At 44.2% G+C, this 61,976-nt stretch overlaps 1 pseudogene; it reads right to left on the reverse strand.

Annotated features, from left to right (window-relative positions):
- Nucleotides 1-20,771: 20,771 nt before the first annotated feature.
- Nucleotides 20,772-22,300, reverse strand: LOC123936914 (annotated as a pseudogene).
- Between the last annotated feature and the right edge of the window lie 39,676 nt (nucleotides 22,301-61,976).

Here is a 61,976-nt window from a genome sequence, read left to right on the forward strand (position 1 = left end):
CTCTTCTCTTCTCTTCTTTCTGGGAACACATACTTGTTTCTTAAGTAGTAATTATCTACATTCTAAAGCAGACCAATGACTTTGTCTTTTTTGGAAAAGTGAAATTATTCTTCCAAATAAGCACCTCAACTCACCTGTTTCTCATGCAACTTGAGTGGGGTCTGGTTTCCTCCAGGTTCCAGGCCCCCACCTGGAGGATGTTCCTGCAGGATCCTGACAGCCCATTACCACCATCCCTAGGGAACATGATGCACAATGCCAAAGCTGGGGGTTGGTTCTGGGGCTTGTTAATGCACACCTGTGCTGGGGGGGCAGGAACCTGGAGGACCCTCATGCACAACCCTGACAGACAATTACCACCACCCCCGTGGACAGGGCACAAAATGCCAAGACCGGAGAACTTGTTCTAGGGCCTGTTAGTGCCACCCCTGTGGGGGGTGGGGAAAGGGGACACCCTGCTGAACTTGGGCTGCTGCTCGAGGTCCATTACCTGCACTGTGCCAGGTGACTGGAGGCACCCCGCTGAATTTGGGTGCTCTTTTTACATGCACTTGTGTGCTCTCTTTACATGCACTCTTCCTGGGGAACACAGAAAACCCTGAAATGTCTGCAATCCATCCCACAAAAGCTTGGGTGAGTTGGCACCCTGGAGTTCAGGGGTCTGGGGGATTTAGCCAGTTGATGGACAACAGACAGAAGAGACATTCAAGGGAAAAAGAAAACCCATCTCTATCCCCACAATGAACTTGCTTCATGTGCCTTTCAAGGACCCTACTGCCAGGATACCCACCCCAACGCACAGCCCACACGGAGTCAGGACCCCTGCCCATGGACTCTCCCAGCTCCCCTTTGCCTGCCACCCCTCTGCATCCTAAGGCAGCTCTGGGTCCACCCACAGATGACTTAGCTCCACCCCCAGGTGCTGATCAGTTGAGGAAAACTGCTGCTACTGCCTGTACCAGGCATCCCGCCCTTACGTTCCTCCCTGCTTTTGCCCATACTCCCAGAGGTGGCACCTCCTCGCTTGAACACCTGGCTCCAGGGGGCAGGCATGGGTGGGTCTTGGGCAGGGCCCCCATCCCCCAAACAACTGGGCCCTTCTGGGGACCCCCCTGGCTGTAGAGCACCCTCAGACCCCTGCCCCTTCACTTTCTGCACCATCCCTGCCTGTGGAGTTGTTCCTGGCTCCTGGAAAGGTCAGACGCTCTCAGACCTTCCCAGGCTAGGGCTTTAGGAAATGCAATGGTTAGGGCACATGGGTAGCTCAGTTGTTAAGTGTCTGCCTTCAGCTCAGGTCATGATCCCAGAGTACTCGGATCTGGCTCCCTGCTCAGCAGGATGCCTGCTTCTCCCTCTCACACCCCCCCTTCTTGTGTTCCCTGTCTCACTGTGTCTCTCTCTGTCAAATAATAAATAAATCTTTTAAAAAAAGGAAATTCAATGGTTTCCCACATTTCCAAGGCAATTTTAAGAACCAATAAGTAATGGTCTAAGCGGAAGGAGTGTCACCTTCTGGTCTCACCTATGGAGTGTATAGTGCTTCTTAAACCTTCCGAGCATCCTTCTAGGATGAGCTTATTTGTGCTGGAAAATATACACATATGCTTGGTTCTGCAGGGAAGCTCCAGGACGAACAAGAACACCTGCCCTTCTGTGCTGTTGGAGGGGTGAAAAAGGAACATTCATTTTTCACTTAAAAAGGAAACTTGAGGAAACAACAGAAGGTTGCTGGAAGGGAGGTGGTTGGAGAGATGGAATCATTGCGTGATGGGCGTTAAGGAGGGCACTTGATGGCATGAGGGCTGGGTGCTATATACAACTGATTAATCACTCAATTCTACCCCCAAAACTATACTACACTACATGAATCTTAAATCTTAGAGGATTACATAGGCGGTAACTTCTTTGACTTTGGCTGTATGAAAATCTTAACAAGTATGTCTCCTGAGGTAAGGAAAACAGACTACAAACAAAGAATCTGGGCTTCATCACCAGGAAAAGATTCTGCACATCGAAGGAAACAAGCAACGAAACTAAAAGGCAACCTTCGGATAGGAGAGGATATGTGCAAATGACCTATCTAGTAAAGGGTAAGATCCAAAATAGAAAAGGAACTTATGAAACGGACACATTAAAAGAAAAAAAAAAGTCATCCAGTTTAAAAAATGGGCCAAATAGCATGAATAGATCTCTTTCCAAAGAAGACATCCAAATGGCCAAGGGACCCATAAAAAGATGATCAACATCACTCATCATCAGGGAAATACAAATCAAAGTACAAGGGAATATCACCTCTCTCCATTCAGAATGGCTAAAATTAGCAACACAGGAAACAACAGGTGTTGGTGAGGATGTGGAGGAGGGGAACGCACTTACACCATTGGTGGGAAGGCAAACTGGTGCATCCACCCTGGAAAATGGTGTGGAAATGTCTCAAACAGTTAAAAATGAAACTACTAAAAAGGAAACTAAAAACTAAAAAGGAGACAGCAATTTCACCTCTAGGTACTTAGCCAATGGATTCAAAAGTATAGACTCAAGAGGGCATATGCACCACAATGTTTATAGCAGGCTTATCAACAATAGCCAAACTATCAAAAGAGCACAACTGTCCATCCATGGAGGAACGGATAAAGGAGTTGGGACAGATAGAGACATGAATATTCATATGGAGCTAGACTGCCGTGCTAGTGAAATAAGTCATTCAGAGAAAGACAAATAACTTCTGACTTCACACAGATGCTCAACGGAGGAAAGAAAATGGGTGAGCAGGGAAGAGAGAGCAAAGCAAACCATGAGACACTCAACAATAGAGAACAAACGGGCAGATGAAGGGAGCTAGGTGGGGGGTGATCTAAATAGGTGATGGGTGGGCACTTGTGACGATGAGCATGGGCAGGTATAGGGAAGCGAAGAATCACGAAATTCTACCCCTGAAATGAGTATTACACTAGATGTTAACTAATTAGAATTTAAATATAAATCAAAATAAACAGCGAGAAAGAGAAAAAAAGAAAACATACTGTTATTGTCGACACTAAGGGAATAAACTCTTTTAAACATTTTACAGAGATAGGAAGAGAGTTTTATTCAAACCCAAGTCAAGACAGCTGCCTGGGAGACCCAATCTTCACAAGGAAGGGAGTGCTCTGGGGGAGGCACATTTGGGGGCAGGTTTCTATATTTGTTCTGTATTGTTTTACATACAGAGTTACACATTATCATGAGGAAGAACATTCCAGAAAGTTAGACTTTTTTTAATGTTTTCAATATGTGCAAGTCAATATGACTTTAATCTTATGGGAGCAGGAGAGGTTCTTTTGTCTTTCTTGTCTTTATGTTTGCAATGGCATTTTTTGGTTATCTTTTTCTTCTCCAAGCTGATGTATAACATGTGCTTGGGGCAGAAATAGGGCCCATGCTTTAAGGTTTTGCCTAGTCATTTTGAGCTTGGTAAAATGTTAAAGGATAGCTCCCCTGGGAGCCTAGGATCTGGGCCCATGGATGGTAAAAGACAAAAATTTCCATTATCATACTAATTATTACTAAGGAGAGGAACTTGAGACAAAAGCACCTTTAACAATGCTACCAAGAAATCAAAATGGTGCCTACAGAAGATTACCTGTTCCATTGTCAACACAGGTAACAGAGGTGTTCACAGAAGCTGGGCTCCTCCCTTTCTTCTGCCCAAATCTCTGAAGCACAGAGATAATTTAAAGTCAGAATTTTGGAACCTCCCGACATCTTAGAGATGTCTGGTACCATTCCCTTGGACTACAGAATAAAAAAGAGCAGCTCATTGTCACAACACTAACTTAAACATGAAGTCCCCCTAAAGCTTGGATACAATGTCTCAGTTCTTTCCCAGCAGATTTTGACTAATCTAAGTCATAGTCATACCACATAAACATCACGATGGTTGCAAAGTAAGTCATTGTGGGTAAGGGGGAAGTTTAGCACTGTTTACAAGCCTTGTCTTACTTTGTAGAAGAGGTGGAGCTGAGTGTTTATAAATACTATTTCAGACATGTGTTACAGCACACTTTGAACATACCAGAGCCTCAACCAATTTTAAAAAGATAGCTCTTTCAGTAAGTTTAATATCAGAAAAATATTCTACTGTCTCTATTCCTAGGGATCTTTGCATATCTTATTCAGAGGTCCTCCATACTTAATGATCATGATGGGCAGAGGTAAAAAGACCAGCTGAATTTATTCCAGTTGACCACACAAGAAAATCCCTAGACTTGAGATGTTTCCAGATCCAGAAGACCAGAGATAGGAGGGAAATAGTACCATGAATGGAATAACAAGGGATTTGGAGTCAGTTTGGGGATCCCACTTGGGTTTCTGACACTAAAATCCTCTGTGACTTGAATCATCTCTGAACCCCTGTCTAGCCATCTAGAAAATGTGACTAATAATATCTACATCATAGTTTGGAAGTTTAAGAGGGGGAATTCCACAAAAAGCTAATGTGATGGCTCTCAAGAGCAGATGCTAGGAAGCCATGATTACGATTTAGGTCTATTTCTTTTCCAGAAGAAAGAACACATGTTGAAACTGTATCTCTAATAGATGACTCCCAAGATGATTTTCAACCCTTAAGGAAGGTCTGAACCTGCTATTGTATCATATTTCACTCAGAAAACATACTGTTGGACTGGTGAGGACAATACAACAGCACCATCATCACTAGGAGTGGGGAGCTTCCCATTTCCACAAGGCCATGCTGTCCCCTTAGCTCTGAGCCACCAGAAAGGGCAGCTTGGGTGGGGGGGAACATCATCACTAGGAGTGGGAGCTTCCCATTTCATATGCCCATGTTGTCCCTCTTAGCTCAGGACCACCAGATGCCACAGTTCTGGGGGGACCACATGCCAAGGCTGCCAGGTGTGGCTGGAGAAGGCAGAACCCTGACTTAAGGCTCAACTCCTGTCTAGCTAATTACACTGCTCTTCACAGATAGAGTGCCATTGTCTGTGAGCTCTGATGTAAGAAAGGTTAAGAATTTCCCTTGTGATTCCCTCTCTGACCCTTAGGATATGTAGCAAAGGTACATTTAATTTTCAAATATTGGGGGACTTCCTGGTTTTCTTTTCATTATGATTATGGCTCAATTCCTCTGTGATCTAAGAATATAATCTAGTTAATTTCAGGCTTTAAAATGTGTAGACTTGCTTCATAGCCCAACATTTTGTCTACTTGGGTTAATATCCTAGGACCACTTGAAAATAATGTATTCTGTACTTAATGTGTAATGTTCCATATATGTCAATTAGGTAACATTTGTTACCAATGTTTCATCTGCTTTTTCTATCAGATATTGAGAAAAGTATATTAAAATCTTCAAACAATGCTACTCTAGTCAACATTGCATTGGAGAATCTACCAAATGTTATAAGGCAAGAGAAACAAAAAGAATAAGAATTGAGGGGATAATTGTGACTATTCACAGATAATATGAGGGTGTACATAGAAAATATAAAATAATCTATAAATACACTATTAAAATTAAAAATGGAAAACTTGCAAATCTTAGAACCAAAAAAGCAATGCAGAAAGCACCCCTGAGGAAGAAATTTCTTATGTATGGAGGGAGGAACACCAGTATAATGTCAGACCTGTCCACGGAGACCTGGCAAGCCAGAAAGGCCTGGCAAGACATATTCAGGATACTAAATGAGAAGAACATGCAACCAAGGATGGATTATCCAGCAAGGCTGTCATTCAAAGAAGAAATAATACCCATTCTTCTGAAGCTGATTCAAAAAAATAGAAGCAGAAAGAAAACTTCCAAACTCCTCCTATGAGGCCAGCATTACCTTGATCCCAAAACCAGGCAAAGACCCTATCAAAAAGGAGAATTACAGATGAATATCCCTGAGGAACATGGACGTGAAAATACTCCACATGATCCTAGTCAATAGAATCCAACAGTACATTAAAAGAATTATCTATCACAACTAGCTGGAATTTATTCCTGGGATGCAAGTGTGGTTCAATGTTCGCAAATCAATCAACATGATAGAGCACATTAATAAAAGAAAAGACAAGAACCATGGGATCCTCTCAATCAATGGAGAAAAAGCATTTGACAAAAATACAGCACCCTTTCCTGATTAAAACCCTTTGAGTGTAGGGATAGAGGGGACATTCCTCTGTTTCATAAGAACCATCTATGAAAAGCCCACAGCAAATACCATTCTCAATGGGGAAAAGTTGGAGGCTTTTTTCTTAAGATCAGGAACACAATAGGATGCCCACTGTCACAACGATTGTTCAACATAGTACTAGAAACCCTAACCTCAGCAATCAGACTACAAAAAGAAATAAAAGGCATTCAAATTAGCAAAGAAGTCAAACTCTCTCTTCGTAGATGACATGACATTTTATGTGGAAAACCCAAAAGACTCCACTCCCAAATTACTAGAACTCATACAGCAATTCAGTAATGTGGCAGGATACAAAATCAATGCACAGAAATCTGTTGCTTTTCTATACACCAACAATGTAACTGTAGAAAGAGAAATTAGGGAATCGATTCCATTTACAATAGCACCAAAAACTGTAAGATGCCTTGGAATAAACCTAACCAAAGAGGCAAAGGATCTATACTCTAGAAACTATAGAATACTTATGAAAGAAATGGAGGAAGGCACAAAAAGATGGAAAACCATTCCAAACTCATGGACCAGAAGAATAAGCATGGTTAAAATGTCTATGCTGCCCAGAGCAATTTACACTTTCAACACCATCCCCATTAAAATACCATTGGCATTTTTCATAGAGGTGGAAAAAACAATCGTAAAACTTGTATGGAACCAGACAAGACCCCACACAGCCAGGGAAATGTTGAAAAAGAAAACCAAAGCTGGGGGCATCACAATGCCTGACTTCAAGCTATATTACAAAGCTGTGACAGCATGGAATTCACACAAAAACAGACACATAGATCAATAAAACAGAATAGAAACTCCAGAAATTGACCCTCAACTCTATGATCAACTCATCTTTGACAAAGCAGGAATGAATACCCAATGGAAAAAAGACAATATCTCCAATTAATGGTGCTGGAAAAATTGGGCAGCCACATGCAGAAGATTGAAACTCAACCAGTCTCTCACATCACGCATAAAGATAAACTCAAAATTGATGGAAGACCTCAGTGTGAGATAGGAATCCATCAAAATCCTAGAGGAGAACATAGGCAGTCACTTCTTTGACATCAACCACAGCAACTTCTTCCTAGACACATCACCAAAGGAAAGGGAAAAAAAGCAAAAGTGAACTATTGGGACTTCTTCAGGATAAAACTCTTCTGCATATCAAAGCAAAGAGTCAACAAAACAAAGAAGCAACCCATGGAATGGGGAATGTTTGGAAATGACATGTCATATAAAGGGCTGGTATCCAAGATCTATAAAGGTCTTCTCAAACTCAACATCCAAAAATGAAATAACCCAATCAAGAAATGGGAAGAAGACATGAACAGACATTTCTCCAAAGACATGCAAACGGCTAACAGACACATGGCAACATGTTCAACATCACTTGCCATCAGGGAAATACAAATCAAGACCACAATGAAAGATCACCTTACACCAGTTAGATTGGCCAAAATTAACAAGTCAGGAGATGACAGATGCTGGCGAGGACGTGGAGAAAGGGAAACCCTCCTACACTATTGGTGGGAAAGCAAGCTGGTGTAGCCACTCTGGAAAACAGAGGTTCCTCAAAATGTTAAAAATAGAACTACCCTACCACCCAGCAATTTCACTATTGGGTATTTACCCCAAAGATACAGACATAGTGAAAAGAAGGGGCACCTGCATTTCAATTTTCATAGTAGCAATGTCTACAATAGCCAAATGGTAGAAGGAGCCAAAATAACCTTCAACACATGAATGGATAAAGAAGCTGTGGTTCATATATACAATGGAAGATTTTCTCAGCCATCAGAAAGGATGAACACCTACCATTTGCATCGACATGGATGGAACTGGAGGGGATTATGCTGAATGAAATAAGGCAGAAAAGGACAATTACCATATAGTTTCACTCATATGTGGAATCTAAGGAATAGTGTAGAAAACCATAGGGGAAGGGAGGGAAAATTTAATGGAAAGAAGTCAGAGAGGGAGATAAATCATGAGAGATTCTGGACTCTGGGAACCAAACTGAGGGTTACAGAGGAGAGGGTTACAGAGGGAAGAGAGATGGGGTAACAGGGTGATGGGTATTAAGGAGGGCACATGTGATGAGCACTAGGTGTTACACACAACTAATGAATCATTGAACACTACATCAAAAACTAATGTACTATATGTTGACTAACTGAACATAATAAAATAAATAAATAAATAAATATACAAATCAATATACTTTCTACATGAAAAACACATAATAATAGGAAAAGAATTCAGATTTGCATGATGAAATATTCTCAAGATATGTTTCAGAGCATTATAAATATACTTAACGCTACTGGACTTTATACTGAAAAATGTTTAAAATGGCAAAATCAATCTTAGGATATTTTACAATTTTTTTTTTTTTTTTTTTTTTAGATTTTATTTATTTGACAGAGAGAGATCACAAGTAGACAGAGAGGCAGGCAGAGAGAGAGAGAGGAAAGCAGGCTCGCTGCTGAGCAGAGAGCCCGATGCGGGACTCGATCCCAGGACCCTGAGATCATGACCTGAGCCGAAGGCTGGGGCTTAACCCACTGAGCCACCCAGGCGCCCTACAATTTTTTAAAGGTACATTTTGTATGATTCCATTTTTATAAAGATTGCATTAATTTATTTGAGAGAGAGAGAGGCACTAGAGTGGTGGGAAAGGCAGGAGGTGGAAGAGAGAATCATGAACCCACATGCACTGAACACAGACCCTTCATGGGGCTCGATCCCAAACCATGAGATCACATCCTGAGCCAAAATCAAAAGTCAGTGGCTTAACTGACTGAGCCACCATCCATCTCCTTGGGCATTAGTATTGGTGCATTCCCTGCTCTGTCCACCGCCACTGTTCTGAATACTCCTGAAAATACATCTATGAAAAATCATGCCAGGTTTCCTAGGGTGAGTCTGAGTACAACCACTGCTGGGTGATGGGTGAACCTGTATCCTGGGATGGCTGCTGCTCACTATTTTCTCAGTCAGGGGTGCCAATCACCCTTTTCTCCAGGAGACCCCCATGTCCTCAGGCACCTGAGGGCCACTTAGCCCAGGAATTTACCTTCTCTAGCAGAGGACAAATGGGACTTCTTTCTCTGGCCAGGACTATGAACACTGATCCTGGGAAAGGAGAGCTCTCCTGGGACTCCTGGCCCAGCCAGACAGCCATGGCCACTGTGTCTGTGACAGAGCCAAAGTGTCTGGGCCTTGGAGGGAATGAGTAACTTAAACTAGCCTTGCATGGGGCATGTGGAAGAAGCAGCCCCTGCTTCTTGGGGAACAGTGATGTGGGCAGAAAGAGGGAGGCTGCGGTGGAGCCTTCTAAGCCACATCACAGTCTCTCCCTTTGTCCTGAAACCAGCAGGAAGGAAGCTCTAAGGACAGAGACTCCAGGAGGATTCCTATCCAGGGAAAGGGGGCCCACTAGAGGGCACTGAAGCTGCCAGCCCTGTTGACCACAGGCCATTTGCACAGGATCACTTCGGGTGCTTCCTTCGCATGTTGTCTATGTTCATATGTGGACAAAGATTGGCCCACTCAGTGCTGGTGCACTTCCAGAGGCTGACTAGAATGCTCTCAGGGCCTGCTCGTGGGTCATAGGGCTCCCACCCAGAGAAGCAGAAGATGTCCCTCTTCCTCCGGAGCTGGGGAAGGCAGCCACCATTCTGGGGCAGGACCTGGGCCAGGTGTGTGTTCTTTCTGAAGTCCCTGCTTTCAGTGGGCATTGCTGTGCCTGAGAAAGGTCCTCTCAGCCTCAGAGTTGGGATCCATGAGGGACTGTCTCCCATCCTGGCCCTGGATCATGACCTGAAAGATCCTGTCTTTGGCAGAATGGGTCTCCTTCAGGAGCCAGGGAGGGGACAGGTCCCTCTCCCCTCCCAAGGTCCAGGACACCCAGGACCCTGTAAGAGCTCTTCATTTGAGGAGGAGTCATGGAGAGCATGAGTCTTGTTGGCCCAGCAAGTGAAAGAATCAACCCCAATGCTCTGGTTCTAACAGAAGCAGAATTTCAATGTCCTGTTTGTGGGGCAGCCACCTCCCCTCTTACGCGGCCTTGGGGGACACCGAGAGAAAGACTCTGGTCTCCCTCCTGAAGCCTGCCTGGGAGCTGGAGTCTGGGTGTCCTAGGGGTTGGCACACAACAGGGTCTGCGGTGACCAGGGAGCCATGGCCCCCAGGGAGAGTCCACTCTGCCCTCTCCCAGCTCCTGCGCCACATCACCTCTCCTCACTGTGGGGCTCCAGGACCCAGAACCAGACCCCATAGGGCTGACTCGGCTCCAGCTTGTAATGAGTTTGCAGCCCCTAGAGCAGCTGGATTTCCTGGGGCTGGAGGGAGGACTGGCGCAGACAAGGACTGGGCTGAGAGAGATGTGGGGCCTCCTGGAGGGTGAAGGATGGGGCAGGGGCCAAGTCCTGGGGCTCTTGCTCATGTCTAAAAAGGGCTAAAATCCCTGAATGCTCACAGGATCCCTCTTTACAGTACCAACACCCTCACACTTGGGCATCCTGGTGGTGAGCCCCTCCTCCTTGGCCTCCTTCCCACACCTCTGACTCCAGCCAGGGCTGCAGCCAGGGAAAGGCTGGACCTCTGTCCAGGGTCCTACCAGGGAAATGAGGAAAAAAGAGAAGAGAAGGGAAATGGGGTGGACTGCTCTTCTCCCTGCACTGAGTTGGCCTCCAGTGCTGCTTCCAGGTCCTCTGGTCCAGCCCTGCACTCAGCTGGACCCTGGGAGGCAGTCTGCATACCAGGACCTTTGTGTCCCCAGATGTCCGACCCACCTGGCCTTGCAACCTGAGGCTTGCTGCCCAGGATGGACATGGTTCCAGGGCTAAGCGGACTTTGGGGCCACAGAGTCCTTGGCGGTAGTGAGGAAATATGGGGGACCTGTCCAGTGTAGAGCCATGGGTCTTGTGCATGCCCGCCGTGGGACTGAGTCATGGTACAGGTGCTGTGTACAGGTCCTCTGTGCACACCTGGCCCTCTCAGGAGGGAGACCTGTGTGCCTGGTGCACCTGTACGCCACCTACCCCTGGAGGAGTGGCCAAATTCAAGCATTTCCATGGTCCAACCCTCAGGGACAGTTGGGAACCTGGGGTCAAGAAGGCAGGGACTGGCTCATGACAAATGAGGGGTACAGAGTCCAAGGAGCGGGGCTGCTCTCCAATCTTAGGCCAGCCCCAGCCCTCCCATGAAGTTCACTTTGGGGGTGAGAGCCCCTTAGATTCTTGGGGATAGCTACCCACCCCGTCCCATGTGACATGACCTTAGGCATCCCAGACAAGTAGAGACATGTGTGCCTGCACACATACACACACACCACTCTGACTGCCCAGCTCAGGGTCAGAAGGGGCGGATACCCTGGGAGTGAGGTTGGTGATAAGGGGGAAAGAGGTCTGAGACAGCTGGGCCCTGGAGCAGGGGCATCAGGACCTCTGGCAAGAACCCAGATCCATAGCATGGAGATGGGAAACAGGCCAGGCTGGTGGTCAGGAGGTCCCAAAGGGGCCCAGGGATGTTACCAGGGCATTGGGAGAGGACAGGGTGTGGGGTCTGGTGTCCATCACCATCCTGGGCTACTGGAAGTAGGAAGAGATACCCCCCAAGTCCAGATGAGGCTACAGCACCAAAGGCCTCAGCTTATTATTCTGTCAATTGGGCCATAGAGATGGGGTGTCCCTAGGGTCCCACAGGCTTATAGAAACATCTGCTGGCCTTGGATCTCCATCCCTGACCCACTGTGCTCCCAGTCCTGGGAAAATGCTTTGTACTCCCTTTGTACTTCTGAGCAGAGAGTAGCCTGGGGGCTTGGGGGGCTGAGGACCTGGTTTTGCAGAACGTGACAGAGCACTGGCCACTGGTCTGAGGACCAAGGTCAGGACCCTCTTTGTTGCAGCCTCAGGGTCTCCATTTGGAAGAGGTTCCAGAATCAGTGCTCTGGTCAGAGCACTGACGGAGCCTTAGGAGGAGGCCTTAGGATGGAGCCAAGCACCAGGACAGGAGAGGGAAACAGGGGGAAGGTAGGCTTCTGAGGTTTCTCACATCAGCCCCAGAGCCCCAGATCCTAATCCTGGGAGAAACAGAGAGACACACAGAGAAGATAGAGAGAGAATGAACACAAGAGAGGGAACCAGGAGAAGTCACAGACTTTCTTTAACCAGGTTGGAAACAACATCCCATCCTTTTGCTCCATTCTATTCCTTAGAGTGCAGTCACACAGGCCATCCATCCTGGAGAATTCCACAGGGATGTGTGACCAGGATACAGGAATGCCAGGAATGTGGGAACTGCCCAGTATATGGGCACAGACGAGGCCCTGGACCTGGGCCTAAACCTAATGGGAGCCCCTGGAGGTCTGTGTTGCAAGAGGACAAGGTCAGAATCAGTTCACTGCAAACTTCCCACTGGGGGCTGGAGACAGGAAGGAGGAGGGTGGCTTGGCCTGGACCCCAGAGCAGACCCAGGCCCCCCTGAGCTATATTCTATGCCCAGCGCCCCCCACCCCCATCCTTGCATTGCCATGTGTGTGTCCCAGCCTCCTGTGATAGCAGGAACATACGTAGAGGTCCTGCCACTCATGGCCTCCCTAGAAGTAGAAGCCAGAAGACTCCACTATGCAGATGGGGAGCCTGGGGAGACCCTGAGAGGCACAGGGTCTGTCCAGGGTCACAGTCCTGGGCATGAGCAGGAGTCTGGTCTGAACTCATCTCTGTGTCCTCACAGCGGGGACACCGTCCGCACACAGGCCTCGCAGGGGCTGTGGCTAGGCTGTGTGAGTATCACTGAATGGATGGGGCATGGGGTAGAGGGTGAGAATTGAGCAGCTGGGGGCAAGGGGCCCTCAGGGAGCTCTGGTGTTAGGAGGAAGTTGGGTAAGGGGTCCCCGGGATGTGGTGACCTCACTTCCCTGACAACAGAGCCCAACAGAATTTGGAACCCAGGTAACCAAGCACCCACATTCCAGAGACAGCCTCCTGCCCAGCTCATTTCATTGGAGAGCCTCAAAAGAAGAACATGTTTGTGTATTGCATCCCAAAGTCTGGAGGCTGCAGGCAGAGGAAAGCACACCCTGCAAACACTTTCCCTCTCTGGAGATGTCATATCAGGGCTCCCTGACATCTCTGGCCATTTGACCAGAAGTACAGAAAGGTGACACCATGAAGCCCAGAGCCAGCCCCCAGCCTCATAGGCTCTGATCCAACCTGTGCAGCCCCAGGTCTCCTTCCCATACATGTGTGTGTGTGTGTGTATTTGTAAAGAAGGCTCATGTGGGGTGCACCCACCCCATTCAAGAGCAGATGGATGAGGGGTCAGATGCCCAGTGAGCAGGTCATGTTCACATCCCAGGTCAAGGCTGGGTGTGTGGGACAGGGTGTGGGGGGCTGCAAGCTTCTCCCCAGGGTTTATCCTGTATCCTGCAGGTATGGGTATCTGTCCTAGGTGTGGGGCTGTGCATGCACAGGTCTGTGTCTGATCTGGAAGAAACAGAGGGACTGGGCAGGAGGACCGTGAGGATGGCCTGGCGGGGCTGTGATGCATCCGGGCTGGCTACCAGTCCCTGTCTTTGCAGAACACCAGGGATGATGAAACAGGGAGGAGGCTGGCAGACATCTGCTCTAGGGGGCTCTCCGGGAGCAGGGACTGGGGACTGCCTGGGAAGGCCTCTGATACTGCCCAGGCCACTGTCCATCATGGTACCACACTGGACTGTTGTCCAGGATCTGGAGCCCATGGAGGCCAAGCTCAAGGGTGAGAAGGCTGGGGCTGGGTGTATGTGGGTGTCTGGGGCTGGGTCGGTAGTAGGTCCCACAGGCAGGAGACCCCAGAGGCTGGTGTGGGGCCAGGAGCAAGGACTGGGCTCAGAGCACCCAGCAGCTGGACTGCAGTTGGGGAGAGGTCCCGGCGAGGGTTCCTTCCGGGCTGTAGCTTCTCTGGGAGGCCCTGGGCTGAGCTCTACCTGTATATTCTTTCTCTCTGGTACATATTAACTGTTATTTTATCTTTCCATGTTCTGCATACTTCTTATTATTTGTTTTCAAATAAAATGGCTTGTTTTCACTTGAACACATCATGAGCATGAAGTACATTCCCAACGCTGTGCCACCACACCACAGAACATTGCTGCAGGATGTCTCCTTCCCCAAAGGAGACCCTGAACCCAAAGCCCTCCCAGCCCATTTCTCCTCCAGCGTGGCCTCTCACAACCCCTAAGCTGTTTTCTCTCTCTGTTCTTTACCTGTTCTGGATGTTTCTGTATGTGGAATCACACAATATGTGCCTTTGTGTCTGGCCACCTATTTTCAAAGGGGACACATTTTTTTCTGTGTTTATGTGACATAGAATTTCTCTTATTCGATATTAAAACCCCCAATGGGTTACAGATGAGATGTAATCATAGAGGCCCCTTTAGGAATTATGAGCACAATCTTGGGGTCAAGACCCACATTCCTGCTGGGACACCACAGCCTCACCCCAGACAGGACACGGCTGGTTCCTTCGATGGCCCACACAGAAACCAGGGAAATGCAGAAAGCTGGAAGACACACCACAGAGGGCAAACACGTTGCTCACAACCCAAAGGCAGAGAAAAATTTCACCTGACTCTGCTTCAAAGCAGGCTCCAAGTCATGGGGTTCCACAGAGACCAAATGCATACAAGTCCAGGATAGGCATGTGGGGAGAGTGTGTCAGAGATGCGAGAGCTCCCAGGGAAGGACTCTGGCAAAGGAAACCCTATGGAGGCAGCGCTGATCACCCTTAGAGCAGCAGGTGTGGTCTGGGGACCAACAGCCCTGGGGAGAATGTGAAGAACCAGAGGCCCAATGTAGGTCCCCTGGAGAGAAGGGTGACAGGCACCCCTGTCTGGGAGAACAGTGAGCAGCACCCATCCCAGGCCACAGGTGCACCCATCAGCTAGAAGTACTTGGCCTCAGACAGTCCCAGAAACTCTGGCATGATTTTTCACAGATGTATTGTCAGGAGTGTTCAGCGTAGTGGTGGTGGAGAGAGCAGGGAATGGAACAATGCTAATGCCCAAGGAGATGGGATCCACGGTCCCAGTCCTCATGATAGAATGTCCTGTACCTACTGTCCCAGTGTCGTCCAGGCACGGGATCCAGGAAGCCCCTCCTGAGACGCTCCTCCTGCCACCCTGGAAACATTCAGAATTGTTTGAGGAGGTGGAGAGGATCCAGGATGACAGCAGGGCCAAGGAGAAGGAGGGTCAACACTGGGAGGACAGATGGTTGTGCCCTGAGCCACCTTCCAGGGCCCAGGCTGTGATGCCCTCAGACCTCACCCCAAATAATAGCTCCTGATGCATGGACCAGACTTCGGCTCTTTCACTCCCTCCTTCCCTACCTCATTTATTCACTGTCTCATTACCCCCTCTTTTTTTCCCCTCCACCCTCCCTCCCCTACCCCACTCCATCACCCTCCCTGCCTCCCTTGCATCCCTCCTCCCTCCTTCCCCTCACTCCCTCCCACTCATCTTCCCTCCCTCCCTCCTCCTCCTCTCCCCCTGTCATCCTCCCTCCTTTTCTCTCCTTTCCCTCCCTCCCATCCTCCTGCTTTCCCTCCCATCCCCCCCACTCTCATCCTCCTTCACTCCCTCCCTGACTCCCCCATCCCTCCCTCCCTCCTTTCCTCCCTTCCTCCTTTCCTTTCCTTCCCTCTCTCCTTACCCTTACTCTCCCCTCCCTCTTGCCCTCCTTCATTCAGCAGAAGATCTGGGGTCTCTGCTCTGTACTGGGCACTAGGGCTTCATTGGTGAGCCCCCCTAACCCACATGGTTGTATCCACTGTGGGAGGTGACAGAGGGCAGTCTTCAGGGCTAGCAGTGGTGATGAGCACCAGGAATCTGCTCCTGAAAACAGAGACCAGTTGCACAAAGAAAAAAAATGGACTTCCTCTAGAAAAATCTAGCCCTGAAAAGTGATGAAAATAAATACATCCTTGACTTCATGCAATGTGAGTGCTAATGGCCCATATGCCCCGATTCCTAGAAGCAACAAAGAATAAATTATCCAGTGTCTACTGGGGTTTTGTGACACAACTTTTCTGACCAAATGACAGCATTTCAGCCAACATCTCCAGGGCCTCCAAGTTTTCCCAAGGGTCTCTGTGATCCTCTGACTCTTCCATTGACCTCCTTGGGAAGCTCTGTCCTGTTGTCTTCCTTGTCTCCTGCCTTTTCTGTGACCCTTCTGTGGTCTCCCCTCCCCCCCACCAGGGCCACCTTCGCCAGGATTCCTCATGCTCCTTGGCTGGATGTCCACATCCCACACTGGGTTCCATGAGCCTTATGTTTTGTGCAAGGCCTGTGCAATCCCTCTAGGGTCACCTGGCATCTCCTTTGAAGCAGCCTGCATCTTTCTGCACTGGGCATCCTCTGACGAGTCTGTGAGGCCAGGCTGTGCTCATGTCACGGGCATGGAAGTGCGAGTCCAGAAGGTCCAGATGACCTGCTCCCAATCCCAGCATGTGGAGCCTGGGCTGAGAGTGGCCCCTAAGCAAAGGAGGAGTTGGGCCCAGGGAGCCTGAGGGAGGATATGGCACAGTGAGCTCCCAGGAGAGTGAACACCATGGGGGCCTGGTGCTCAGGCCTGCTGGGAGACCACATCCCACCCACAATGGATCTGTCCCCAGGGCTGGAGGTCTTCCGGGTATCCACCCTCCCAGGCTGCAGGCTGGCAGTGACTGGCAAGGGAGGGGCGTGGTTGGTGTAGGAGAGAGCCCTCAGGTAGAGAGCAGGGGGCAGGCATTTCCCAGCAGTAGGTGCACTGGGGTGGGCGGAGGGGGCATGAGCAGATAGCAGTGTCTGCAGCTGGGGTCTCCACACAGGCCCCCTCATGAGGATCAGCACAAGCTTGTCTGGATGGCCTGTGTCCCCAAACACAAAGTCTGACCCAGGACCTCCCCTCAACCTCCTATTTCCAATCCTTTGTACTCAGTTCAAGTGCAAGAAATGGCCAATAGTTTAGGTGGTGTTGGACGCACAGAGACATGTGATTTTCTGGCCCATGCTGTAACATTGCTGGCATTTTAAAGATCTCAGGGCTTTGATTCAAAAATGGTAGAATGCCAGGGACCCCAGACAGCTTTCTGGAAACCTGCCTCTGTGCCTTATAGCCCTCCCAACCCACCAGCTCTGCTCAGAACCTCATCAGACCACAGACCCACAGTCTTGAGTCTTCAGATGGCCCAGATGATGTGCCTTCAAAAAGTGATCCAGGTGGGGCAGCAGGACACACTGTGGGTTCCAGTAAACCCTCCTCCCAGAAAGTGAGCGTACTGCTGGACAAGCTGTCAGAAAACAGCTAGGTCAGGGCTCCAGGAAGACACCAGAGGCACAGTAGTAACTGAGGAGCATCTGAAGGTCAGGTAGGGACAGTGTGAATCTTGGGTGGTTTTGCCTAGGGGCAGCTCCCCCTAAGCCCTTAGTGTGATGGCTCCACTGGGAGAGGGGCAGGGACCATACCAGGAGGACCCATGGCTCCACTGTCAGAGCTCACCAACTTGATCTGTGCACGGGTGGGGAAACCCTGTCACATCCCCAAAGAATTTCTGGAAACAGTAGCCATCTCAGTGGCAGCTGAGGTCAACCTTCCAGCTGCCTAAGGTGGGGTCGAGCCACAGACCAGCACACTAGGCAGACATGGAAGGAGGAGAACCAGTTCTTCATTTTAATAGTTTCGGAGTTACCGGTTTGTTCCTATGGTTAGGATACTTTGCAAGGCTTTGAAAATGTTCTCTGCTGGAGAGGTTCTTGAAAAATCTCTGGTTTATAGGTAAAATCATCCAGAATTGACCTTGGTTGGCACAGCCATGCTGGGAAAAGTCTGGGGTTTCCCCAAAATACTAAAAATAGAACTGCTGTATGATCCCACTACTGGGTAGACATCTGCAGGAAATGAAGTCAGTTTCTCCAAGTAAGATCTGCACACTCTCACCCAATCTCCTCAAGGAGGGGCGGCCACCCTTAGCAACAGGACACCCACGTGGGAAGTCGTAGGCAACCCTCCCCTGGAGGCAGGTGCCTCCCTGGACAAGAGGCTGCCCCAGGGCTGGGAGGTCTCCACAGCAGTGCATTCAATGTCCTGGATACTGGGAGGAGACGGAGTACAGCACCAGGCAAGTGAGGGTCAGGACACACTACTGCAAATAGGGCACCTTGGCAAATTAAATATAGAAACTGGAAATTTTCCATAAAGCAGAAGCAGGAAGTTCCCTCTGATCCAAACCGTAAGCCCTTCTTCCCTGAAGCAGGTCAGAATACTCCCATGTGGCACTTTCTCTCCCCAGACAGCAGGGAGGACATGCTGATCACCAGAGTCAAGGAATTTAGGGCCACAAAGTCTATAGGAACAAACCTGGTTAAACTAACCTTTATCTGCCTAGTTATATTTTTTACTGATTACCAGTCCTAGCTCAAACCCCTGTGTCTCTCAATTCCTCATATATTTATTGCTTCTTTGCCTAAAACATAGAAGAACTGTCTGCTCCAATTACCTCTGATGGTCTCCATGTTCTTGTGAGGTTCCCACCAAAAAAATCAATACACTTGGCCAGTTTTCTCCTGTTCATCTGTCTTTGTCAATTTCCAGACCCAGCCAGGGACCTTAAGAGGAGCTGAAGAAAACTTTCCTCTCTTGCAGCCCTGGGTGGTGTGTGGTGGCAGATGGAGTCAGAAAAATCCATCCTGTCTTCCTGACCTTGGTTAAAACCACCCTCTGCTGGGAAGCAGCCCAGGGCTGTGCATGGCTAGGGGAACCAGGGAGAGGCAGGTGGAACCTGACCCCCCCCCCCCCACTGACAAGTCCATGGTGTGATGATGAATATTTTAATGGAAACATCCTGAGTATCAGAACTTCCCCACCCCAGGCTTCATTATTGCTGCTCACTGTGGTTGCTCCTGTTGGCTTAGTAACTTTTCTGAACTAACTTTGTCAAGTCTCTGTTCTTTGTTGTGTGTGGCCACTGAAACCCGTGCTGTTAACTTAGTGGTCAGCCAGTGGCTGGGCAGAGAGGGCATCCATGTTTCTGAGCTATGGCTACAGATTGGAGGGCCCCACAACCTCCTCCTCAGATTCGAATAATCTGCTCGGGTGGCTCATGGAACTCAGAGAAACATGTTACTTACTAGATGACCAGTTCATTAAAAGGACAGAACTCAGGACCAGGCAGCTGGAATTGATGAGCAGGGCAAGGTGTGTAGCAGAGGCTCGGAGCTCCCCTGCTCTCGGAGTCAAAGAGGCCTTTACCCACCTCCACTCTGACCTTCCTGGGTACTTCCTAACTGATGACATCCCTCCTCGGGTTCATCTGTTAACTCAAGTCAAAGACCCTGTGGGCACCAAACAACCCCTCAAGCAATAACCACTGTCTGACACCAGAAAGACCCCGTGTGATGGACCCCAAGACAATGATTGACTGGACATTTACTGGCCACCCTCACACCTGCCCACAGACCTTTGTCCTAGAATTTTCTCATATAAAAGCCCAGAAGTGTTTTCAACACCTTGAGACCATGCCAATCCTCAGACTTCTGGTGTCAACTGCACTGAAATACATTCCTTTCCTGTGTCACCACTACCAATCTCTCTGCCTTTGGATCTGGGACACTGTGAATAGTGTAATGTAGCAAGTCAAGTACCAGTTCTTTCCCTCTCCGTGATTCACTGCTGCTGCTCCTCTCACTGCAGTTCTGCTGTGGGCTTACTGACGTTTCTGAGCTGATTTTGTCAAACCTGTATCCCTCGTTGTGTGTTGCCACAGAAGTGTCAGGTCTGTGAATGTAGTGGTCAGCTGTCGACTGGGTGAGATTTCCTTAAACATCTGGAAACTTCCCTCCTTCTGAAAAACAAAAACAAAACAAAACAAAACAAAAAACTCTTCCGGTCTTCGCAGATGGGGAGGAGGGGTCTTGGTGTGTGGGTGTCGGGATACACCTTCAGCACCAGCCAGGACTCTTAGCACTCTGCCTTGGCCTTCACTTCCTATTTGCCAAGTCTGACAACCACCAGAGGGAAGAGCCTAGGGCCTTCTCAGGTCTGCCCTGAGCAGGCACCCAGACCACGCATGCAGTGTCCCAGGGGCTTGGGAATAGGTCAGAGCTTCCAGACCCTTCTTCCCTAAAGCTCCTCATCACTCAGCCTTTCTTCCAGTGATTCTGCTTGGTTACTATTTGCCCCAAGTATTATCCATTGCCCTAGGGAGCAGAGACTTACATATGCCTTTAAATGGTTTGGACATTGAATGTCCTCCAGGAGACACCTCACTAGTAGGAGAGGTGGTGGAAAGCAACAAGTCACAGAGGAATCCAAGGGTCTGGTGTTTCCCTCTCTTGAGATGGGTACATCTGTGAGAGGAGCAGTGGCCAGCTGGTGGGGGGGTGCAGGCACCTGACATGGACAGGACAGATGTGGTAGGTGAGGCTGAGACTCCCGGGGTATGTTCCTGGCATCTTCAAAGCTGCAGATTGGTTGGGATCATCTTCAGCTGGGGGCCCTAGACATGTCTGTGTAGGCAGGGCTGGGGCTCCACAGTCTCCCTCGAAGGGACAGAAGTAGGAACCTTCTCTGATAGCTCTGCTCAGGACAGCACCCCCCCTGATGGAGATGGGGACAGCCTCTCATGAGTCTGGATGTCCTGGTGATTCTTGGGCATGGCCTGAATCTCAGCTTCTTCATAAAGGGGGTGGGGGCAGCCCAGCCACCATGGGTCCCACAGGTCCTCTGGGAATAGCATCTTGGTGGGCTTGTGGTCCGGCAGGTACCTGTTCAAGTGGCTCTTGTCATGTCACACAACCTTGATCCCATTGGCCAGGTTGACCCCCATCATCTGGTGACAGGTCAAGGTCAATCAGTGAACCTCCACCACCAACTCCCCCCCACAAAGGGTCCCCATGTAGTAAATGTCACCCTGGTCCCTGCAGATGTGGACCTGGGACTGTGGCTGGCACTGGTAGCTGAAGTCTTCATGGGACACCTGGTAGGAACTTGGGTGCATGAGGCCAAAGAGGGGGGACAGGATCTCCATGCCCACATGGTCGAAGAACTTCATGTCCACATCTGCACACACCAGGTCGTCCACCTCATGGAGGAAGCGTTGCTCACAGAAGCAGCTGACCATCACCACGCGCTGCATGGACACATCCTGCCAGTGTGGGGCACCAGCGACTTCGAGGTCCCTGAGGACTTCCAACCCTCCCAGAGGTGCATACGGGCCCGGGAGACCGCTGGTCAGTGACGACCTAGTAGGTGACCCTATGTCCCACCATGATGGGCTTCTCTGGCTTCTGCAGGAAAAGCTTCAGGAAGACTACCTAGCTATATGGATGAGGGACAAGGTAGGAGGAGGGTCACTGTCAGATGCTGGCAGGAAGACCCCAGAGCTGGAGATCATGGACATGTGTACCTTCTTCTAGGGGGCAGGTCCTGGGCTGCTTTAAGCAATAGCCACTCTATCAGCCTGTCCTGAGCAAGTCTGCTTGTGGGGCCTCCCTACCTTCTGCTCCCAGAGATGGGGGCCATCAGCACCCCGTAATACAAAGGGAAACCTGAGGCTTCAGAGGCAGGAAACCAACCCCACAGTCAGCATGCTGGAGTCAGACATATCCCCTGTGCTGAACTCCAAGGCAAACCCTGAAGGTGCCCTCCCCTGGCAGACCCCCTGCCGGTCCTGTCCCCACCTGCCAGGAGTGGAGCACCTTTGGGCACAGCTCTCCTTTATATGGCCTACAGACTGGCTAGAATCAGCAGCAATGGCCTCCTGCCCCACTTTGCTTTGAGTGGGTTGTTGCTGGCCTCCACAGAACTGTTTCCACCCCCATAGGATCCTCCCTTGAAGGCTACTGGGCCTCTTGCTGACAAGGTCCGTCAGTCAACCACTGCTATTCCTAGCATGTATCACCCTTGAACTCCTCCAGATCAGGAATCAGGTCCAGCCCATGGGCAGGGAAGGAGAAAGAAGACTGCTGAAAGAAAAGGGGGCTTGCTTGGGCCCCAGTCATGAATCCAAGATTGGAAGCTTCCAGGTCCAGGTCTATATCCCCTGGGCTTCAAGAAGCTGAAAGTCTTGTCCTTTGAGGGGACTACCTGTGGCGACAGCAGTTCCCCCATTGTCAGCAAGGGTGATGAGACCCTATGAGACTGATTTTTTTAAGGCTTTATTTATTTATTTTACACAGAGAGAGAGCTAGAGAGGGAATACAAGCAGGGGGAGTCGGAGGGGGGAAACATGCTTCCCACTGAGCAGGGAGCCCAATATGGCAGAGTTCAATCTCAGGACCCCGGGATCATGACCTGAGCTGAAGCAGATGCTTAAGGCTGAGCCACCCAGGCGCCCTGAGACTGATTTTTTTCACACATGCACTAAGGCTACTTCCCTGTGTCTGCCCCATACCTGGCAGCTTAGTAAATCGCTCACACAGGGAAAGTGGGCACTACATTTAAATTGGGGACAAGGTCACACACAACCAGCAAACATGAGTCAGGTCACCAGGGGGCAAGTCCAGGTCCAGCCAACAGGGGAACAAGCCAGACATGAAGCAGGGGGAGAGACAAGTGCTCTTGGCAGAGGGCAGAGAGAAGGTAAAAGCCTGGAGTCAGGCTCAAGGCACACGTGGATATGACCCACACACCTGGGGAAGTGGGGTGGGATACAGTGGGAGGTGGGGGGGATGAGGTGGGAGAGGAAAGGCTGGAGAGGACTGGCAGCTGGGGAGTGGATCACAGAGAGGCTCAAAGTTACGTTCTGAAAAGATCACTCTGCTGGTTACCAGAGAAGAATGGGCTCTGTACAACAGAGGACAGGGAGACCCTAACCCTAAGCCCTAACCCTAACCCCACCCTAACCCTAATCAAACATCATGCTCAGTTTTGAGGACTGACAGCTGTACTCTGAAATCAGCAAGTCCATCATGCTGGCTTTCATTCCTTGCCCAGTATTGTACTGAAAGTTCTATCCAGAACAATAGGCAAGAAATAAGGAATCCATATGTGAAAGGAAACAGTAGAAGTAGGTCTATTCGGAGACCAGAGATGGCATCATCTTATATAGAAAGCTTCATAAAGAATCAACAAAAAATTATTACAGCCAGTTCCCTAATTCCACAAAGTTACAGGACAAAATAGCAATACATAAAAATCTCTTATTTGTATACACTAGCAATGAATCATCCAAAAAGGAATTTAAGAAAACAATTCCATTTTAGGGAATATCAACATTGACAAAATACTTAGGAATCAAGGTGTACGTTGTACACCGAAAATTACAAAACATTTCTGAAAGAAAGGGAAACCTAAATAAATCTGAGGACACCCCATGGTGATGAAAAGACATACTATTGATAAGATGGCAACAGTACACAAAGCAATGTGGAAATTCAATGTGTTCCCAAGAAATTTCACAAAGGCCTTTGGGAAGAAATGCACAAGCTAATCATAACAGTCATATGGAATTTTAAGGGACCACAAGATAGCCAAAACCATCTTGAAAAAGAAAATTGAAGGTGAAAGATCATACTTTCGAAGTTCAAATCTTACTACAAAGCAACAGCAAATAAAACACTGTGATACTGCTGTCAAGGTATGCATATACCCTGAAACAAATAATACATTATACATTAATTAGTTGAATTTAAATTTAAAAGTTTTTTAAGTAAATAAATTTTTTTTGAAGTATGCATCAGATCAGTGGGATTTAACTGAGATCCCAGAAATAAACCCCTTCATCAATGGCCCACTGAATTTTGACAAAGATAGACAATATTACACTGGGGGGACAGAATGTCTTTTCAACAAAGGGTACTAGACAATCAGCTATCCATGTACAGAGGAATGGAACTGGACCCTTACCTCACATCCCATATAAACATTAACTCAAAATAAGTTAAAGACTTAAATGTAAGAGGTGAAAGTATAAACTCTAGAAGAAACAAATGGGGATAAATCTTCATAATCTTGGATTTAGCAATGCTTTTAGATCTGACAGCAAAGCATAAGAAGGGAAAGAAAAAAAATAGATAAAATAATATCCTCAAAAATAAAAATCTGTCCTGGGTGCCTGGATGGCTCAGTTGGTTAACTGTCCAACTCTTAATTTTGGTTCAGATCATGATTTCAGGGACATGAGATTGAGCCCCATGTCAGGCTCCACACTGAGTTTAAGTGTGGGCCTGTTTAAGATTCTCTTTCCTCCTCCCTCTGCCCCTGTCCACTTGCACACACACTGTCTCTCTCTCTCACTCACTCACTCTTTAAAAAGAAATGTAAAAAAATTAAAAAATATTTGTACACTGGAAGATACTGTCCAGAAAGTGAAAAGACAGCCCCAGAATGGAAGAAAATATTTGTACATTATTTATCTAATAAGAATCTGTTGCCCAGAATATGTAAAGAGCTTTTACAACTCAACAAAAAGACAGCCCCATTTTTCAAATGGATGAAGGACTTGGATAGACCCTTCTCCAGAGGAATAATACAAATGGTGAATAGCGCATGAATGGACATTAAACATCATTAGTTTTTATGGAAATGAAGATTTAAACCAATTAGATGTCCTTTTACACAAGTAGAATCACTATGATCAAGAAAACTAAAAATAACAAAAGGATGTTGAGAAACTGAAACCCTTAAAACTTGCTTGTGAAAAATGGTGCAGTCTACATATAAAATAGTTTAACATTTACTCAAATAGATCAAAGCAGAATTACCAAATGGCTCAACAATTGTACTCCTAGACATATACCCCCCAAATTGAAAACACTGGTTCAAACAAAGAAACAAAAATGTACAGGAATATTCATAGCAGCAGTGTTCACAATAAGCAAAAACCAGAAACTATGCAAATGTCCATCCATAAACAAAATGAGGAGAAACAAAATGAGATAGATCCATAAATGGCTATCTTATTCTGCCCTATGAAGGAATGAAGTAAAATGGTTCATTTGTGGGGGGAAAATATGGTGGTTCCTTAAAATATTAAACACAGAATTCCATTGCAGCCTATATGCCCCCAAAAATTGAAAGTAGAAGTACCCATATTCAGAGTAGCATTTCTCACAACAGCCAAAATGTGGAAGGCACTCAGGTGTCCGCCAGCAGATGAATGGATAAACAAAATGTGGTTTTTACACTGTGTAACATGATTCAGTCTTAAAAACAAACAGGATACAACATGTGTTGAACCTGGAAGTCATCATGCTGAGTGAAATCAACCAGTCACAGAAGGACAGATACTGTATGATTCCACTTGGATGAAATGTCTGGGACACAAAGCTGGATGTGGCTGCAGGGGGCCGAAGGGAAAGAACAATGGGCAGTTGGTGTTTCATGCATACAGGCTCCCTCGGGAAGAACGAGAAAGTTCTGAAGAATGATGTACAACCATGGGACCTCAGCTAAGGCCAGAGAATTATGTACCTGAGATGTTTTAAGGGGTCAATGTTCCTATGTTTAGTCACTGTGAAAAAGTGAATGAAGGACTGATGCATGTCCAACATGGATGAACACTGGAAACAGCCCCAGTGACATAAGCCATAGAGAAATACCACTCAGATAGGAGCCATTTGTGTTCCTTAAGTCTGTCAAGGTTACCCAAATAAGGGAAAGTTCTGGAAGAAATTCCAGAAGAAGAAAACTGGATCCAAATGGAGAAGATATTTCAGACTGTCAGGCAGGTGGTGACAGCCAAAGTGGGCCTGTGGTCTGGCTTCAAATGTGGGAACCATCATGATTTCCTCACTTGGGGTTACGTGGTGGTTCTGCAGGACAGTGTCCCTGTTTGGGGTAAAATGCACTGAAGTAGCCCATGTGAGGTGGCAAACGTGGTAAAGAAACAACACCTGGGAGTCTGAGTGTGGAGATAAAGTGTATTTGTGCTGCTGTGACAAGTTCCTGCAGATTTGAAATCACTGAAGAGGAAATGACTCTTCCAAACATCCACGTTGGCACCACGTCACAGAAGAAGAAAGGACATCAGACTTTGGGATGGAGGCCAAGCCCTCCCATATGCAGTTCACCCACCACGGAGAGACCACTAATCATTGGAGGAGGCCACATGTTAGCAAGAGACTCGTGGGAGGATTAAATCGGGGACCGCCATGTCTTGGGTACAGAAGCAGTGGGATTGGAATTCCGATTCTCCACAATGTTCCACCACAACCTGGTTAGAACTGGTGAAAAAGAATGAAGGGAAGCCTCAGTAAAGTGCACTGGAGATGCCAGAAGGGGAGGTTGGAAGAGGGCACCTGGTGCTCAGTGCCCATTACAGATCCCGCATTATAATACCCCACAGGAGAGACTCATTCATTCCAGGCCCCGCAAGGGAAGCTGGAGGATTCATCTCCTACAAGGAATCCACCATCCCAGAAGCTCAGCTGGTGAGAATCCTCCATTACCCCAAACCTCTGCCCTTCTCCAGTGGACTTTCCCTCCAAGCAACCCTTCCAACTTCTTCCTCCTTCTCCATGAAATAATGTTCCTCTCCTTTGTTTCTTGCACTTGCCCACGATGTGACTGTAGCTTACTCATCCCAGATTGCCATTCTCTGCTCTTCCAAATAAACCCATTTTTCTGGTCAAATAACTGGCAGTTTGAGTTTAAGGAGAACAGAACTAATAAATTCAAGAAACTTGCAAGGAACACAATCAATACACACAAATGAATTGCATTTCTATATACTCAGAAGGAAGTATCAGAAAGAGACTACAGAAAACAATTTCATTTACTACCACATCCAAAAGAACAAGATACCTAGGAGTCCCCTGAACCAAGGAGGTGAAAGACCAGTCCTCTGACAGCTGTGGTACACTGATGACAGACAGGGAAGGAGACACATGGAGACAGGAAGACACTCTGTGCTCAGGGAAGAACCAACACTGGGAAAATACCTCCTCTCCCCAAAGTCATCTACACAGTTTGCACTGTTGTTCCCAAACTTACAGACTCCAGACCAACCCTGAAGTGGGTATGGACACGGGAAGGACCCTGCAGGGCCAAGGCAGGAGGAGCATGAGCACTGAGCCAGGCATTCGCTCCCTGACTGCAGACTGTCTGAGGAGCCCCAGGAACTGAATCTGCATGTGCATAAACACAGCTGTGGGACCCGGGGCGTGCATCCGAGCCCAGAAAGGGGAGACCCCTCAGCCCCACAGACAGCACCGTGGGAGGCCATGTCACCACACACAAAACCACGGTAGCCCCCGTATCTACACACCGTATCTACCCTTCCTCCATGGGGTCCTAAGATCATGCAACCCCTTGCCAGTCCCCACTCAGGTGGCAGGAGTCACCTTTTTCCCTGGCGGCTGATCCTGAGAGGGCTAGACTGCTGTCAGTGCGGACATGGCTCCACATCCTTCATAGTGGGTCCTGTCAGTGTGGATGTGGACCCACATCCTCTCTAGCTTGTCCTGTCACCATGGGAGCGGCCCATTGTCCTCTAGAAATCTCCACAGCAGGTCCTGAGGAGGCCAGGCTCCTGTCCCAGCTCAACTGCACAGACCAGGCTTAGGGCAGGAGCTGGGGTCCTGCATCCTCTGCAGGCGGTGGAGGCAACTGCAGGACTAGGGGAGCTCATCCTTCAATGGAAGCACCTGCTCCCTCCCAGGGTCCAGCTGAAGCCATTTCATTCTGGAAATTCAAGCTGCATGGAGCCCGATATCCCCCAACTTCTCCAAAAATAGCTAAGGGACAATTAATTGGAAACAATATGGAATGACAACAGTCCCAGACCCAAACGGTGACACCGAACCTGACCCTGGCTCTGACACAGACCCAAACTCTGACCTCAACTTGTTCTCAAGCCTGGCCCTGACCCTAATCCACAAGCCTAACCCTAGCCCCCAACACAAACAATGTTCACAAGAATCAAAAGATAGAAACTGCAAATATCCATCAATGGTGAATGCATAAACAAAGTGTGGTGAAGGGTTTGAATTTGGTTTCAGGTTCAGGTTTCAGCCAGAGTTCTAGATCAGGCTTTGGGTTTAGGGTCAGGGTTAGGACTTAGAGTGAGGGGCAAGGGAACAGTTAGAGTTTAGGGCTTTAGGTTTATGATTTAGGGTTTAAGACTCAGGGCTTCTGAGATAAAGTTCAAGGTCAAATTTGGGGCTTGGGTTCATGCTGGGATTTGCGTTCAGGGTTCATGGCTCAGAGTTCTGGTTTAAGGTTTGGGTTCAGGGCTCAGGGTTTGGATCCAGGGCTCAGGTTCAGAGTCCAGACTTTGGGTTCAATTTCAGGTTTGGGATTCAGGGTTCCAGTTTGAGCTTTAAGGTCAGGTTAGGTTTCGGTGTTAAAGTTAGGGGTTAAGGTTAGTTTTAGGGATGACATATTTTCTTCAGTTGTCATCATGGACACAAAATTTCTATCAGAAGTTTCTAAATCTGAAATGTATTTCTTCTGGGTGTGAGGGGATAGTTTAGAATTTTAAGATCTCAGTAACTCCCTACCAATAGCATTCTGATCCAAGAGTCTCCCAGTCACCCACAATTCACTTTTGTCTTGGCTTAAACATACCCTTGGCAGAGAAGGGCAAGCTGCTGCCAAAGTTGGGATGACTTCACAATAGTAGAGGTGTGAAACCAAATATTGGGGAAATGTTCATGGAAAATGAAACAGGAAACAAATAATTGGTCGACTCCTGATTCTTCCACAATAACAAAGACCAAGTTTCCAATAGAATCTGATAATGTTCCCTAGGAAGGCCTATTGTACTCATTACCAGTACAGAAAGAGGGCGCCCTCCCCTGCTTTAAACTAAGAACCACAGCAGGATACTTCCTACTTTGTGTCAAAAATAAAATTTTATTCGGCTGTTCCAGTGTACAATTTGAAGAAGCACTGACAACATTTTCCTTTCTCAAATCCTTATCAACACATGGGTAAAATGCAGGCAATGTTGTAATGCACTGCTCATTGGAATACCGAGTACAAGGAGGGCTATTAGTAGCAATAAAAAGATATCGAATGTGAAACTCAGAAAAAGCACCCTTTATGGGCGCTTAATGAGGATCCCTAACCATAAGCTCTAACATCTCATCCTATGGAATTCACCCATAAAAATCATCAATAACAATAGCCTGCAGACTGACCACTGAACCACCTCACCATTGACCTCTAGGCTTGTAATACACATTCCAACCGCTAGAAACATACTTCTCAGCAGCAGAACAGGACTTGCCCACTCCTCGTGGACCAATTCTTACAGTGAAGCAAAAAAAAATCCCACTCCTCGGAAAGCCCAGCCATTAGGACAAAGTCACAAAACCACACCCAGAACTCAATAAAGGACATCTCATGAAGCAGTTGCTGCAGATCACCACCACTCCTGTGAAGTAACTCTACAGTGGACTCCAGATCTGCCCCTTTCCCAGGATTACACGGGGCACTGCAATCTTTCAATACTCCATCCTCAGAACAAAACCGTGAACTCTCCTCATCAGCGCAGGCTCACAGTGAGCCCTGCGAAAGCCAGACACCTTCTTGAGAGCACTCAGCCTCTCACATCTATCCTAGCAGATGGAGGGTGTTGTTCTCCCTGACTTCCGACTTCTGTACCAACTAGAGAATACTTGGAACAAGTCTTGCCATACGCCATGCAAAAGGCATATTCTTCATCCAAAATGATGGATGATGAAACGCCAAGGATTCCCTGCACCTTCTTGAATCTTGGTAAATTTGAGATACACCTTGGCCAGAGCTATTATCCCCAATCCCCTACACGCTTCCCTTATGCACTCCAGACCAGTTTCTGTCCACTTTGCTCATTCTCAGCCATTGTCTCTGCAGAGTAGTACAGTAGTACCAAGGTGCTGGACTGAGGTGCTAGGTGCTAAGCCAGCACCTTGGACCCACTTACTATCAGATTTAATATTCTTTTTATTAACAGATGCATCCCAGAAGATCTTGCCACCACAGCCATTAGAAAAATCATTACAACAAAGGTCCTAACAATCTGTGCCAGTCTCCTTGGCTCCACTCCCTGGCTCCAGGGATTGGCTCATCCATGGGCATGTGACCTGGTTTCAGCCAATGAGGTGGGAGGAACCTCAGATCTCAGCCTGCAGAGCCAAGCATGGGGTGGACCACCCAGGCCAGGGACTTTTCCATCGCACCTGCAGAAGGGGCCTCGGCCAGGCCCATGCCAGTGCCACAACGGACCCAGGAAGTCAGGTGTTCCATAACATTGCTGAGGGCTGTCGGACTCGTCCTGAAGTCCAAGATGACCATCTCTGTGGTATATAACCCACAGGATATACCCGCCAGGCAATGGGGACATACTCAGCCAAACAATACCTACATGGAATTCAACCACAGACAAATATTCTATGGCAAGCTCAAGGCCTAAAGAGAAAGGTGGGAGAATTCCTTAATTGTTGTCTTTTTTCCCCTTTTAAATGGAGGGGCTGGGGTCAGGAAGGATAGATCCCAGTGTACTCCCCCTCTGACACTGGGAAAGTGTACACCCATTCTGCCTTTGGAAAGGAAGAGCCCTCTCTCTCATCATCTATCATGTTGCAAATCTGGAGTGTGGGAAACTACCACCCATGGGCCAAATGGGACCTCCCCCTGTAATCTGTCAATCAGGAGTGGAACATTAGATATGGATAGTTTGTGGCTGCTTTCAAGCCATAATGCAAGAGAGGAGTCATTGTCAGAGACACCACATGGACTGCAATACCTAACAGAAAATCTTAACAGAAGACTTTACAGGAAAGTCTGTGCTGACCCCTGGTCTCAAAGATCCTAGGATCATGTCCCTTCATTGAGTAGAACATAGTGTCTTCTGAGTAAAATCTAATTTCTTCACCCCCAAAGGCAAGGACTTCCATCCTTTTAGCCAAAAGTCCATCTCCATTCTCCTCTATTTACACCTTGAATGGCACATCTACATGTCTGCAGCCCAATGGGAATTCACTGTCGTTTACAAGGTAGTGATGCTCAGAAACGGAGGTGTAAAGGTGAACTTGTGAGGGTGAGCATGTGTTTCCTCTTTGTTAGTCACAGTGTGCAAGGAGAATACAATGCAGTAGCATGCTTTCTGTCCCACAGGAATGGCCATGCAATGTGGTTCCTTAATGATCTCAGAAGGAATCCACCTTCATAGAATAAACTTCATTTGGGAGGACTCCCACATCCCTTGTTCTGAACACTATGTTCCACCGAGGCAGGGGGCACACAGAGGAACAGAGACTCCCCCTCCCCATCAGGGTTTTGAAGGATGCCTGCTTCCAGGACAAAAGATCCTGAAACTATTCATCTGTCTGTCATCCAGCCAGGCATCTGTGAGAGAGATCTACTCCAAGCAGAAAGGTCAGACCGACAGACAACAAATGATGGCCTTGTGTGACAAGTGCCACAACAGGGGACACTCAGAAGGAATGGGAGTGTGCAGGGTTGGTCAGACCTGGGGGTAGGGGGACCAGGAATGCTCCAGGAGGGTGATCACAGCTATGTCACTATGGGGGATGCTCAGGAAGGACTGGGGTGTGCAGGGTTGGCCAGACTCGGGGGCAGGGGGACCAGGAGTGCTCCAGGAGAATGTCGCAGTTGTGCCCTTGTGTGGCTACATGTGTCAGTGTGACTGGGCATTGGCCAGACCATAATGAAAGGGCAGGCGGATGAGGGGCGGTATCCCTAAACTGTATTCTGCAAGGCAAAATTTCGGTAATGAGATTTCTTTCAGTACGATTTCACTTCACATGCATCTGTGAGTCCCTAAAGCTGATTGTGTAGAACATGAAGTATGTAGTTGGCCATTGCTTTCAAGTCTGAGGTGCCAGGGGCAGAGCACCCTGGATATTTCATACTCTGCTTTCAGAGTATGATGACTTTTCCCGCCTTCATTTCTGACCCAAGCACAGGGAAGAAAGGCAACACAGACCTGCACTTTGAAATGTCAACAAAAATCTGCAAACCCAAGTTCTCACAGGAGCTGAAGGTTCAGGACCAGGGTGACAGGAAGAGGAGGCAGATAGCAAGGAACCAAAAGAAAGCATCATGTGCATGTGAGCCGTCCCACTTCTCTACCTGTCGGAAGCAAGCCATGCCTAAAAGGGGGGAGTCACACCTGCACCTGGTCTGGCTGTTTGCTGCCCTTGAGCAGAGCAGAGGATGTGCTGAGCTGGGTGTGGGTGTCAGGGGGAGATGCCCAGCTGGCCACAGATGCTACCTGCAAGTACCTGTAGGACCAGTTCCTGGTCCTCAGCTAAGATGAAACAATAATTATGTTTAGTTACCTATTTCTTGGGACAGGTAATATGCTCAGTGCTTTGGTGACTAAATCCTCTCCCATTTTATTTTTAAAAAACACCTTAGGCAGGAAAGATTGGCATACAAAAAGCTGCCCATAGTTAATGTATGTAACTTGACCCTGACCCTAACCCTAATATCTAGTTAAGATATAGTCGTTTTAGAATATTTCTCATAAATTAGAGGATGGTTTTTAGGAGCTAAGGAATTTAGGGACCAACCTTCTCTGTTTTATTCTCCCTTGAATCTGGTAAGTCAGAGCACATTTGGCAAGTGCTATCTGGAGTGTGGCCATACGGGGGAAACAGTGAGTAAACATTGCTGCAAACCCCACTACAAAGACAATTCTTCCTTCATCCTGTGAAACTTTGGTCATTCAATGTTTACAGATCATTGTATAGATTATGAAAAGAGTGATTTGCTGAATTTTTTAAAAACCAAACTAATTCCTTCAACCTGTTAAGAATAAAAGGTGTTTTCTAAAATATCAGACTTGGTGAGCCCATGAAGGCCCAGGTGCCTGGGAAAAGGCTATTACTGTTGAATCTATTTAGGTCTACTTAGGAAACAAGGATGACTTCTATTCTACTTCTTTTCAGGAAGAATTTGTGTCAACTAACTGCACTGAATCCACACAAAATAATGCAGCTCAGAGGATTACAAAGGAGAATCAACAACCTCAGAAGCAGAGAAAGAGCCATACCCAGGAACAAAGAAGACACCATAGAGGCTCTGCTCAGGCCAATTTTCAGTCTGAAGATCCTCTGGAGCTAAAATTCCCCCAGTATCCCTGGGGGTCGTGATTCAGGCAGAGCACACACCCTGATGCTGCAATGTTGTAACCTGTGACGAGCCTCCTGGTTCCTTCCTCCACAAGATGCCCCTTACCCCCTGATGACTCCAGTCTGCTTCTTCGAACTCCCATTGCCTTTTCTGACCCCATCGTTCATTTTTCCCATCACTGCCATAGTATAGAGTATGTTTAATTACTTACTATTCTGTCACTTAAATGTCTTTTTTGTCATGTTTGCTGTGAAACAATACCTTGCATCATCTACTCTGATGTAGGATCAATTGTTGCATTGCATGACTTAACTGTGGACTCTGAGTGCCCTCACAGTGTCATGGGGTTAGTGTTCTGGGCAAGGTCCTCACTAAGTCAGCTTAGCCGTTGTAGTGAAAGCCTCATCCAGGCACTGCTATTTTTGTGCAAGTAAGACAGCACAGCCAAAACCTTGGTTTGGGTTCAGAATTGCTCATGGATCTTCAGCCACATCAGATGGCATGGAGCACACTCTGAAGACACTTGCTAGTTCAATATTGCCCTGGGGAATTTCCATGGAACAGCCATTTTGTCCAATGGGGGAAGTCAATAGAATTGGGGTGGAAGGGAGTCAGAACTCCTGGGATAGAATGCATCTGGGAGACTGCCCAGAACTTCCTAGGAGTTCATTCCACAGTCTTGAATGAATCAATTAATCTGAAAACATTTCCTCATTTTAGAAATGATGAACATCAAGATCCAAGGAAGTTACTCTCCTAGGTCGAATTGGAAATCAGCAAAAGAGCTAGACTGAGATGTGAGATGGCCTCCAGCATGATCCTCCAGAGTGGCTGTAGCTAGAGCCACAATCACCCATTTATCTTTCCTGGACTCCCAGATTCTCATGGGACTCTTCATGGGGCATATTCTGGGAACAAAGCTCACGTCAGTGCCACGGAAACCTCTGACACTGGTTATAATGAGACTTTGTTATGTCAGTGGAGTCCCAAGCCATACACCATCTCAGAGTTTGTCTGCAAAGATATGGTTGGTTGGAAACCCACAAGGTGACAGAAGGTAGAGGAAGATGGCAATAGCTAGGGAAAGAGGGGGTGCTCACATCATACCTGGCCCCAGATGACATGATGGTGTCCAGGAGGACAAACCCTCCAAATGCCCCCCAACACCTTCACAGACTTCACCCCTAAGGTCTGAAGCTGAGCTTCATACATGGATCATGAGAGCTCCGGCTAGCTCAGGGAAGCATGACACAGGACATAAGAAAGCCACAGCCTTGACAGATGTATATTCATGGACCAATAGCTTTCTCCAATATATTATCATATGGTAAAAAATTCACTGATAAAACATGGATATTTTTTATTTAAAAGAAAGCCATACTTGTTCAATTAATAAATATTTATGGAGTATCTACTTAGTGCAAATGTTTAGCTCTGTCCCACCTGGGAGCTTGCAAAGAGTGTGGGTTATAATCAATGGATCAATGATAGGAAGGAATGCAGGCTAAGGGCTGAGAGAGACGTTCTATTCAGAGAGGCCCATTAAGGAAGCCCACTGAGAAGATGCTTTTAGCTAAGACCAGAAAGACAGGGCCAGTGAATTCTTCTAGGAGAAGAGTCACAGAGCAACTCGATTTTTAATTATTTGGCCATAAAACATGAACGTCAAGAAATGTTGTCTTAAGTGTTGCTTTGGAACACTTGGTTCTTCTCTGTAACTATTTGCGTTACATGCTAACATTTACTCACTGTAAAATACCTTAAGAAAATGTCTTATTTAAGCATGGACATCTTGTATTAAAAGGCAAATATATTAACCCTAGCAAACCTCTAAACCCTAACCCTAACCCCTGACCCTAACCCATGACCTTAAACCCTGACCCTAAACCTGACCACAGCCCTGACCCTAGGTTGGGGTTGGAGGGTTCTGTCCACAGAGACCTGGCACCAAAGCCCCAGGGAATGGGGACACCTAAGTGAAGCAGAGGGTCATCCTACAACAAAGTCAGAAATCATGCCTTTTGGAACTCCAGAAAGGATTTAGAGGAAGAGAAATCTAAATGACATTTTGAACCAATCCCTGCTTCTTTATACTTTCATACCATAATGAACGCAAAGCCTGAGTCTGATACTCCCTTAACTCTAGCCCTCAATTCAGGTGTCTCTGAAGGTCTCCACACCTAGGCAGATTACACCTTCCATGCTCCTGGGAGTACCCCTATCCTATCTTAAGACATAGGTGAAAATATGAGCACACCTTTCTACCAAAAGAACATACTAGAGACCAAGAGACACACAAAAAAGTGCTCCACATCCATAGCCATCAGGGAAATACAATCAAAACCACAATGAGATACCACCTTACAACAGTTGGCATGACTAAAATTATCAAGGCAGGGAGCAACAAATGTTGGCGAGAATGTGGTGAAAGGGGAACACTCTTACACCACCGGTGGGAATGCAAATTTGTATAGCCACTCTGCCAAATGTTATTGAGTTTCTTCAAGAACTTAAAAATAGAGCTACATTATGACCTAGCAATTGCACTACTAAGTATTTACCCCAAAGATAAAGATTGAGTGAAAAGTAGTGGCACTTTCCCCCAATGTTCACTGCAGCAATATCCACTCTGGCCAAACTATGGAAAGATCCCAGATGTCCATGGACAGATGAATGGATAAAGAAGATGTGGTTCATAGCTACAATGGAATATTATTCAGCCATTAGAGAGTATGAAGACTTACCATCACAACCACCTGGATGACTGGAGAGTATTATGCTGAGTGAAATAAGTCTATCAGAGAAAGACAATTGGCACATGTGTTCACTCATATGTAAAACAGGAGAAACACCACAGAGGATCAGAGGGGAAAGGAGGGAAAACTGAATGGGAAGTCATCAGAGAGGGAGAAAAAACATGAAAGACTCTTCATTACAGAAACAAACTGAAGGTTGCTGGAGAGGAGGTGGATGGGAAATGGGGTAACTGGGTGATGGATATTAAGGAGGGCACGTGATGCAATGAGCACTGGGTGTTATACACACCTGATCTATTATTGAACACTACATCTGAAACTAATGATGTACTATAAGTTGGCTCGTTGAATTAAAGTTAAACAAAATGAAATCAAGCAAACACTCCTAAAAATTTGTATGGAAGCACCAGATACTGAACAGCCAATGCAATGTTGAGAAAGAAAAATAAAGCTGGAGGAGTCACAGTTCCAGATTTCAAGTTATACGACAAAGCTGTAGTCACCCTAACAGTATGGTACTGACACAAAAATACACACAGTGACCAAGGGAACAAGACAGAAGCTCAGGTATAAATACGCAATTGTGTGGCCAATTAATCTTCTCCAAAGCAGGCAAGAATATCGAAAAGGAAAAGTTTTTCCAACAAACAGTGTTGGAAAAAATGGACAGCTATGCACAGAAGAATGAAATTATTGGAAAAATTGGACAGCTATGTCTAGAATGAAGATTGACCATTCTCCTACATCATACAAAAAGATAAACTCAAAGTGGATAAAAGACCTCAAAGTGAGGCAGGAATCTATCAAAATCATAGAGGAGAACATAGGCAGTAACCTCTTCAACATCAGCCACAGCAACTTCTTTCAAGACATGACTCCAAAGGCAAAGGAAACAAAAGCAAAAATGAACTTTTGGGACTTCATCAAGATCGAAAGCTTCTGCACAGCAAAGGAAACAGTCAACAAAACAAAGAAGCAACCCACAAAATGGGAGAATATATTCTCAAATGACACTACAGACAAAGGGCTGATATCCAAGATCTATAAAGAACTCCTCAAACTCAACACTCAAAAAACAGATAATCACGTCAAAAAATGGGCAGAAGACATGAACAGACACTTTTCCAAAGAAGACATACAAATGGCTAACAGACACATGAAAAAATGTTCATGATCATCAGCCATCAGGAAGTGTCAAATCAAAACCACATTGAGATACCACCTTACACCAGTTAGAATGGCAAAAATTAACAAGACAGTAAACAAGTGTTGGAGAGGATATGGAGAAAGGGGAACGCTCTTGCACTGTTGGTGGGAATGCAAATTGGTGCAGCCACTTTGGAAAACAGTGTGGAGATTCCCTAAAGAATTAAAAATAGAACTACCCTATGAGCCTGCAATTGCACTACTGGGTATTTATCCCAAAGATACAGATGTAGTGAAAAGAAGGGCCATCTTTACCCCAAATTCATAGCAGCAATGGGCACAGTCACCAAACTGGAAAGAGCCAAGTTGCCCTTCAACAGATGAATGGATAAAGAAGATATGGTCCATATATACAATGTAATATTATGCCTCCATCAGAAAGGATGAATACCCAACCTTTGTATCAACATGGATGGGACTGGAGGAGATTATGCTGAGTGAAATAAGTCAAGCAGAGAGAGTTATCATATGGTCTCCCTTACTTGTGGAGCATAAGGAATAACACAGAGGACATTGGAAGGAGAGGAGAAGGGATTTGGGGGAAATTGGAGGGGGAGATGAACCATGAGAGACTGTGGGTTTTGGAGGGGAGGGGGTGGGGGTTCGGTGAGCCTCATGGTCGGTATTAAGGAGGGTATGTATTACATGGAGTACTGGGTATGATGCATGAACAATGAATCTTGGAACAATGAAACAAGAAAAAATAAAGTTTAAATTTTAAAAAAAGAATTAAATTATTCTGCTTCCTTATACCATACAGACAAATAAGCTCAAAACAGTTTCAAGACCTCAATGGAAAACCTGAAATCATAAAAATCCTACAAGAGGGCACAGACAGTAACTCCTTGACATAGACCAAAGCAACATTTTCTAGACTGTCTCCTAAAGCAAAGGAAATAAAAGCAAAAATAAACTACTGGGACTATATCAAAATAAAAAGTTTCCACAGAGCAGAAGAACTAGGAAGAAGTAATAATAAGAAGAAAACCTACTGAAATGGAGAAAATTTTGCAAATATTCTATGCAGTAAAGGGATAGTGTCCAAAATATATGTACAACTCAACACCCATAAAACTAATAATCCAGTTAAAAAAAATAGAAGACATGAACAGACGTTTCTCCAAAGAAGAAATATAGATGGCCAAAGGTCCCATGAAAAGATGTTCACCATCACCCAAGCTCAGGAAAATGCGAATCAACCTGAGGGTTTTGAAGGGTCAGGGGTGGGAGGTTGGGGGAACAGGTGGTGGGTAATAGAGAGGGCACGTTTTGCATGGAGCACTGGGTGTTGTGCAAAAACAATGAATACTGTTACGCTGAAAAAAATAAATAAAATGGAAAAAAAAGTAAAATAAAATCCTCATTTTTCATTTTCCAAAAAAAAAAAGTATAATGAGATATTACCACATACTGTGAGAATGGCACTCATCAACAGCACAAGAAACAACAGGTGTTGGGAGGATGTGGAAAAAGGGGAACCCACATACTCTGTTAGTGGAAAAGCAACCTGCTGTAGGTACTCTGGAAAACAGTATGGCCTGTTTTCAAGATGTTAAAAATAGAGTTACCCTAGGATCCAGCAACCATACTACTGGGTATTTACCCAAAGCATATGAAAACAATAACTCAAAAGGATGCATGCACCCCTATGTTTCTTGCAGCATTATTTACAAGATCACAATATGGAAGCAACCCAAGTGTCCATTGATAAAGTGATAAATGAGATAAGAGATGTGTACACACGCATGCACACACACACACACACACACACACACACACACAGTGGGATATTACTCAGCCATAAAAAGAATGAAATCCTGTCATTTGCAGCCATGTGGATGGATCTAGAGAGGATTATCCTAAGTGAAATTAGTCAGTCAGAGAAAGACAATACCATATGATGTCACTCTTAGGTAGAATTGAAGAAACAAACATACATAAATAAAGAAGAAGAGACAAACCAAAATACAGATTCTTAACAATAGAGAACAAACTGAAGGTTATCAAAGGGGAGGTGGATGGAGGGATGAGTGAAATAGATGAAGGGGAGTAAGAGTACCCTTTTCTTTTTTCTTTTTTTTTTAAGTTTTTTTTTTAAAGATTTTATTTATTTATTTGACAGACAGAGATCACAAGTAGGCAGAGAGGCAGGCAGAGAGAGAGAGGAAGAGAAGCAGGCCTCCTGCTGAGCAGAGAGCCCAATGCAGGGCTCGACCCTAGGACCCTGGGATCATGACCTGAGCCGAACGCAGAGGCTTTAACCCACTGAGCCACCCAGGTGCCCCACGAGTACCCTTTTCCTTTTTTTTTTTTTAATATTTTTATTTATTTGACAGACAGATCACAAGTAGGCAGAGAGGCAGGCAGAGAGAGAGAGGAGGAGGCAGGCTCCCTCCTGAGCAGAGAGCCCGATGCGGGGCTCGATCCCAGGACCCTGGGATCATGACCTGAGCCGAAGGCAGAGGCTTTAACCACTGAGCCACCCAGGTGCCCCAGAGTAACCTTTTCTTGATGAGCAGTGAATAATATATAGAATTATTGATTCACGCTGTTGTACACCTGCAACTAATATAACACTGTATGTTAACTCAACTGGAATTAAAATAAACAATAAAAACAATTTTTCTTTCAGTAACCTATTTGAAAAACCTTTGGTACACAATGTTCATATGCCCTACTTGGGAGTATTTCCTTGACAATATTTATTCACTCTATTCCTCGAATTCAAGTTTCACAGAATTCTTATATTTTACCTGTTAATCCTAGCCCACAGAAGCCATCATCCTTTTCCATCCAGGATCAGCACCTACGCATTCGAGAGAATTTAAGTAGAGATATATGCCATATCATAATCCAGAAAGCTATTGCTGTTTCTGTTTTAGTATGAGATGTTCACAGAGTATGGAACAGATTTCAGAGCAGGTTTGTTCTCTGTCCTGGATCACTAATTCAGTGGTTGTTACTTGGATCCATTTGGCTAATAGGTTCCCTGTGGATGAGCTTGCTTCCAAGCACATTCATGGAAGACACAAAAGTGGGTGGGCTCAGTACAGGATAACAAGAGGATCAAGTACAGACAAGGGTATGATCCCTCCCCTGATCCAGGAACTGGCATGGGTGCGGGTATGGGAGACAGAGCAACAGGAGAACACCAAGCTCACCAGCTGAATGCAGGAGACACACGTCAAGGGACCTCATGATGTGGGGTGTGGAGGTTGCTCTGAGCTACCTCTGAGAGGGAGAGGGGGGAAGGAATGAGGAAGAGAAACTGCCTGCACCTGGCACATGCCAGTTGCCCACCACTCTTGGCACACCTCAGTCTACACTGCTTACACAGCCTGAGCTCAGGATGAGCTGGCTCAGGTCCCTCAGCACTCCAGGGCTCAGGGACATGCTGAGGGAGGCAGCAGGGAAGGCTGCCCCTCTGAGGTCATCCCCCCTTTGAGCAGACAGCCTTGCAGGACTGCTGAAAACCCACTGAGAGCTTCAAAAGACATGCCATGGATGAACTAAGGCACAGAGAAACAGAAAACAATATAGGTTTTTAAGGTCAGAGCTGTCAGTTGAGGAGGTGGGAACAAATTCTCTGAGGAGGACTGAGGAAAGGTCAGACCAGGCTGAAAAGGAAGACGCGGCTCTCCTGATTGGAGACCTGCAGCTCCCTTCCAGGGCAGGGCATCATCCTTACCTCATAGGGGATCCATGGAAGTGTTCCATCAGGGGACTGACAGAGCTGACTCTTGAAAAGTCTACCCTGGCATCGAGTTGCACAAGGCAGAGGGTGAGGGCCACATGGAGGGAGGGCAGTACTCCGGGGACCATGGGGCAGGAGCAGAGGCTCATGATCATGAAGATGATGAAAAGTAGGAGGTGGCAGCATGGGAGCCCCAGCATGAAAGTGCCATGGACACTGCCCACAGCTATAGTGACTGGGTGCCTTCTGTGCCCGGCACAATTCACTTCAGTGGACTCCAGATTAGTCCTGACCACAACCTAGGAAGTGTGCACCACCACCATCCTCCTCTCTCTATGCTCCTGCTAGGAATCACAGTCACCAGATCCTGATTGGTTTTCATGGAAACTGAGCACTGGCTTTCACCACACACTGTCCCCCTGGTGGTGGTCTAGTATGACCCTCATGCCTGGCGAGAGACTGCTGTCTACTTGTCTCCACACAACTTAACAGACAGGAGGGTGTCCCTAAATTCCACAGGTACTGATGAGGCAGATCCACAGGCCCCACTACCCCACCCACCACCAACACCCAGTGGGTCACTTGGGACCTCAGCTATTGTCACAAAACTCACCATGACCTGTTTCTGTCACTTCCAACAGAAAATTGGGTTCTGATCCCCCAATTCACCATACATCCTGGTTGCTGACTTGGGGCCATGCCATGAACCCACATGGCACCTTTCTTTTAGAGAAGGCCACCCTGTACCCCCTGGAAAATGTTTCTAAGGAAGTACAAATCCATCAGGGCTACAGAGTGAACAGTAGTACACAGCCTGCATGGTAGTAATCAGTAATCTAACAAGGGTTGACCACCTCCCCCCGTTAGTCTCACAAAACCTTTCTCTGTCCCCATGGAAATCATGGTCTCCCCTCAGAAATACCCCAGGAAACTAGCCTTTAAACTGAATGCTCCCTTCACACTCTGGTTCAAATCTTTTCCAACCACAACAGTATGAAAGTAGAAGTCAGTCACAAGAAGAAAATGGGACAATCAAAATATGTGGAAATTTAACAGCATACTGGTAAACAACCAATAGTCAAATAAGAAATCAAAAGAAAAATTTAAAATTACCTTGAGACAAATAAAAAAGAGAACCTATGAAAAGTTATGGGATGCATCAAAAGTAGCTCTAAGGGGGAAGTTCATAGAAATTCAGGTCCTCATCAACCCACCTGAAAGCTCTCCAATAAATAACGTAATGTACATGGGAAAGAAGTGGAAAAAAAAACAAAAACAAAAACAAGCAAAGTCCGAAACCAGTAGGTAGAAGGAAATAACAAGATGGAAAGTGGAAATAAGTCCAATGGAGACTAAAAAGACAAAAGATTAATGAAAATATGAGCTGCCTTTTTTGGAAAGATAAACAAAACTGACAAGCTTTTAGCTAGACTCACTAAGAAAAAGAGAGAGCTCAAACACAATTAGGAAAGAAAGATAATTGATTTCTGTGTCACTTCAAAATCCTAGAGGAGAACACAGACAACAACATCTTCAACCTTGGGCACTGCAACTTCTTGCAAGACATGTCTCTAAAGGCCAGGGAAACGAAAGCAAAAATGAACTATTGAGACTCCATCAAGGTAAAAAGTTTCTGCACAGCAAAGGAAACAATGAACTAAACTTAAAGGCAACATACAGAATAGAAGATATTTGCAAATGACATGACAGATAAAGGTCTGGTATCCAAGATCTACAAAGAACTGCTCAAACTCAACACCCAAGAAACAAAGAAACCCTCAAGAAATGGGCAGAAGACAGGAAGAGACACTTCTCCAAAAAAGACACACAAATGACCAACATTCCATGAAAAAATTCTCCACATCACTTGTCATCAGGGAATTCAAAACCACAGTGAGATACCACCTTCCAGCAGTTAGGATGGCTAAAATGAACAGGACAGAAAATAACAACTGTTGGTGAGGATGTGGAGAAAGGGGAACCCTCTAACACTGTTGTTGGGAATGCAAGCTGGTGCAGTCACTCTGGAAAACAACATGGAGGTTCCTCAAAAAGTTCAAAATAGAGCTGCCCTACTACCCAGCAATTGCACTCCTTGGTATTTACCCCAAAGATACAGATGCAGTGAAAAGAAGGGGCACATGCTCCCCAATGTTCATAGCAGCAATGTCCACAAGAGCCAAACTGTGGAAGAAGCTGAGATGCCCTTCAACAAAGGAATGGATAAAGAAGATGTGGTACATACATACCATAGAAGAGTATTCAGCCATCAGAAAGGATGAATGCTCATCATTTGCACTGACATGGATGGAACTGGAGGGTTTATGCTAAATGAAATAAGTTAAGCAGAGAATGACAATAATCATGTGGTGTAACTCATTTGTGGAACACAAGGAAAAGTGGAGGACCACAGGGGAAGGGAAGGAAAGCTGAATGGGAAGAAATCAGAGAGGGAGACAAACCATGAGAGACTCTTAATCACAGGAAACAAATGGGAGGAGAGATATGCTGGGTGGCGGGGTAATTGGGTGATGGGTATTAAGGAGGGGACATGTGGTGATGAACCTTGGGTGTTACATGCAACTAATGAATCATTGGCCATTACATCAAAATGATACCTTGCCTAAGTTAGTTTAAATTAAAAATGTGAAAAACTTAAAAAAAAAAAGAAAGAAACATAAGCTATATTACAATGAATATCATTGTTAGACAGTACTGTAAGCAAGTAGAGGCCAACACCTTGGACAATCTAGAAGAAAAGTTCCTAATGACAACCTAGAATAAACCATGAAAGGAAAAAGAAATCTAAACAGACTGATCACTAGTATAAAGAGTGATTCGATAATCAAATCCTCCCAATAAACAAATGCACAAGACCAGACAGTTTCACTGAGGAGTTCAACTGGATCATATAAGAAGATTTAATACCAACCCTTGTCAGACTGTTTAAAAGATAGGAGAGAAGGGCATCTGCCCAACTCATTTTGTGAAGACAGCATTACCCTCCTACCAAAACAAGGAAAGGGCACTATAAGAAAAGGAAAGGCCTATATGTCTCATGAACAGAGATGCAAAAATTCTCAACAAATTATTGGCAAAATTAATTCAACAATACATCAGGAGAATCACACAACAGGATCCAGTGGGATTTATTCCAGGAATGCAAAGATGAGTCCACCATGCACATCCACCAATGGGATATACCAACTTAATAAAATAAAAGATAAAAATCCTATGATTGTTACAATAGATACAGAAAGAATACTTGACAAGAATCAATATACATTTATGATATTATACTCTAAACCTTCTGGATATTGAGGAACATACCTCAGTCAAAGGCCCTATATGAAAAGCCCATAGCTGACATTATACTTGAGGTGAAAGGCTGAAAACTTTACTACTACCAGCAAGATCAAGATAAAGATGCCCCCTCTTAGCACTTTCACTCATCATTGTACTGAAAGCCCTAGCCAAACAATTTACACAAGAAAAGAACACACACACAAAAAAAAGATATAAAATCTAAATAGGAAAAGAAAATGGTCACTATTTGCAGATGACATAATATTATATGTAGAAATCCCTCAAGAGTCCACAAAATAATAAATTTTTTATTAACAAATAAATTAGAATAAACAAATTCAGTAAAGCTGCAGGATACAAAGTCAATATACAGAAGCCTGTTGCATTTCTATTTTAAAAAGAATGTATTTAACAGAGAGAGAGAGAGCACAAGCAGAGGGAGCAGCAGAGGGTGAGTGAAAAGCGGACTCCCAGCTGAGCCCAATCCCTACTGGGCCCAAGGAGCCCAATACCAGACTCATTCCCAGAACCCCAGGATCATAACCTGACCTGAAGGCAGACACTTACCTGGCTGAGCCACCCAAGTGCCCCAACTTGTATTTCTATATACTGATGACCAACTTTCACAAAGAGAAATTAAGAAAGCAATGCCATTGATAATTGCATCAAGAAAAAAAATCTAGGAATAAAAGTAACCAAGAATGAGAAAGACTTGGTATACTAAACACATGCTGGAAAAGGAAGGAAAAACATGTGCATGTTGGAGGGGGGGTGAGGGTATGGCCCAAAGATTTGGAAGATGACAAAAAATGGAAGCACATGCCATGTTCATTAACTAGAAGGGTTAATAATGTTAACATGTCCACCATACCCAAAGCAATCTACAGATGTGATGAAATCTCTATCTGAATTCCAATGGCATTATTCCAAGAAATAAAGGACAGAGGACAGTCCTAAAATTTGTAAGGAATGACAAAAGACCCCCAAATACCCAGAGCAATCTGGAGAAAGAAGAGAGAGAGAGTCCAAGATGGCAGAAGACTAGGAGACCTTCATTTCATCTGCCACAAGGAATTTAACTAGATAGTTATCAAACAATTCTGGAGGAGAGGGGGCAAGATTGTGAAGAAGTAGGAGACCCTGTTTCAACCCTAAAGTGAGCTAAATATCTACCAGAACACTCTGAACACCCATAAAATCAGCCTGAGATGTAGGATTATACACTTCTGGATCTCTATGGCGGCAGAAGACACCAGTGGAGAGATAAGCGGAGTGGGAACGCTTGGACTGATATTGGAGGATAAGCAAAAGAGGGAGGGAGCCACTAGAAGCGACCCATTGTAAAGTAATACTGAAAGTGCCCTGTGGTGCCACAAGGAATTTAGCTATCAAACCATTCTGAACACCTGAAAATTCAAGCAGAGATCCAAGAAAAGAATAGCAGCAACTCTACAAGAAAATCAACCACTTCCCACAAGGTAGGAAGTACAGACAAGTGAGTCTAAGCTGATAGGCGGGAAGATAAACCCTCGGGGGAAGGAGCCTCTGTCAGCCCGCTACTGCCAAATGCTAGGGGCAGTAGAGCACAAAATCAGAACTTTTAGAAGTATGCACTGGTAAGGGATGTCGCTCTGGCGGTTGGGCAGGGGGTGGAACCCTCGATGGAACAGTGTGGTCTCAGGATCCTCAGGATCCCAGGAACACCAGGGGTGCTTGAGGGCAGCAGAGCTCCCAGATATCAGAGAGGGAAACCAGCTGTGAAGAGTGAGCCCAGGAGTGGGCTTTAAGCTGGAGGTTGTCATAAACTGCAATCCCTGGCACAGCCTGGCCACTGCTCTTTGAGAAGAGGTCCAAGAAGAGGCACAACTGGGGAGAGCCCACTTCCTCCCCCAGGAGGAGCAAGCTGTAGGAGTCTACTGAGTTCAGAGACTCCAAACAGGATTGCATGCCAGAGATAGAAATGCTTGGTCACAGGTCTGGTGCATGGAGTGAGCACAGAGACCAGGGAGACAAGAAGGATTGACCACTTCTCTGTGAGGGCACATTGAGGAGTGGGACCCTGAGCTCTCAGCTCCAGAGCCAGAGACAGGTAGGCCACCATGTTCATCCTCACCCCAAAAGGTTGGGATCATTCCGTGCATATTTTCAGACCACAACACATTGAAAATGAAACTCAATCACAAAAAGAAAGGTGGAAGGAACTCAAATATGTGGAGGCTAGAGAGCATCCTACCAAAGAATGAATGGGTTAACCTGTCAATTCAAGATGAATTTTAAAAATTCATGGAAACAAATGAGAATGAAACACAACTGTTCAATATCTTTGGGAGGCAGCAAAGGCAATCCTAAGAGGGAAGTATATGGCACTAACAGCCTTTCTGAATAACCAAGAAAGGTCTCAAATACACAACCTAACCCTATACCTAAAAGTGCTGGAGAAAGAGGAGGATGGAAAGCCTAAATCCAGAAGGAGAAGAGAAATAATCAAGATTAGAGCAGAAATCAATGAAGTAGAAACCAAAAGAACAGTAGAACAGATGAACAAAACTAGAGCTGCTTCTTTGAAAGAATTAATAAGATTGATACACCCCTGGCCAGACTTCTCAAAAAGGAAACAGAAAGGACCCAAATCAATAAAATCATGAATGAAGAAGGAGAGATCACACCCAACACCAAAGAAATACGAACAATTATAAGAACATAGGATGACAACTCTATGCAACAAATCTGGCAGTCTTGAAAAAATGGATGCATTCCCAGAAACATAGAAATGACCAAAACTGAATGAGGAAGAAAAAGAAACCTGAAGAGCCCCATAATCAGCAAGGAAATTGACACAGACATCAGAAATCCCCCCAGGAATTAAGAGTCCAGCACCCACTGGCTTCCCAGGGGAAGTCTAACAAACATTTAAAGAAGATTTAATACCTCTTCTGAAACTTTTCCAAAAAAATAGAACTGGAAGGAAAACTTCCAAACTCTTTGGTGAGGCCAGCATTACCTTGATCCCCAAACCAGACAAAGACCCCACCCAAAAGAAGAATTACGGACCACTATCTCTGATGAATAAGGATACAAAAATTCTCACCAACATACTACCCAATTGGATCCAACAGTACATTAAAAGGATGATTCACCAAAAATAAATCAAATTTATTCCTGGGCTAAAAGGGTGGTCTGGCAACTGCAAATCAATCAGTGAAATACACTACCTTAATAGAAGAAAGAACAAGAACCACAGGATCCTCTCAAAAGATGCAGAAAAAGCATTTGAAAAATTATAGCATCCCTTCTTGATCAAAACTCCTCACCGTGGAGAGAGAGAGGGTACATACCTCCACATCATAAAGGCCATCTATGAGAAACTCACAAGGAATATCATTCCCAATGAGGAAAAACTGAGAGCTTTTCCCTTCAGGTCAGGAACACGACAGGGATGCCCTTTCTCATCACTGTTGTTCAACATAGTACTAGACTTCCTAGCCTCAGCCATCAGACAACAAAAAGAAATAAAAGGCATCCAAATCAGCAAACGAGAAGTCAAACTCTCACCCTTTGTAGATAATAGGGTACTTGATGTGGAAAACTCAAAAGACTCCACTCCAAAATTGCTAGAACTCATCCAGGAATTCTGTAAAGTGGCAGGATATAAAATCAATGCATAGAAATCACTTGCATTTGTCTACAGCAACCATGCGACAAAAGAAAGAGAAATTAAGGAGTTCATCCCATGTACAACTGCACCCAAACCATAAGATACTTAGGAATCCATCTAAGTGAAGAGGCAAAGGATTTGTACTCAGAGAAATATTGAGTAGTCATAAATGAAATTGAGGAAGACAAAAAGAAATGGAAAAATGTTCATGCTCATGGATTGGAAGAACAAATATTGTGAAAATGTCTATGCTACCTAGAACAATAAACAGATTCAGTGAAATCCCTATCAAAATACCATCCACATTTTTTACAGACCTGGAATAAATCATCCCAAAATTTGTGTGGAAGCAGAAAAGACCCCGCATAGCCAAAGGGATGTTGAAAAAGAAAACCAAAGCTAGTGGCAACCCAATTGAATACTTCAAGCTCTATTATTACAAAGCTGTAATATCAAGAAAGTATGGTCCTGGCACAAAAACAGACACACATATCAAAGGAACAGAATAGAGACCAGAAATGGAGCCTCAACTCTAAGGTCAACTAATCTTCCTCAAAGCAGGAAAGAATATCCAATGGGAGAAAAAAGTGTCTTCAATAAATGGTGCTGGGAACATGGGAGAGTCATATGCATAAGAATGAAACTGGACAATTTCCTTATACTGTACACAAAAAATAGACTTCAAATGAATGAAAGACCTCAATGTGAGAAAGAATTCATACAAATCCTTGAGGAGAACAGAGGCAGCAACCTCTCTGACCTCAACCAGAGCAACTTCTTGCTAGACACATCTCCAAAGGTGAGGCAAACAAAAGCAAAAATGAACTGTTAGGATTTCACCAAGATAACAAGCTATTGCACACCAAAAGAAACAGTCAACAAAACCAAAAGATAACCAACAGAATGAGAGAAGATATTTTCAAGTGACATATCAGATAAAGGGCTAGGATCCAAAATCTAGAAAGAACTTACCAAGCTCAACAGCCACAGAATAAATAATCCAATCAAGAGATAGGCCGAAGACATGAACAGACATTTCTCCAAAGAAGACATCCAAATGGCCAACAGACACATAAAAAAGTGCTCAATATCCCTCGACATTAGGAAAATACAAGTCAAAACCATAAAGAGATGCCACCTTACACCAGTCAGAACGGCTAAAATGAACAATTCAGGAAAGGACAGGTGTTGATGAGGATGTGGAGAAAGGGGAACCATTTTATACTGTTGGTGGGAAAGCAACCTGGTGAAGCCACCCTGGAAAACAGTATGGAGGTTCCTCAAGAAGTTAAAAATAGAACTAACCTACAATGTTGCAATTGCACTACTGGGTATTTACCCCAAGGATAAAGCTAATCTGAAGGGGCACCTCCACCACAATGTCTACAGCAGCAATGTCCACAATAGCCAAAGTATGCAAAAAGCACAGAAAGCTCAGAAACTGAGAACCATAGTACTTTTGGCAAAGTTTATTCATTCATATATTAAAGGTATATTTAAACTTAGTTCTAATAGAATTATTAACTCAGAGTGGGAATTAATAACGTTTATGTCCTGTTCCAACACAAAGTAAATGGAGATAAAGCACAGCAGATGCTCACAGACACAATTCAAAGTGCTGGTGGCTGGATGCAGGGAGCAGTGCCCAGGAAGGAGTTGGTTGGGGTGCACACCGCCTCTATAGTGGTTCCCCACAAACAGATACTGAAGGCGATGTCTAGTTCTTAACTTTTTTCATAAAAGGGAAATCCTCTTTAGCTTTCCTCCTGCTACTAGAACTGGGTAATAAGATGTAGTCGTGGCCGAGTGGTTAAGGCGATGGACTAGAACTGGGTAATAACATAGATCTTTTTCCTGTCAGTCATATGCATTGTGGACTTCATTCGCGACATCTTCATACTCTTTGTTAGGACCTTTCTCTGACAACTGTGTTTTTGCAAATGAGTAGCTGGATCTATAGACTTCAACAGGCTGAACATTTGGGCAGAACTACTTAAGTAGTATTCTGTTCTTTCATCAGACTCCAGATTGTGTCTGATTGTCTTCTTTTGTGATGTTCTCAGTTCTGATGATGGATATCTATATTTCCTTTTCCATGGTAGGTTTACTAAAGTGAATTTAATTTTTCCTGAAAGTGTGGATTCTAAATAATCCTATTTCATAATATATATTTAAATGAAGCAGCATGTTTAAAAATACATTTATTAGAAGCAAATGTTGGAACAGCATTGGGCTCCCTGCTCACCAGGGAGTCTGCTTTTCTCTGACCCTCTGCTTCCCCCCCTGCTTGTTCTATCTCTATCTCTCTGTTAAATAAATACATTCTTTAAAAAAAAAAGAAATGCGGGCTGCCTGGCTGGCTCAGTGGGTTAAAGCCTCTGCCTTTGGCTCAGGTCATGATCCCGGGGTCCTGGTATCGAGCCCTGCATCAAGGTCTCTGCTCAGCGGGGTGCCTGCTTCCCTTCTTCTCTCTCTGCCTGCCTCTCTGCCTATTTGTGTTCTCTGTCAAATAAATTTTTAGAGTCTTAAAAAAAAAAAAAAGAACTGCAACAGGTCTCTGTATACTGACTTTGTATTCTGCAACTTTACTGAATTTGTTTATTCTAACAGGTTTAGTTTTTTTTGTTTTTGTTTTTGTTTTTTTGTAGACCTTTTCAGGATTTCTATGTGTAGTATTATGTCATCTGCAAATAGTGACCATTTTCTTTTCTTATTTAGCTTTCATATCTATTTTGTTTTGTTTTTTGTCTAAGTGGCTTGGCTAGGGCTTTCAATACTATGAGGAGTGAAAGTGCGAAGAGGAGTCATCTTTATCTTGTTCTTGATGGTAGTAGAAAAGTTTTCAGCATTTCACCCTCAAGTATAATGTCAGCTATGGGCTTTTCATATAGTGCTTTTGTTTGGCTGAGGTATGTTCCTTCAATACCCAGATAGTTTAGAGTCATAATCATGAATGTATATTGAATCTTGTCAAGTGTTCTTTCTGCATCTATTGTAACAATCATGGGATTTTTATCTTTTATTTTATTAAGGTGGTACATCCCATTGGTGGATGTGCATGGTGGACTCATCTTTGCATCCCTGGAATAAATCCCACTGGATCCTGTTGTGTGATTCTCCCGATGTATTGTTGAATTAATTTGGCCAATAATTTGTTGAGAATTTTTGCATCTCTGTTCATGAGACATATAGGCCTTTCCTTTTCTTATTAGTCCTTATAAGTCCTTGTCTTGTTTTGGTAGGAGGGTAATGCTATCTTCATAAAATGAGTTGAATAGATGCCCTTCTCTCTTATCTTTTAAACAATTTGACAAAGGTTGGTATTAACTATTCTTATACAATCCGGTTGAACTCCTCAGTGAAACTGTCTGGTCTTGGGCATTTGTTTATTGGGAGGATTTGATTATCAAATCAATGTTTTTACTAGTGATCAGTCTGTTTAGATGTATATATATGTGTGTATATATGTGAGTGTGTGTGTGCACGCACGTGCCACATCTTTATCTATCTGTCAATTGACACCTGGACTCTTTCTGTAGTTTGGCTATTGTAGACTTTGCTGCTGTAAACATTGGGGTACATGTGCCCCTTTTGGATCACTACATTTGTATCTTTGGGGTAAATACCTACTAGTGCAATTGGTAGGTCATAGGGTAGCTCTATTTTCAACTTTTTGAGGAGCCTCCACACTGTTTTCCAGAGTGGCTACAACAGAGAAGCATTTTCCTGATTAATGAAAAACCACTCAGTTATGCTTATCTACCCCTTCTAGAATGTTATGCAGTAACATTCTAGTTAATATAGTACATAATAAAAACAATGAAAGAGTAAAAAAAAAGATAATCAGGCTAAAGAAGAAAAATAACATGATCATATCAATAAATGTAGAAAAATCTTTTGACAAAATCTAACATCCATTCATGATTAAAAATTTGGTACCAAGGGAGGAGTCAAGATGGTGGAGAAGTAGCAGGCTGAGACTACATCAGGTAGCAGGAGATCAGCTCGATAGCTTATCTAAACATTGCAAACACCTACAAATCCAACGGGAGATCGAAGAGAAGAAGAACAGCAATTCTAGAAACAGAAAATCAACCACTTTCTGAAAAGTAGGACTGGCGGAGAAGTGAATCCAAAACGGCGGGAAGATAGACCGCGGCGGGGAGGGGCCGGATCCCGGCAAGCGGTGGAGCAACGGAGCACAAAATCAGGACTTTTAAAAGTCTGTTCCACTGAGGGACATTGCTCCAGAGGCTAAACCGGGGTGAAGCCCACGCAGGGTCAGCGTGGCCCCAGGTCCCGCAGGGTCACAAAAGGATCGGGGATGTCGGAGTGTCGCAGAGCTCGCAGGTATTAGAATGGAGAAGCCGGCTACAGAGACAGAGCCGAGGACTGAACTCTCAGCTCGGGGTTACCTTGAACCTATCGCAGGCTAGGTGAGCTTGGAGCGTGGCTGGAGGATATGGGAGTGATTGGGTGCTGTTCTCTGGGGGCGCACTGAGGAGTGGGGCCCCGGGCTCTCGGCTCCTCCAGGCCGGAGACTGGGAGGCTGCCATTTTCATTCCCGTCCTCCGGGAACTCTACGGAAAGCGTTCAGGGAACAGAAGCTCCCAAAAGCGAACCCGAGTGGATTACTTAGTCTGGCCCCAGGTAAGGGCGGTACAATTCCGCCTCGGGCAAAGACACTTGAGAGTCACTACAACAGGCCCCTCCCCCAGGAGATCAACAAAATACCCAGCCAGGACGAAGTTCATCTATCAAGGAAAGCAGGTTCAATACCTAGGACAGCAGCGGAATTCCAGAGGAGGAGAAAGCAAAGCACGGAACTCATTGCTTTCTCCCCATGATTCTTTAGTCTTGTGGTTAATTCAATTTTTTTTTTCAATTTTTTTTCTTTCTTTTTTCTTCTTCTGCTAAATTTTTTAAAACTTTTACCCTTTTCTTTTTTAATGTTTTTTGACTAGTTTATCTAAAATATATAATTTTTCTTTCTTTTTTATATTTTTCTTTATTTGTTTTATTTTTTTTAAATTTTTTTTTCTGAACCTCTTTTTATCCCTTTCTCCCTCCCACAATTTGGAGTCTCTTCTGATTTGGTTACAGTGCATTTATCTGGGGTCTTTGCCACCCTTTTTGTATTTTACTTGCTCCTTCATATCCTCTTATCTGGACAAAATGACAAGGCAGAAAAAATCACTACAAACAAAAGAACAAGAGGCAGTACTGAAGGCTAGGGACCTAATCAACACAGACATTGGTAATATGTCAGATCTAGAGTTCAGAATGACGATTCTGAAGGTTATAGCTGGGCTCAAAAAAGGCATGGAAGATATTAGAGAAACCCTCTCTGGACATGTAAAAGCCCTTTCTGGAGAAATTAAAGAACTAAAATCTAACAAAGTTGAAATAAAAAAAGCTATTAATGAGGTGCAATCAATTTATCTGCTAGGATAAACGAGGCAGAAGAAAGAATTAGTGATATAGAAGACCAAACGACAGAGAATAAAGAAGCTGAGCAAAAGAGGGACAAACAGCTACCGGAACACGAGGGGAGAATTCGAGAGATAAGTGACACCATAAGACAAAACAACATTAGAATAATTGGGATTCCAGAAGAAGAAGAAAGAGAGAGGGGAGCAGAAGATCTATTGGAGAGAATTTCCCTAATATGGCAAAGGGAACAAGCATCAAAATCCAGGAGGTGCAGAGAACCCCCCTCAAAATCAATAAGAAAAGGCCCACACCCTGTCACCTAATAGTAAAATTTACAAGTCTTAGTGACAAAGAGAAAATCCTGAAAGCAGCCTGGGAAAATAAGTCTGTAACATACAATGGTAAAAATATTAGATTGGCAGCAGACTTATCCACAGAGACCTGACAGGCCAGAAAGAGCTGGCATGATATATTCAGAGCACTAAACGAGAAAAACATGAGGCCAAGAATACTCTATCCAGCTAGGCTATCACTGAAAATAGAAGGAGAGATAAAAAGCTTCCAGGACAAACAAAAACTGAAAGAATTTGCAAACACCAAACCAGCTCTACAGGAAATATTGAAAGGGGTCCTCTAAGCAAAGAGAGAGCCTAAAACTAGTAGATCAGAAAGGTACAGAGACAACATACAGGAACAGTCACCTTACAGGCTAATAATGGCACTAAATTCACATCTCTCAATAGTAACCCTCAATGTTAATGGGCTAAATGCCCCAATCAAAAGACACAGGGTATAAGAATGGATAAAAAAAAACAAAACCCTTCTATATGTTGCCTACAAGAAACTCATTTTAGACGTGAAGACACCTCCAGATTTAAAGTGAGTGGGTGGAAAACAATTTACCATGCTAATGGGCATCAGAAGAAAGCTGGGGTGGCAATCCTTCTATCAGATCAATTAGATTTTAAGCCAAAGACTATAATAAGAGATGAGGAAGGACACTATATCCTACTCAAAGGGTCTGTCCAACAAGAAGATCTAACAATTTTAAATATCTATGCCCCTAACGTGGGAGCAGCCAACTATATCAACCAATTAATAACAAAATCAAAGAAACACATCAATAATAATACAATAATAGTAGGGGACTTTAACACTCCCCTCACTGAAATGGACAGATCATCCAAGCAAAAGATCAACAAGGAAATAAAGGCTTTAAATGACACACTGGACCAGATGGACATCACAGATATATTCAGAACATTTCATCCCAAAGCAACAGAATACACATTCTTCTCTAGTGCACATGGAACCTTCTCCAGAATAGATCACATCCTGGGTCACAAATCAGGTCTCAACTGGTATCAAAAGATTATGATAATTCCCTGCATATTTTCAGACCACAATGCTCTGAAGCTAGAACTCAATCACAAGAGGAAAGCTGGAAAGAACCCAAATACATGGAGACTAAACAGCATCCTTCTAAAGAATGAATGGGTCAACCAGGAAATTAAAGAAGAATTGAAAAAATTCATGGAAACAAATGAGAATGAAAACACAACAGTTCCAAATCTGTGGGACACAGCAAAGGCAGTCCTGAGAGGAAAATATATAGCAGTACAAGCCTTTCTCAAAAAACAAGAAAGGTCTCAAGTACACAACCTAACCCTACACCTAAAGGAGCTGGAGAAAGAACAAGAAAGAAACCCTAAACCCAGCAGGAGAAGAGAAATCATAAAGATCAGAGCAGAAATCAATGAAATAGAAACCAAAAAAACAATGGAAAAAATCAATGAAACTAGGAGCTGGTTCTTTGAAAGAATCAATAAGATTGATAAACCCCTGGCCAGACTCATCAAAAAGAAAAGAGAAAGGACCCAAATCAATAAAATCATGAATGAAAGAGGAGAGATCACAACTAACACCAAAGAAATACAGACAATTATAAGAACATACTATGAGCAACTCCACGCCAACAAATTTGACAACCTGGAAGAAAAGGATGCACTCCTAGAGACATATAAACTACCACAACTGAACCAGGAAGAAATAGAAAACCTGAACAGACCCATTACCGGTAAGGAGATTGAAACAGACATCAAAAGTCTCCAAACAAACAAAAGCCCAGGGCCAGACGGCTTCCCAGGGGAATTCTACCAAACATTTAAAGAAGAACTAATTCCTATTCTCCTGAAACTGTTCCAAAAAATAGAAATGGAAGGAAAACTTCCAAACCCATTTTATGAGGCCAGCATCACCTTGATCCCAAAACCAGACAAGGATTCCACCAAAAAAGAGAACTACAGACCAATATCCTTGATGAACACAGATGCGAAAATTCTCACCAAAATACAAACCAGTAGGATTCAACAGTCCATTAAAAGGATTATTCACCATGACCAAGTGGGATTTATTCCAGGGCTGCAAGGTTGGTTCAACATCTGCAAATCAATCAATGTGATACAACACATTAATAAAAGAAAGAACAAGAACCATATGATACTCTCAATAGATGCTGAAAAAGCATTTGACAAAGTACAGCATCCCTTCCTGATCAAAACTCTTCAAGGTGTAGGGATAGAGGGCACAAACCTCAATATTAGCAAAGCCATCTATGAAAAACCCACCGCAAATATCATTCTCAATGGAGAAAAACTGAAAGCTTTTCTGTTAAGGTCAGGAGCACGGCAGGAATGTCCATTATCACCACTGCTATTCAACATAGTACTAGAAGTCCTAGCCTCAGCAATCAGACAACAAAAAGAAATTAAAGGCATCCAAATTGGCAAAGAAGAAGTCAAACTATCACTCTTTGCAGATGATATGATACTATATGTGGAAAACCCAAAAGACTCCACTCCAAAACTGCTAGAACTTGTACAGGAATTCAGTAAAGTGTCAGGATATAAAATCAATGCACAGAAATCAGTTGCATTTCTGTACACCAACAACAAGACAGAAGAAAGAGAAATTAAGGAGTCAATCCCATTTACAATTGCACCCAAAACTATAAGATACCTAGGAATAAACCTAACCAAAGAGGCTAAGAATCTATATGCAGAAAACTATAAAGTACTCATGAAAGAAATTGAGGAAGACATAAAGAAATGGAAAAATGTTCCATGCTCCTGGATTGGAAGAATAAATATTGTGAAAATGTCTATGCTACCTAAAGCAATCTACACATTTAATGCAATCCCTATCAAAATACCATCCATTTTTTTCAAAGAAATGGAACAAATAATCCTCAAATTTATATGGAACCAGAAAAGACCTCGAATAGCCAAAGGAATATTGAAAAAGAAAGCCAAAGTTGGTGGCATCATAATTCCGGACTTCAAGCTCTATTACAAAGTTGTCATCATCAAGACAGCATGGTACTGGCACAAAAACAGACACATAAATCAATGGAACAGAATAGAGAGCCCAGAAATAGACGCTCAACTCTATGGTCAACTAATCTTCGACAAAGCAGGAAAGAATGTCCAATGGAAAAAAGACAGCCTCTTCAATAAATAGTGCTGGGAAAATTGGACAGCCACATGCAGAAAAATGAAATTGGACCACTTCCTTACACCACACACGAAAATAGACTCAAAATGGATGAAGGACCTCAATGTGAGAAAGGAATCCATCAAAATCCTTGAGGAGAACACAGGCAGCAACCTCTTCAACCTCAGCCGTAGCAACATCTTCCTAGGAACATTGGCAAAGGCAAGGGAAGCAAGAGCAAAAATGAACTATTGGGATTTCATCAAGATCAAAAACTTTTGCACAGCAAAGGAAACAGTTAACAAAACCAAAAGACAACTGACAGAATGGGAGAAGATATTTGCAAACAACATATCAGATAAAGGGCTAGTATCCAAAATCTATAAGGAACTTAGAAAACTCAACACCCAAAGAACAAACAATTCAATCAAGAAATGGGCAGAGGACATGAACAGACACTTCTGCAAAGAAGACATCCAGATGGCCAACAGACACATGAAAAAGTGCTCCACATCCCTCGGCATCAGGGAAATACAAATCAAAACCACAATGAGATATCACCTCACACCAGTCAGAATGGCTAAAATTTACAAGTCAGGAAATCAGAGATGCTGGCGAGGATGCGGAGAAAGGGGAACCCTCCTACACTGTTGGTGGGAATGCAAGCTGGTGCAACCACTCTGGAAAACAGCATGGAGGTTCCTCAAAATGTTGAAAATAGAACTACCCTATAACCCAGCAATTGCATTACTGGTTATTTACCCTAAAGATACAAATGTAGTGATCCGAAGGGGCATGTGCACCCGAATGTTTCTAACAGCAATGTCTACAATAGACAAACTATGGAAAGAACCTAGATGTCCATCAACAGATGAATGGATAAAGAAGAAGTGGTATATATACACAATGGAATACTATGCAGCCATCAAAAGAAATGAAATCTTGCCATTTGCGACAACGTGGATGGAACTAGAGGGTATCAAGCTTAGTGAAATAAGTCAATCGGAGAAAGACAACTATCATATGATCTCCCTGATATGAGGATGTGGAGATGCAACACGGGGGGTTAGGGGGATAGGAGAAGAATAAATGAAACAAGATGGGATTGGGAGGGAGACAAACCATAAGTGACTCTTAATCTCACAAAACAAACTGGGGGTTGCTGGGGGCAGGCGGGGTTGGGAGAGTGGGAGGGGGGTTAAGGACATTGGGGAGGGTATACTATGATGAGTGCTGTGAAGTGTGTAAACCTGGCGATTCACAGACCTGTACCCCTGGGGAAAAATACATTATATGTTTATAAAAAAATAAGAAATAAATAAAAAATTTTAAAAAAACAAAAATAAGAAAGCAACTCAGTTTAAAACATGGATAAATTATTTGAACAGACATTTCATCAAATAAGATAAATGGACAAAGAGCATATGAAAAGCTGCTCAATAACTTTATTATTAAGGAAAATGTGAATTAAATTCACAGTGAAACAACACAACACTCCCATAAGAAAAACTAAAGTTAAATTAAAATTAATACAATACCAGGTGTTAACAAGGTTATTGAGGAAACAACTTTCAAACACTGTTGGGGAAAGCATAAAGTTACTCTTGAAAATATTTAAGCAGTTTCTCAAGATGTTAAACGTACTCCTACCATATGATCCATTCATTTACCTCCTAGGTATATACCAAAGAGAAAAGGAAATACATGTCCATACAAGGGTTTGTACATAAATGTTCATAGTGGCCATATTTGTAATAGCCCCAAACTGAAAACTACCTAAAAGTGCCACCAGTGCATGAATGGAGAAACAAATTAGGTATATCCATTCAAAGTAATGTTACTTAGCAATAAAAAGCAACAAATCACTAATATACAAACTACATAAATAAATGTCAATGTAATTATACTGAGTGAAAGAAACCTGGTAAAAAAAAGTATGTAATGCATGATTTCATTAATATAAAACCCTGGACAATGCTAATTAGAATGACAGAAACCAGATCACTGATCAATTGGGAGTGAAAGGAGGGGAAGGACAGGAGGGACAGAATAAAAGGGGCACTAGGGAAATGTTGAGGATGAGGGGTATGTCTACTACCTTGGCTGTGGTGATGGTTTCACAATGTATACGTTAAGTTCAAGGTTATCAAATTGTGACCTATAAAACATGTGATTTGTTTTATTTCAATTATTGTGCAAAAAAAAAAAGCTGTTTCAAGAAAAAAAATTCATAGCCAATAGGCCAACATTTTAGAAAATGCATTATCTTAGGGGATACTATTCTCAGGAAGAAAACTTCAGCAAGCCATAGATAATTGCATAAATTGTGGCAATAGGATCCATAATGAGCAGTGAATCTGTTAACTACAGAACTGAGCTAAAACAAATGTGGGAATTATGCTAACATATTTGTGAAGAGTATACTACTGTTTCCAGGTTGTTGTTGTTGTTGTTTTTTTTTTTTTTTGTAGCTTCCTAGAATCCATTCCCTTTGCAATGTGACATAGCAGTTGGCTCTCTGACTTGCTTTGGCCAACGGAATGTGCACAGAATGATAACTGAGAGCTGCATGTGCTCATTATTCTCAAATTTCTTCCATCATTATGCAGGGAACATGACCTGGCCAACCCATGATCCAAGGAAGATGACAGACAGGGAAGCAGAGCTGGATCACCTTTCACCTTGAAACCAAATCTACCTGAGTTGAGTCTATATTAATTATCCTTCAGGTGCATGAGAGAGAATAAGTTTGGGTGAGTTTAGGGTGAGTTTGGGGTGGCTCATTACTCAGCATGACTGTGATAACGCTATTGGATACATACATATACTGTGATGTACAAACTAATAATATTGAACTGAGTAATTAGCAAACAGTGGTAGTGTGGAGAAAAGGAAGAAAAGGAAGAGAGCAGATATGCTAATTTATTTCTACTCATCAAAATTTATTAGATTAAGTTGATAAATCAAGTGATAGTTGTACAACTATATCTAAAACTATAAAGATAAATATTAAGAGAATATGATTTAAAAATGGGTAGTAGAAGGAAAGGTGGAAGAAGAGAATTTTACTAATTTCATTATCATTCCTTTCTGGACATTAAAAGAACTGAAGAAATGGAGGATTATAGAAATTACATAAATATATAGCTGTAACAGGAACTAGTCGAACAAAAATAAGATTTCTAAGTTATAGGATAAAATATACTGTAAAACAAAGAGACCTGTGGTGAAAGATATTTTGAGATATTAAACAGAGGGTATGATATAAAATAATATTAAAGCCAAATATGTTTATATTATTAATGGATATAAATGTGTTAAATGACTGTATTAAAAGTCACCCAGGGCGCCTGGGTGGCTCAGTGGGTTAAAGCCTCTGCCTTCGACTCAGGTCATGATCCCAGGGTCCTGGGATCAAGACCCACATCAGGATCTCTGTTCCACGGGGAGCCTGCTTCCTCCTCTCTGTCTGCCTCTCTGCCTACTTGTGATCTCTGTCTGTCAAGTAACTAAATAAAATCTTAAAAAAAAAAAAAGTTCTGATCAGATCCTAACACAAAGACTTTTTTTGTTGTTACCATGTAACACATCTAATAGAATGTGATCCAGAAAGGTGGAAAATTAAAAGAGTAGGTAAAGGCACACTACAACGTTGCAACTAAATTAAAACCACCACCGCAACAGAAACTAGGATCATGATGTAAGTATCAGAAAAATTTGAACCGAGAACAAAATTATGACCACTTCATTATAATAAAGAGACAGTTATGAATACCTGTGAATCAATTACTGAAGTATCAAGTATAAAAAAGAGACAGAAAGAATATAATCGTATTAGGAGTGGGAAATGACATCTTGAAACCCATGACACATTAAGAGGGGGAAAATACATAAATTTAACTGACATTATTTTTTTTTTAAGTAGGCCCATGCCCAAGGTAGAGCTTGAACTCAACCCCAAGATCAAGAGTCATAGCTTACTTTACATATGTCATCAAGAAAAAGGAAGATTTTTCCCTTGCCCAGCGACAACCCAGCCAATGAGAAAATGTCACAATCCTGAACTCTTCTTCTCCTCCAATGAAATTTTCTCAAAACAACCCCTCCAAACTTTCTCCTTTCCTCTATATAAGGTTGCTCTCTTCCTTTCTTTGGACTTGCTTAGGGATAGCCAAAGTTTGCTTGTCCTGATTTCCTCTGCTATTCCAAACCAAGGTTGATTTTGTTGGCTAAACTGCTTACCTTCTTTTGATGGTTGACATTTCTTGATGTTGGAAGTGGAATCAAAGGAGACAAACCTTGGAGAACTACCGACGCCCAGAACTATGCACAGTACCCACTCGAGCTCCTCATACTCTTTGCAAGGTGCATTGTCTTCTACCATTTTGATTTGGGTAAGTCTCCTCTCTGATTCAAGCTCTCTCCTTTTGGTCAAGCTTTTGGACTTTACATGGGATCTGTTTTTATAAAAATATCACCCTTTCTGGTGAGTATTCTTTCGTTTTCTAAATTTCTAGTTGTTTTATTTTGTTTGTGTTCTGAGCTCTCCAACTTTATTGTGCATACTTGTTCTCTCTATTGTAACTCTCTTCTGTTTCTGTTTCCATTTGTTGAAGCTTCTTGGTAAGTTACCCATCCTGTTCAAAAGATGGGAATACACGTGATTTCTAGTGTTATAAAACAGCTGTTGGAAAATAGGGCCCCTCATGGTATGTTTTAGAGAATCCGAAGATAGTTTCCGTTTAATCCTTGGACCAGATTCTTGTGCCTTTCTGAAAACTGGGTAAACTTTTGGATACTTTGGAATTGTAATGGCCATTCTGGGGAAACTTTGTTTTAGATAAATCCACCTTAAAGGGGATCGCTTAAAAGAGAAGTTTGCAACATCTCAGTGACAATGGAATGCATTCTTAGATTGGAATGCAGAAGATCCTGAAAGACAAAATGACTCCAAAAACAGCTCTGAAAGGATCCTTATAGTATACGAATAAAAAAATCTTTAGTAAAAACTTTGGCCATCTGAGGAGGTAACATTAACTTGGGCCATCTGCCAGAAACATAATTTGGATCTAACTATTCCTTTGAGTTTTATATCTGACACATAGCTAAAATTTTTGAAACAAAAGTTGTAAGATCTCTGTGTCTGTCTATATATTATGTAGGTCTATGTATGTATGTTATAGATATGTGATATTTTTCTACCTCTGGATGATATTA

Source organism: Meles meles, chromosome 2 (genome assembly GCF_922984935.1).
Source record: "Meles meles chromosome 2, mMelMel3.1 paternal haplotype, whole genome shotgun sequence".
NCBI classification, from domain to species: domain Eukaryota; kingdom Metazoa; phylum Chordata; class Mammalia; order Carnivora; family Mustelidae; genus Meles; species Meles meles.